At 46.3% G+C, this 71,469-nt stretch overlaps 2 protein-coding genes across 5 annotated transcripts; one reads left to right on the top strand and one right to left on the bottom strand.

Moving 5' to 3' along the window:
• Window positions 1-11,450: 11,450 nt before the first annotated feature.
• XNDC1N (XRCC1 N-terminal domain containing 1, N-terminal like) lies at window positions 11,451-29,586 on the bottom strand. 4 transcript variants are annotated; one of them, XM_075198373.1, is made up of 10 exons: window positions 28,951-29,586; window positions 25,439-25,521; window positions 23,845-23,983; window positions 16,328-16,483; window positions 15,547-15,719; window positions 15,375-15,445; window positions 14,151-14,347; window positions 13,373-13,475; window positions 13,044-13,168; window positions 11,451-12,694 (listed from the first exon to the last, which is right to left on the bottom strand). In XM_075198373.1, the coding sequence occupies exons 2-10, from the start codon at window positions 25,481-25,483 to the stop codon at window positions 12,477-12,479; spliced, it is 1,227 nt and encodes a 408-aa protein (XP_075054474.1). In that variant the 5' UTR covers window positions 25,484-25,521; window positions 28,951-29,586; the 3' UTR covers window positions 11,451-12,476. The 4 variants fall into 4 exon arrangements, with proteins under 4 accessions (XP_075054474.1, XP_075054473.1, XP_075054476.1 ...); XM_075198372.1 differs by lacking the exon at window positions 28,951-29,586 and adding an exon at window positions 28,886-28,913 and having other exon boundaries at window positions 25,439-25,507; XM_075198375.1 differs by having other exon boundaries at window positions 11,452-12,694; window positions 15,556-15,719; window positions 25,439-25,507.
• A 17-nt stretch (window positions 29,587-29,603) lies between these two features.
• On the top strand, window positions 29,604-43,176 carry RNF121 (ring finger protein 121). The gene is made up of 9 exons (XM_075198376.1): window positions 29,604-29,712; window positions 33,761-33,801; window positions 33,897-34,038; window positions 34,728-34,882; window positions 36,611-36,718; window positions 38,497-38,617; window positions 39,691-39,824; window positions 40,566-40,667; window positions 41,522-43,176. The coding sequence occupies exons 1-9, from the start codon at window positions 29,650-29,652 to the stop codon at window positions 41,640-41,642; spliced, it is 987 nt and encodes a 328-aa protein (XP_075054477.1). The 5' UTR covers window positions 29,604-29,649; the 3' UTR covers window positions 41,643-43,176.
• Window positions 43,177-71,469: the final 28,293 nt, after the last annotated feature.

Genomic DNA, 71,469 nt, shown 5'->3' with positions numbered 1-71,469 from the left:
AGGAGTAGAAGTGGTCTGGAAAACACAGGGGTAGAAGTGGTCTGGAAACCACAGGAGTAGAAGTGGTTTGGAAACCACAGGAATCAGCAGCGCTGAATACACGAGGAAACACCTTCAGAGGCTCATGGAATGAGACTCCAAGATCAGGCCCCGTGGTATTGACCACAGGTGCTTAATATAGGGAGTGTTGCCTGATCTGCCAATTAAGATAAAGGAACAGGTACTGAAGGGTTTGAAAGGGCTGCGCATGCGCAGACCCTCAGGATGGAGGACGGCCACGGTTCCTAAATATACGGGAAGAAGCACTCACAGTCCGGTGAGTGACAGTACCCCCCCTTTTAAAGGTGGGCACAGAACGCCTGGAACCGGGCTTGTCCGGATTTTTGGAATAAAACTTCTTAAGAAGAGCTGGGGCGTTGAGATCTTCAGCTTTGATCCATGAACGCTCCTCAGGACCAAAGCCCTTCCAATGAACGAGGAAACGGAGAACCCCTCGCGAAATTTTTGCGTCCAATACCTGAGTAATCTCGAAATCTTCCTCCTGATGAACTTGAACTGGCTGAGGTGCTGAAGGAGGAGTCGAGAAACGGTTGATGATGAGAGGTTTGAGCAAGGACACATGGAAGGCATTGGAAATACGAAGATTCTTAGGAAGTAGAAGTTTGACACAAACTGGATTTATTACTTGAATGATCCTATATGGACCAATAAAACGAGGAGCGAATTTCATAGATGGGACCTTCAAACGAATATTTTTGGTAGATAACCAGACACGATCTCCAATTTTTAGTGGTGGAATAGCCCGCCTCTTCTTATCTGCGAAAGACTTATATTTGTCAGATGTCTTCTTTAAACAGGTTTTGACCTGAGACCAGATGTTTTTGAAGGTCTGACAAACAGTCTCTACAGCAGGAACTTGGGTGGGAGGGAGGGCAGGAAATTCCGGAAAAGACGGATGGTGACCGTAAACCACAAAGAATGGAGTTTTGGACGATGACTCATGGTACATGTTGTTATGGGCGAATTCAGCCCAAGGAAGCAATTCTACCCAGTTGTCTTGATTGGCTGATGAGAACATCCTTATAAAGGTCTCGAGATCTTGATTGACCCGTTCAGTTTGTCCGTTTGATTGCGGATGGTAAGAAGATGAGAGTGCTAATCGTATGCCCAAGGTTTTACAAAGGGCCTGCCAGAATCTGGAAACGAACTGTACTCCTCTATCTGACACAATCTCAGACGGACATCCATGGATACGAAAGATTTCTTTAACGAAATGTTCAGCCAGAGTAGACGAGGAAGGCAAACCAGACAAAGGGACAAAATGAGCCATCTTCGAAAATCTGTCTACCACTACCCAAATAGTATTACAATTTTTACTAGATGGCAGATCAGTAACAAAGTCTATACTAATATGGGTCCAGGGCTTGGCCGGAATGGGTAGTGGTTGCAGCAACCCCGCTGGAGTTCTGCGGGAGGATTTGAACTGAGAACACAATTCACAGGAAGCAATAAACTCTTTGACGTCTCTCCTCATCGAGGGCCACCAGTAACTTCGAGAGAGAATCTCAAAGGTCTTGCGTTCACCAGCATGTCCAGAAAAACGAGAAGAATGGAACCACGAAAGGATTTTCCTCCTCAGAGTAGGAGGCACAAAGGTCTTCCCAAATGGTAGCACTTTGGTGGACGAAGCAGCCAGCGAGATACATTTGGGGTCTAATATAGAATGGTTGGAAACCTCTTCAACGTCAGAGGACGTCACAAAAGCTCGAGATAGAGCGTCAGCTTTCTTGTTCTTAGCAGCTGGTTTGAAGGTTATGATTAATTCGAAACGAGAAAAGAAAAGAGACCATCTTGCTTGACGAGGATTCAAGCATTGGGCAGACTGTAGATATGACAGATTCTTATGATCTGTGAAAATCGTCACCGGGTGACGAGCTCCTTCCAATAAGTATCTCCACTCCTCTAATGCAACTTTGATAGCCAGCAACTCCTTGTCCCCGATCGTGTAATTTTTCTCTGCAGGCAGGAGACCCCGAGAGTAAAAGGCACAAGGATGGAATTTTTGTTGCTCCGAGCGTTGGGAGAGAATGGCTCCTAAGCCCACATTAGAGGCATCTACTTCTAGGAAGAAGGGAAGTGTCACATCAGGCTGTCGAAGAATGGGAGCAGAGGAGAAGGACTCTTTAAGAATTTGAAAGGCTTGGAGGGCCTCGGATGACCATTGCTTAGTATTGGCCCCTTTACGAGTCAGGGCCACAATAGGAGATGCAATGGACGAGAAGTCTTGAATGAAGCGTCTATAGTAATTGGCGAAACCTAAAAAACGCTGAATAGCACGAAGAGTAGTTGGCTGGGGCCAATGTAATACAGCATTCACCTTGTCTGGATCCATCTTCAGGCCAACTCCGGAAACAATATACCCCAAAAATGGAATCTGGGGCAACTCGAATGAACATTTTTCTAGTTTACAGAATAATGAATTTTCCCGGAGTCTGGAAAGGACCTCTGCCACATGTTGGTGATGAGAAGGCAGGTCCTGTGAGAAGATCAATATGTCGTCCAGGTAGACAACGACACATACATTTAATAAGTCCCGAAAGATCTCATTAACGAAGCCTTGGAAAACAGCGGGGGCATTGCACAACCCGAAAGGCATTACTAGATATTCATAATGCCCATCTCTGGTGTTGAACGCTGTCTTCCATTCGTCACCGGGACGGATTCTAATTAAATTATAGGCACCACGAAGATCCAACTTGGTAAAGATCCGAGCTCCCTTGATGCGATCAAATAACTCAGTGATCAACGGAATGGGATACCGATTCTTAATAGTAATGGCATTGAGTCCACGAAAATCTATGCAGGGGCGTAGTGATCCATCCTTCTTTTTTACGAAGAAGAATCCGGCTCCAGCGGGAGAGGTGGAAGGTCGAATAAACCCTCGCTGGAGATTCTCCTGGATGTACTCAGATGTGGCTTGAGTTTCAGGTAACGAAAGTGGATAGACCCGACCCCTAGGAGGAGTCTTGCCAGGTAGAAGATCGATCGGACAATCCCAAGAACGATGAGGAGGAAGACGTTCAGACTGAGCTTTATCAAAAACATCGGCAAAAGAAGCATACTGAGGAGGGAGTCCCGGTGAGGAAGATGAGATGGAAGATTGCTGTACTTTAAGAGGACTGACTTGAGAAAGACAACGATGATGACATTCAGCTCCCCAAGACGTAACTTGAGGAGTGCGCCAGTCAATCTGGGGAGAATGACATTGAAGCCATGGAAGGCCTAAGTCAATCGGACTTGTCGTAACTGGAAGAATTAAAAACGAGATCTCTTCATGGTGTAGTACACCAATCTGAAGTGTTACTGGAGACGTACTCTGAGTGATGAGACCATTGATGAGACGTGATCCATCTATAGCAGTCACAGTAATCGGTGTTTTCAAAGTAATCACTGGTAGGGACCATTGATTCACTAGGGATTTAGAAATGAAATTTCCTGCTGCTCCAGAATCAATCAGTGCCTGAGACTCAAAGGATTTGGTAGCAAAGGAAATCGTAACATCAAAAGCGCAGACTTTTAATTTCATAGAAGATGGAGAGGACTCCAGGGACCCTAACTTCACCTCTCCAGAACTAGTTAGGGCCTGGCATTTCCCGATTTCTTAGGGCAAGAACTGAGCATATGTGTGGAATCAGCACAATAGATACAAAGTCTATTCTTTACTCTTCGTTTCCTCTCTTCTAAAGATAATTTGGAACGTCCTATCTCCATGGGAATCACGGAAGGTGAAGCTGGACGAAACTGAGGGGTTGAGCGAAGAGGTGCTTTAACTGAAGTTGTTTTCTCAGATTCTCTTTCACGAAACCTCATGTCTACACGATGGCAAAGAGAGATCAAATTTTCTAGTGACGAAGGAAGCTCTTGGGTAGTCAGTGCATCTTTAATTTTATCGGAGAGCCCCTGCCAGAAGGCGGCAATTAATGCTTCAGTGTTCCACTGAAGTTCAGAGGCTAATATCCTAAATTGAATGACGTACTGGCCTACTGTATGAGAACCCTGACGTAAACGAAGAATGCTGGAAGCAGCGGAGGTCACACGACCTGGTTCATCGAACACACTTCGGAACATAGAAATGAATTTGGCACTATCTTGTAATACAGGATCGTTTCTCTCCCACAGAGGGGAGGCCCAAGCCAGAGCTTGTCCAGAAAACAATGAGATAAGATAGGCCACTCTGGAACGGTGGGTAGAAAAATTTTGAGGTTGGAGCTCAAAATGAACTGAACATTGGTTAAGGAAACCCCTACAAGTTTTGGGGTCTCCATCATACTTTGACGGAGTAGGCAGGTGAAGCGTGGGAGCTGTAGACACCTGGGATGGCACTGGGGAAACGGAGGAAAGCACAGGAGCTTCAACATTAGCTGTAACAGGCTGTCCAGATGGTCCTTGGGAGGCTAACGACTGGTAGCATTGAAGTAACAGCTGTTGGCGAGCATCCTGTTGCTCCACACGGGTGACCAGATGCTGCAGCATCTCTTTGGCTGTAGGTTCCGTATCTGGGTCTGTCATGGCCTGATCTTACTGTCACGGGCACTAGGAGTCTTTACCCAGGGATCACCAGGTGATAGGCTTACCAGAGCAGTATAGATGGTAATATGGTACTCTGGTAGCAGGGTGATCACGGAACAGGAAATAGCAGATGATGGAGATGCTCAGGAAAGTCTATGACTAGCAGCACTGGTAATATGGATGTAGAAATACACGAGGAACTGTATGGACAAAGGACACGTGAAGGTAGTCAGTGGTCTGCGGTAGCAAGTTGTACCACTGCTATAGTGAGAAGGAATGTGCAACAGAAACGAGGAGGTGATGAGAGTCAGCGGTCTGCGGATAGCAAGTTGTACCGCTGTCTGAGTGAAGGAATGGAATCCACGTGGAGGTATCCGGGGAGTCAGTGGTCTGCGTTAGCAAGTTGTACCACTGCTAATTGAGAGGATACTGGAACAGGTGACACAGGAAACAGGGATCAGTGGTCTGCCTCTAGCAAGTTGTACCACTGAATATATATGTGAGGAGGAGCACGGGGAGAGACTGCAATACAGGAGATACACGGGCACCTTAAACTTGATCCACAATAACATGCACAATATATTAATGACTGAACAGCACTGCAATAATAGAAAGTCACTTGAGGTAATCCGGCACAAGATAACACAGTCAATGATGGCAATAGTCTCAGCGGATAGTAAACTCCAGAGGAGAACAAACTCAGTCTAGCAAGATATGCAATACACCAGCACAGTCAATGAGAAGTATGCATACCGTGGTTCAGAAGCAGGCTGTCAGACAGGAGTGCAGAGATACCTGAACGGCTGGAGGCCGGCAGGATGCGAAGTCCCTGGAGGGGTGAAGCGGTAATCAAGTAGGTGCAGCGCACAGGTAGGTAGACCAGCAGGGGAACAAATACTCAGGAAGCAGTAGTATGTAGGACTGAACTCCTGGAGGACCCTGAAGAGTAGCGATGATCTAGATGAGATGAAAACAGTGAGGCGCAGATCCGATGCAGACTGGCGAGTAGAGACCAGCGGGAACACGGAGAAGCACGGAGAGCGGGTCAGCTGTTGTAGGACGAGTAGAACTGAGAAGTAGCAGCAGCAGGACTCTGCAGATACACGGAGGTAGCGGATGGCAACCAGCAGGTGCAGCAACGATGAAACACGGGAAAGCAGAGCTGAGCTGGAACTGTTGAGCACGGAGAGTAGCGGATAGGAATCAGTTGTAGCAGTCTCGAGGAAACACGGGAGAGATGAGATGAGCTGAAGACTGAAGCGCACGGAGGCAGCGGATAGGAATCAGCCAAACAGTCACGATGAAACACAGGTGAGTTGAAGTAGATTGAAGACTGTAGTGCACGGAGGCAGCGGATAGGAATCAGCTAACAGTCATGAGGGCACACAGGTGAGTTGAAGTAGATTGAAGACTGTAGTGCACGGAGGCAGCGGATAGGAATCAGCTAACAGTCACGATGATACATAGCAGAGTTGAAGTGGCTTGAAGACTGTAGTGCACGGAGGCAGCGGATAGGAATCAGCTAACAGTCACGATGATACACAGGAGGGTTGAAGTGGTTAGGAAACCACAGGAGTAGAAGTGGTCTGGAAACCACAGGGGTAGAAGTGGTCTGGAAACCACAGGAGTAGAAGTGGTTTGGAAACCACAGGAATCAGCAGCGCTGAATACACGAGGAAACACCTTCAGAGGCTCATGGAATGAGACTCCAAGATCAGGCCCCGTGGTATTGACCACAGGTGCTTAATATAGGGAGTGTTGCCTGATCTGCCAATTAAGATAAAGGAACAGGTACTGAAGGGTTTAAAAGGGCTGCGCATGCGCAGACCCTCAGGATGGAGGACGGCCACGGTTCCTAAATATACGGGAAGAAGCACTCACAGTCCGGTGAGTGACACTGCGTAACGCTGGGTCATTCCATTCGCTGTCAGTCGACCAACGACGGAATTTAGCCCAGTACTCCTCTGCAGAGCGCTGGGCTTGTTTCAAAGCCCGCAGATGAGCCTCAGCGGAGGCCACTCAATCTGGGTTGTCGTAGAGCAGACCCAATGCATTAAAGAAGGCTTCCACAGACTGCATGGTAGGGCTTGTGTCAGGCTCCGTCTCCGCACTGACGCTTGGTGCAGGAGATGGACGACTGCACCTTCTCAGCAACCACGTTCTGTTGCCTAGCAGCGGGACGCTATCTATGCTCACCTGTCTGCAGCCAGCATGTCTTACCGCCAAAATCTCCCGAACCCAATTAGGAGGCACCTTAGGGTATATAAAGCAACCTCTGACACAAGTCTAGTGCCAGAGTATTTGGTCTTCAGCCTTGCTCCAGCGTTTGTTCCTGTGTTGCTGTTATTTGGTTTCTGACCCCAGGCTTGTTTCCGACTTCTCCTTTGGTTCCTGATTCTGGCTTAGACTGATACTTGGGGGTAAATGTATGAAAGTCGTTTTTCTCAACTCGCCGGATGTCGGCGAGTTGACAGCTAAAATTTAAAGCGGCGCTGGCTTGTAAAGGCAAACTTTTAGCTGTCAACTCTCCGATTTCCGGCGAGTTGAAAAAAACGGACTTTCATACATTTACCCCTTGGTATTGACCCGGCTTCCTGACCATTCTCCTGCTTCTGATTTGGCTATATCCGTCCCTCTGGTTTTGACCCGGCTTGCTGACTACTCTTCCATCCTGCATCCTGGTGGGCTGTCACCGCTGCCTCAATTGTTATCTCGCCAGCTGACTGATACTGAGGGCCGCGACCTGCGCGTTCCTTGCAGCAAAGTCCATACCTCCTTGCGGGGGTTCCTAGTGAAAACCAGGGGCGTGCTAGACTCCGTGCCTCAGTACTCAGTAGCGCCAACTGCTGGCAGGTACCATCTATTCCACCTAGTGATTCTGACAGCTTGTTTGCGACAGACTGAAGGCCCAAGACTGGGGGTCACCCTGAAGGAGGGAGATGACAATCCCGACCCTCTGTTGTTCTGAACCAGAAGACCGAGGTCTCAGCCGAAAGTTTACAGCTCTCCTTGAAATTCCGGAACAAGGCTCTGTTTCCAGAAAACCGGTCTGGCAAATTTAACTTGAGTTCAGCTGCAGGAGACGATGTAGCCTATGAGGTCCTAGAGGTTTCCTCTTGAGTGAACAAACACTGGGATAATCCTTGGACCATTTGTCACAGGGTCTGAATTTGACCAGCCAGAACTTGAGCTGAGGACAAGTTGGTTCCGCCTTCATCCATTCCAAGGTTTCCCCTGCTGGAATACTTTAAAGGCCGGTTATAATGTTAGGCTGATGGCCTGATCACTAACTCACAGAACAAGATGGCGGAGATCTTCACCTTTTCCTTAGAGCTTCATATGCTCACCGGTACTCAGATGCCCCCAGGACTTAACTCCAGGCATAGTGTGGGTTGGTAATGCAGGCCCGTAGCGGCAGACCAGGAGGCTGAATAGAAGGCAGCGGATAGTTAGACAGTAGCTGAGGTCAAGGGTCACAGGCAAGCAGAGTAGTCAGTAAACAAGCAAAGGGTCAAGGTCACAGGCAAAGTAGCAGAGTCCAAGGTACAGGCCAAAGGGTCAGGTTCATGGGCAAACAGTCCAGGCCAGGGTCATACACAGAAAATCCGATAGGCAGAGTATCCACGGGACAGAATCCAACAACACAAAGCAGGTCAGCAAACTGGGTCAGAAGCACTATAACCAGCAGAGAGGCTAAGCCCTCCCTGCCTTAAATACACAGACCAACCAATCAAGGATCAGCTCTGTAATTATACACATGCCAAAAATAATACCACTAATAGCCCTATTAATCAGCCCACAGGCTGGGAAGAAATCAGAGCATGCGCCCGGCTGTACTATCTGCCAGGGTGCGCTGTTAAATATATACGGCGTTCGGCCGTTGCCTTGGCAACAAACTGAGAGCCACGATTGGAAACAATATCAACAGGAAGTCCATGGAGACGAAATACATGTTGAATGAACAAGATAGCCAAATCTCGGGCACTAGGAAGCCTGGCTAACGGTATGAAATGTGACATTTTGCTAAACCGGTCTAAAGCCACCCATATGGTGTTATGTCCTGCAGAGGGTGGGAGATCGACAATAAAGTCCATTGACAAATGTGTCCAGGGTTTTGAAGGGATGGATAATGGAACCAACTGGCATGAAGGAGAGTTCCTAAGGACTTTATTCCTAGCACAGTCTTCACTGCCTTAAATAAACAGACCAACCAATCAGGGCTCAGCCCTGTAATTATACACATGCCAAGAATAATACCACTAATAGCCCTATTAATCAGTCTACATGCTGGGAAGAAATCGGCGCATGCGCCCGGCTGTACTATCTGCCAGGGCGCGCTGTTAAACATATACGGTGTCCGGCCGTTGCCTTGGCAACGACCGGACCATCTGCAGGAAGTGACGTCCCGGTCGCTAAGGAGACGGCCGGGACGCCAGTCGTGGGCCAGAGCCAATCGCGACGGTGCCCATGGCCGCCGCGGCTCCTAACACTAAGATTTTTGTTTAAAAAGAACACCCAGGGGTATATTCAACTAGGTCCAGCGATCACGATTACATGCGTGTAACAATACGGTATCGCAAGATCGCGGATTTCCCTTCGTAAATATAAATCAGTGATGTTGGGGTAACGTGTTGTCAGTTGGAGTGCACAACTGCGATCTTTAGACTTAACTGAATATGTCCCCCAGTGTTTCAAAATACCACTTTATGATAAAGCCGTACATATCTATAAGAGTAAATGTTTGTGTCCCTGCTTTTTAGTGTACATCTTGTTACTGATACATTATACTGTATTGGAACCCTTCATGACACACCGCTATTTCATGGTCCCCTACTTTGGCAATCCCCCGGTGGGCCCTTCATGACTCAGTTCAACACTGGGCTGAAACAGTTTAGCATAAAACAGGCAAATATTCTGTTTGGAAAGACTTACACAGAGCTCTAAGGTGCAGCTGGGAGGGGCTCACTCAAAGAGCGCGCGGGACGCTGCAGTAGTTAACGGAATGAACATGACATACTGCTGTGCCGCTGGCCCTACTGACGACGTGTCCATATCTGCAACGCAATCTCCATTTTACTCCTGCAGCACCATATCTTGGGTGATTCAGCACTGCGCCTGCCCACAGACGTTACGCCAATGAGGGCAATTCATGTCTGCACACGTGACACTTATGACTCGTTACGACCCGAGAGGCTGAATGGGGGAGGGAACAGGCGGACTGAAGTTGCCCATGTGCAGTAGGGGTGTTCCAATGCAGTTCTTATGTTTATCATAAGTGACCGTCTGCGAGATGAGGGTCTAGGTGGAAAAGGCGCAGAGTAAAAACGTCACTTCAAATTCCTGTCTACTATGACTTTAGGACCACTGCCTTCCGGATTTACATTACTTCCCTATAATGCTCTTTCCACCCTCGGTTATGTCCTACATAAGTCATGAGAGTAAGAGGGCATTGGGATGGTCTTTATTTCATGGGTCACATTTGTGTACTTGAAAGTTTTTATTCATTGATATTTGTGGTTTCTCATATGGAAGAGTCTAGAATGACAACAGACAAAGCTCTGCAACCAAAACAAACCCAGGAACACCAATCTGCGTGTGCACTCTCCCCTGATTTAAAGGTTTTGTCCTACAACAAAATGTCCACTTTTTGCATGAGTCTACTCAGCCCTTGTTTATTATTATTATTATTATTAATTCTTATTTATAGGGCGCCACAAAGTATCCGTAGCGCCGTACAGGGACAAACAATGGCCCAGTACAAGGTGAAACAGCACAGTACAAGTAACAGTAAGCACTATAACTCTGGGGGCTCAGGCACAGCATGAAAGAGAGGGAGGGAGGGGAAAAGTGAGTATAGGCAGGTAACTATGGCCCAAGAGGGTGGGCACGGATGACAGGTTGAGAGTCACTGAGGGGAGTGGAGAAGCGAGAGGAGACAGAGGGCAGAGGGACAGAGAGGAGGAGAGCTGAGTAGCTGGAGAGCGTGGTTAGGTGTGATGGAAACAGGAGGTAGGAGAGCCCTGCTCAAAGGAGCGAACAATCTAAAGGGAGGGGAAGACAGACAGACACATGGATGAGACGGAGAGACGGGAGAAACGGAGGAGTCGAGGAAGGGGGAGAAGGGAAGAAGGGATGAGATAGAGAGGTAGCCGACCCGTGGGAGTTTAGGCATGAGACTGGAAGGCTTTAAGGAAAAGGTGCGTTTTTAATGTTCGCTTGAAAGAGGACAGATTAGGGGAAGTTCTGATGGAGCGGGAGAGCTTGTTCCAATGGTGGGGAGCGGCGCGGGAGAAGTCTTGGATACGTGCGTGAGAGGAGGTAATCAGAGGGGAAGAGAGGCGACGATCATTGGACGATCGGAGTGGGCGGGAGGGAGTGTGAATAGAGATAAGGTTAGAGATGTAGGGAGCAGTGGAGTTGGCGAGGGCCTTGTAAGTCAGAGTGAGGAGCTTGAAAAGGATTCTGTAGGGGAAGGGGAGCCAGTGAAGGGCTTGGTAGAGTGGGGAGACAGAGGTGGAACGGCGAGAGAGGAAAATAAGCCTAGCAGCGGTGTTAAGTACAGATCTAAGGGGAGCGAGATTAAAGAGGGGGAGGCTGAGAAGGAGAAGGTTGCAGTAGTCCAAGTGGGAGATGATCAGAGAGTGGACGAGAGATTTGGTGACATCCTGGGAGAGGAAGGGCTGAATGCGGGCAATGTTGCGAAGCTGGAAACGGCAGGATTTGGCGAGAGAGTGAATGTGAGGGGCAAAGAAGCCCCCACGATCCGCTAACATGAACATCCAGCAGTCTATATCATCCACTCACTACCTTTATAGATGGGTGTATACACATAAAACTGAGCACAGGACATCACAGAGTGGTATTTTTAATCTGGGGGGGGGGGCTGCATTTGTGTAGAGCGGTTAAAGACCCCTCCCACCATTTACAAGTGCATATTATATAGCCAGACAGGCATTAAGGATACTGCATAATACATTTATTATTGGAGAGAATCCTGGAAGAGGAGTTAACAGGAAAGATGGTCAGAGAGCAACCAGTCTGTACGATATTCTACCACAATTCACAGCAGTTGTCTTCTCATCATTGTCTTGTCACAACCAAATATCTGAATAAACACTTCTTTACATACAGTAACATTTCCTTTCTGTGGTCACCATTTGGTTAATTAAGATGGGGCAGAACAAGCACTTGGGCCTTATGGAATTTTAATACCACAAAAGTCTGTTTGATTTATCACAACTGTAAGTGCATATACTGTACTTTATGACTGTACTGAGCCAACTTCTCCTGGTCTTCCTTTGATGAGTAATATGGATCCCTGAGAGGATGAAAGCTGTAGATCGCCAGTATTTGTTTATTATCCCCACCTAATAATAACTGATGTTACAACACTGTGCTGTAGTTTTATTAGACAGTAAGCGTAAAAATGTTTATTTATATATGGTCTATTCATATGAATCTGTTGGACCCGTCGCTCACATGGTACTTCAACGGCTGGAGTGTTTGTGGCACAAATATGAACCTTCGCTTCAGTGGTGTACTGAAGGCCAAGGGGCACCAACACAAACCGTGCCCCCAACACTGTAATATACGGAAGGGGAGCAGAATGTATTGTGTTATGCAGAGCTCTACCAGCCCGCTGATAGAAGTCCTAGTGCCCACCAGTAGTCACTGTGGCTGCGTCTCCATTTATGTTCCACTGAATAATAAAAGCTCCACATACACCCTGGAACTAGCGATTGATCAATTGAACGTCTAAGTGACATCTGAGGTATGACTCTCAGTGAGGTGAGGGTAGTCCCAGAGTTAGTCCTGGATTTTGTAGGCCAGGGTTCCTAATGATCAACGTCGTTAATCGAATCATTTCATTATCCACAGAAAGGATCTAAGTCAGGAGTGACGCAGCTTTATTCCCTACATGTGCTGGCGTGCTGCTCGATTTCACTGCTGCAGAACGGGAACTGGCACAGGGGGCATGGAACCCAGAACACGGGCACATCAGGAAGAGCTGGGCTGAGGTGGAAATCATCAGAGTCGTCATCTGAAGACAGAGAGATGATGTGAGAAGCAGGTTCCACGCCACACGTGGAGGCGTGGGTAGGGAGGAAGTCTGCAGGGAAGTACCCTGGGAAGAAGGAGGAATATGGATTATGTACAAATAACAGTAATGTACATTTACTCATTTAAAACTATAAATATATATTTAATGACATCAAATCTATGAGGCAGATTTCTTTAATTACAGCAACTTGAATTCTTAGTTTTGGGAATGTTCAATAAGTCAAGGAAGACCCAGAAATGAACTCTCTCTTTGTCCATCACATCCTAAAGAAATGTAGCAGATGATTACAGCTTAGATGACAGCGTTATATTATGCTGTGATACAAAGTAGCAGATCAGTACAGCATTATATTATGCTGTGATACAATGTAGCAGATACAGTTCCTCCACCACTTGTTGAGACATGCCCTCACCTGCACAGATTGGACAGCTGCTACAGTTTCTCCCAGTCCCTGGAGACCGCTGTGCTTTGCAGGGACTGTCACGCTCTCCTCTCTGTGTCAGATGTCTCTCCGGATTACGAGTCTGTGCTCTGCCTCTAACAATAGGCACAAAACACATGAAATGTGGTTATACTCATACTGTGACACAAGTACCGACATAACTAGTCTTCAATGTGCTGACATTGACCCCGTAAACCAATATATCAGATTTACAGTTATGTTTCTCCCTGTAATCATCTTGCAGGACACATATATTACTGCAATAATCCACAGATTGATCGGTTCCCTCACCAGCCTACCTTCCACGGGCCACCACCATTTGTAGCCTGCGTCTTCCACTAGATGTCACTGGTTCTTTCTGTATTGGGCTGTGCCGTGTAAAAGAGGTCTCAGGACAGGAACCTGTAATATACAGCCAGAAGTTGGAGGTTGTACAACGGTAAATGCTAATTAGCGTTACAACCGAGCTTTTGCGCTTTCTGATCCGAACGCAGTTTTGGGAAAATGTATAATGATCTAGTCACAGTATCCGGCTGGCCTTTGTCGTGTTTACAAGAGCTGCGAGGACCGGAGAAAGGGCGAATGTGGAGGCGTTACTTGCGCAGCCTGGTATTACAATGTGCAAATAGTGTGGATTTTAACGCAGTCTTGAAGGTGGACGTACAATATAAATCAAAACCACAGTCCCTTATTTATCAGGAAAATGTAATTTAATAAGGAAGCTGTGATCCGATTTAATTTCTTGTTTCTCGCTATATCCGATGCAGCTCACAAGGCGCAATTAGAACACAAAAGTGTCTGAGATGATGAACAATTTCATATCACATAGGAACCTAAGAATGGCCCCAAGGGTGGTTCAGAGAATCATCCTTGTGGTGAGCTGGGCCCTGTAATCTGGGTCTCTCTACTTATCCAGTTGGCCATTGTGTGCAGCAATGTCACTTACTAAACGGTCTTTCATACATGAAGCATCCAAATCTGAACCTCAATTAGTGATTTTATAAATGAGCGAACCGTGGCCGTTTCCCAGCCTGTGAGGAAATCCCCACGGTGCATGTTACACATGCCGCTACTCACCGGAGGACACCGGGCTCACACTCTCTCCAGACCGTAGGGGGATGGGCGGGCTTAGCGGTGCTGTGGTGGGATGGCTGCGTTTCCGTGACTTAGCTGCAGACAGGACCATGCGAGCTGTGCGGCTCATGCTGCCAGGCTTGGCAGATGGGGTCACCGAATGCTGCAGCCTCTCCTTTAACTTCTCTTCCATCTGACTCCTACAGAAATACAGGAGGGTAAGAACTGGGGAGAGACATACTCCCCCCCACAGCTGTGTAACGGGTTCATTGCTCCCTCTTTATAATTTACCCTCACTGACAGCCAGGTGTATTTAGGGACAATGTATTAAACGTCACCCATCCTACCTGTGTTCTAAGCACCTGACTGAAGTGACTCTCTGTCTGTGGAGTTATAGGGGACATACATATAGTATAATAATATAGCCAGACATTCTATGCCAACGCAGCACACCTGTCACCTACACACACTGGGGCAATATATACCTCGGCGACTAAGAACGTCTATATAAAAAGACAGTATTACCCGCAGAGAGGAGTTTATATCTTCTCACACAGTAACAGGACAATGTGTATCTTTATGTAAGTCCACTACCACCTAATCCATGAGAAACAGAAATGTAATTGTATCTGTAAATGTCACGTACACAGTGCTACAAATACATTCTATGTTCATTTCCCCACAGTCACATATCAGTGAGAGCTGCCACACTGATCACTCAGCAGAAATAAATAACATAACAATATGAATGAACCAGTGGGCAAACCACCGAATATATCAGCAAAGTCCTTGTGTGACTATAAACTAATTGCCCTGAATCAGGTCTAGACAAACTCTCCAGTGTCAGGAGTCTGGGCCCGAGGGTAGGAGCCAGCAATTTTATACTGGACAATTTGTGACGAGTTCCACACTGTGATAACTGTGATAACATATGCACCTAATATCAATTCCAATTAATTGAGGCTGAAAGAGAAGAAAAGCAATCTAAATAAAATACAATAAACCTAGACAAATATAGGCTTTACTTGTATAATATACTACAGCAGCTATAACAAATTAAAATATACACATCTTTCATAATGGAATCCATTTAAATCCCAGCTGAAAACCTCCAGCTTAGACATTACTTTATTTCCAGTAGTCCTGATCTGAAGAACATATCCTGAAATAATCATATAACAGATACGCCATTTCTATATGTGACACTTAGAATAAAAGTACAAATACCAGGCCTCAGCCTCTCCCTCTCTTGTAGACCTCTCTCTGGATTTAAGGTTCACTTGTGATGTGATGTTCCCCTGTGGAAAGGAAAGATGTGACTCTAAGTAACCAAATAATGTTGGTCTAAGTATTGATGTCAGGCTAATAGTTAGAGATAAGAGATGAGGAAGAGAATTACCGGCGATACCTGGTGGAACCCGGCTGTTGGAGTCCTGACCACATTCTCTTCTTCCAGAGGAGATCGGATGCGTATGAAGGACAGGCCAAACTGCTCCTGTTTGTTGAAGGGCTGACTGCAGGTAACACGGAGCCGATCCCACTTCTCACTGGCTGTTTCTTCTAAGAAATCACCTATGGTAAATAATACCAGTAAATCCATAGTAGATCTATCCGAAAACTCAGAGAACAAGACCAGTAATCAGCATGACCATATCCCGCCACCGGGCAGCGGCACGACCATATCCCGCCACCGGGCAGCGGCACGACCATATCCCGCCATCGGGCAGGGATATGGTCCCTGCAACGTCATGACCATTTCCCGCCACTGGCAATGTCATGTGACCATATCCCGCCACCGGCAATGTCATGACCATATCCCGCCACCGGGCAATGTCATGACTATATCCCACCGACTGAAAAGAAGAGGATCAGTGAATTACATAAATAACATAAGTATAAAAGGATAACTATATACTGTAGGCATATTGATTCCAGCTATTAATATTTGCAGGAAGATCAGAAAGAAACTGTTGCATTATCTGATCTGTTCTCTCACCGGTTCCAATACTGACAGATTAATGAAGGTCCAGGAAATATCATCACTGGGAGTTGAATCTGTAGTGTACCAAACAGTGATTTTACTTATGAAGGACTACCCAGGGAATGAGCAGATAAATTATTCAAGTGGATTAATATAAAGTCACAATGAATTTTGGCTTATTATAAAAGTCTTGTTTTACCTTCTTTGAACATCCTCACTCCCCTGAAGTTCTTCCCTAGTTTGGAGTCTTCCGGGGACATTAGGGTGGTTGTGGGGAGCAGCGTTTCAAAGGGATTATTCAGAGGCCAGCTGGACCGTCCAACGTCGATCTGCAGGAAGGCAGAGCCACTGTTCCCTGCGAGAGAGGAATCATTATACCCTGAGAATGTACAATATATACCATCTAGTCCTCTCACTTCTGTACAACGCCCAATATCCTACATACCACCCTTTGCACAGTTTTGCCAGGTATAATAGAATATAGATGCTCCTCGATAATCGCACAATGCCTTCAAAAAGAGCCAGTAGGCCATGCACAAAGTGTACATGGGGCCTCAGATATAAAATCAGACCCAGTTAAGGGTGGGAAAATTTTCCCTTGGACAATCCATATTGGGTACAAGGGGTACATACATGCAGATAAATACTGCTGCTTCTGCATTTAGTACACAAATACTGGGCAGTTTTATGTTTATCCAGCGATTTAGTGTTGGAGCTGTGATACATAGAGAGAAGTAACTCTAAATCTGTCTGCACACTTCACATTTGCTGGGACGCAAGAGAGGCTGCTGAAAATTTCAGAGCATTTAGGCCACTGCTAGACGTTCCCACTCTGACCACTCCCGACTTTCATTTATAAGGATCTTGGATTATTTACATTAGATCCCATTTCTCAGCAGCCAATAGTAATCACCCCAGCAAAGATCCTTTCCACCAAGTGGTAGATTGGAACGGGGGCGGTGGCTCATTTTCCAGGAACAGAGCGGCATCGTCCTGGGCACTGCCCTCCTCACTCAGCGGTCGTAGAACAAGGGCATAAAATCCTTTTCTTTTTTCAGATACAGCAGGGACATCCCGGGGGTGGGACGCTGGCAGAGTAAGACCAGGAAGAACACAGTTCTGCTGAGGTCTTATAATATAATGGTCTGTAAGGTGAGGACCTGTGGATCATTGTAGCAGAGGAGGTCACTATTTGTTTTCTCTTCTATTCACAAGGGAATGTTCCACCAAGAGGAAGACCCACTGAGTTTGTAATAAGAAAGCTTATAAATGTGAGTCCATTCACTGTTTTTAGATTTGTTTTAGTTTTATCTACATTCTGCACTATGGTAAATATTTCTTCTTACACACAAAGTAACACTGCTGTTTCAGAACACCAATGTCACCAACAAATTAGATGGGCATTTAATTTATTCTATGTTACTTTATTAAAAAAAATAAAAAAAAAAAATACAACCACAATATACTGTTCCCTGTTCTTTTATGGTCCAGACTTCTGTGGGATTATGTTTTATTGGATAATTTCGTAAATTCTGGGATGTTCCATTTCCATCTTGGCTGCAAAACAGGAACTGTGGAAAGATGTTATTCTGTGTGATGGCTCCAGTGTAATATTCTACATGCTGACTTTCACTCTACGTATGCAGCAGCTCCTGCAGTTCTCTCCTCTCAGCCTCCTCTCTCTACGTATGCAGCAGCTCCTGCAGTTCTCTGTCCTCTCTCAGCCTCCGCTCTCTACGTATGCAGCAGCTCCTGCAGTTCTGTCCTCTCAGCCTCCTCTCTCTACGTATGCAGCAGCTCCTGCAGTTCTGTCCTCTCTCAGCCTCCTCTCTCTACGTATGCAGCAGCTCCTGCAGTTCTCTCCTCTCAGCCTCCTCTCTCTACGTATGCAGCAGCTCCTGCAGTTCTCTGTCCTCTCTCAGCCTCCGCTCTCTACGTATGCAGCAGCTCCTGCAGTTCTCTCCTCTCAGCCTCCTCTCTCTACGTATGCAGCAGCTCCTGCAGTTCTTTCTCCTCTCTCAGCCTCCGCTCTCTACGTATGCAGCAGCTCCTGCAGTTCTCTCCTCTCAGCCTCCTCTCTCTACGTATGCAGCAGCTCCTGCAGTTCTCTGTCCTCTCAGCCTCCTCTCTCTACGTATGCAGCAGCTCCTGCAGTTCTCTCCTCCCAGCCTCCTCTCTCTACGTATGCAGCAGCTCCTGCAGTTCTCTGTCCTCTCAGCCTCCTCTCTCTACGTATGCAGCAGCTCTCTGTCCTCTCAGCCTCCTCTCTCTCTACGTATGCAGCAGCTCTCTGTCCTCTCAGCCTCCTCTCTCTCTACGTATGCAGCAGCTCTCTGTCCTCTCAGCCTCCTCTCTCTCTACGTATGCAGCAGCTCCTGCAGTTCTGTCTTCTCAGCCTCCTCTCTCTACGTATGCAGCAGCTCCTGCAGTTCTGTCTTCTCAGCCTCCTCTCTCTACGTATGCAGCAGCTCCTGCAGTTCTCTCCTCTCAGCCTCCTCTCTCTACGTATGCAGCAGCTCCTGCAGCTCTCTCCTCTCAGCCTCCTCTCTCTACGTATGCAGCAGCTCCTGCAGTTCTCTCCTCTCAGCCTCCTCTCTCTACATATACAGCAGCTCCTGCAGTTCTCTCCTCTCTCAGCCTCCATTCTCTACGTATGCAGCAGCTCCTGCAGTTCTCTGTCCTCTCTCAGCCTCCTCTCTCTCTACGTATACAGCAGCTCCTGCAGTTCTCTGTCCTCTCAGCCTCCTCTCTCTACGTATGCAGCAGCTCCTGCAGTTCTCTCCTCCCAGCCTCCTCTTTGCGTATGCAGCAGCTCCTGCAGTTCTCTCCTCCCAGCCTCCTCTCTCTACGTATGCAGCAGCTCCTGCAGTTCTCTCTCCTCTCTCAGCCTCCGTTCTCTACGTATGCAGCAGCTCCTGCAGTTCTCTCCTCTCAGCCTCCTCTCTCTACGTATGCAGCAGCTCCTGCAGTTCTCTCCTCTCAGCCTCCTCTCTCTACGTATGCAGCAGCTCCTGCAGTTCTCTCCTCCCAGCCTCCTCTCTCTACGTATGTAGCAGCTCCTGCAGTTCTCTGTCCTCTCAGCCTCCTCTCTCTCTACGTATGCAGCAGCTCCTGCAGTTCTGTCCTCTCAGCCTCCTCTCTCTACGTATGCAGCAGCTCCTGCAGTTCTCTGTCCTCTCAGCCTCCTCTCTCTCTACGTATGCAGCAGCTCCTGCAGTTCTGTCTTCTCAGCCTCCTCTCTCTACGTATGCAGCAGCTCCTGCAGTTCTCTGTCCTCTCTCAGCCTCCTCTCTACATATGCAGCAGCTCCTGCAGTTCTCTGTCCTCTCTCAGCATCCTCTCTCTATACGTATGCAGCAGCTCCTGCAGCTCTCTGTCCTCTCTCAGCCTCCTCTCTCTCTACGTATGCAGCAGCTCCTGCAGTTCTCTCTCCTCTCTCTCTACATATGCAGCAGCTCCTGCAGTTCTGTCTTCTCAGCCTCCTCTCTCTCTCTACGTATGCAGCAACTCCTACAGTTCTCTGTCCTCCCAGCCTCCTCTCTCTACGTATGCAGCAGCTCCTGCAGTTCTCTGTCCTCTCAGCCTCCTCTCTCTACGTATGCAGCAGCTCCTGCAGTTCTGTCTTCTCAGCCTCCTCTCTCTACGTATGCAGCAGCTCCTGCAGTTCTGTCTTCTCAGCCTCCTCTCTCTACGTATGCAGCAGCTCCTGCAGTTCTCTCCTCTCAGCCTCCTCTCTCTCTACGTATGCAGCAGCTCCTGCAGTTCTGTCCTCTCTCAGCCTCCTCTCTCTACGTATGCAGCAGCTCCTGCAGTTCTGTCTTCTCAGCCTCCTCTCTCTCTACGTATGCAGCAGCTCCTGCAGTTCTCTCCTCCCAGCCTCCTCTCTCTCTACCTATACAGCAGCTCCTGCAGTTCTGTCCTCCCAGCCTCCTCTCTCTACATATACAGCAGCTCCTGCAGTTCTGTCCTCTCAGCCTCCTCTCTCTACGTATGCAGCAGCTCCTGCAGCTCTCTCCTCTCAGCCTCCTCTCTCTACGTATGCAGCAGCTCCTGCAGTTCTCTCCTCTCAGCCTCCTCTCTCTACGTATGCAGCAGCTCCTGCAGTTCTCTCCTCTCAGCCTCCTCTCTCTACATATACAGCAGCTCCTGCAGTTCTCTCCTCTCTCAGCCTCCTCTCTCTCTACGTATACAGCAGCTCCTGCAGTTCTCTGTCCTCTCAGCCTCCTCTCTCTACGTATGCAGCAGCTCCTGCAGTTCTCTCCTCCCAGCCTCCTCTTTGCGTATGCAGCAGCTCCTGCAGTTCTCTCTCCTCCTTCAGCCTCCGCTCTCTACGTATGCAGCAGCTCCTGCAGTTCTCTCCTCTCAGCCTCCTCTCTATACGTATGCAGCAGCTCCTGCAGTTCTCTCTCCTCTCTCAGCCTCCGTTCTCTACGTATGCAGCAGCTCCTGCAGTTCTCTCCTCTCAGCCTCCTCTCTCTACGTATGCAGCAGCTCCTGCAGTTCTCTCCTCTCAGCCTCCTCTCTCTACGTATGCAGCAGCTCCTGCAGTTCTCTCCTCTCAGCCTCCTCTCTCTCTACGTATGCAGCAGCTCCTGCAGTTCTGTCCTCTCAGCCTCCTCTCTCTACGTATGCAGCAGCTCCTGCAGTTCTCTGTCCTCTCAGCCTCCTCTCTCTCTACGTATGCAGCAGCTCCTGCAGTTCTGTCTTCTCAGCCTCCTCTCTCTACGTATGCAGCAGCTCCTGCAGTTCTCTGTCCTCTCTCAGCCTCCTCTCTACATATGCAGCAGCTCCTGCAGTTCTCTGTCCTCTCTCAGCATCCTCTCTCTATACGTATGCAGCAGCTCCTGCAGCTCTCTGTCCTCTCTCAGCCTCCTCTCTCTCTACGTATGCAGCAGCTCCTGCAGTTCTGTCCTCTCAGCCTCCTCTCTCTACGTATGCAGCAGCTCCTGCAGTTCTCTGTCCTCTCAGCCTCCTCTCTCTACGTATGCAGCAGCTCCTGCAGTTCTGTCCTCTCAGCCTCCTCTCTCTCTACATATACAACAGCTCCTGCAGCTCTCTCCTCCCAGCCTCCTCTCTCTACGTATGCAGCAGCTCCTGCAGTTCTGTCCTCTCTCAGCCTCCTCTCTCTACGTATGCAGCAGCTCCTGCAGCTCTCTCCTCTCAGCCTCCTCTCTCTACGTATGCAGCAGCTCCTGCAGCTCTCTCCTCTCAGCCTCCTCTCTCTCTACGTATGCAGCAGCTCCTGCAGCTCTCTCCTCTCAGCCTCCTCTCTCTGCGTATGCAGCAGCTCCTGCAGCTCTCTCCTCTCAGCCTCCTCTCTCTACGTATGTAGCAGCTCCTGCAGTTCTCTGTCCTCTCAGCCTCCTCTCTCTACGTATGCAGCAGCTCCTGCAGTTCTGTCCTCTCAGCCTCCTCTCTCTCTACATATACAACAGCTCCTGCAGCTCTCTCCTCCCAGCCTCCTCTCTCTACGTATGCAGCAGCTCCTGCAGTTCTGTCCTCTCTCAGCCTCCTCTCTCTACGTATGCAGCAGCTCCTGCAGCTCTCTCCTCTCAGCCTCCTCTCTCTACGTATGCAGCAGCTCCTGCAGCTCTCTCCTCTCAGCCTCCTCTCTCTCTACGTATGCAGCAGCTCCTGCAGCTCTCTCCTCTCAGCCTCCTCTCTCTACGTATGCAGCAGCTCCTGCAGTTCTCTCCTCCCAGCCTCCTCTCTCTACGTATGTAGCAGCTCCTGCAGTTCTCTGTCCTCTCAGCCTCCTCTCTCTCTACGTATGCAGCAGCTCCTGCAGTTCTGTCCTCTCAGCCTCCTCTCTCTACGTATGCAGCAGCTCCTGCAGTTCTCTGTCCTCTCAGCCTCCTCTCTCTCTACGTATGCAGCAGCTCCTGCAGTTCTGTCTTCTCAGCCTCCTCTCTCTACGTATGCAGCAGCTCCTGCAGTTCTCTGTCCTCTCTCAGCCTCCTCTCTACATGTGCAGCAGCTCCTGCAGTTCTCTGTCCTCTCTCAGCCTCCTCTCTCTCTACGTATGCAGCAGCTCCTGCAGTTCTCTCTCCTCTCTCTCTACGTATGCAGCAGCTCCTGCAGTTCTGTCTTCTCAGCCTCCTCTCTCTCTCTACGTATGCAGCAACTCCTGCAGTTCTCTGTCCTCCCAGCCTCCTCTCTCTACGTATGCAGCAGCTCCTGCAGTTCTCTGTCCTCTCAGCCTCCTCTCTCTACGTATGCAGCAGCTCCTGCAGTTCTCTGTCCTCTCTCAGCCTCCTCTCACTCTACGTATGCAGCAGCTCCTGCAGTTCTGTCCTCTCAGCCTCCTCTCTCTACGTATGCAGCAGCTCCTGCAGTTCTCTGTCCTCTCAGCCTCCTCTCTCTACGTATGCAGCAGCTCCTGCAGTTCTGTCCTCTCAGCCTCCTCTCTCTCTCTACATATACAACAGCTCCTGCAGCTCTCTCCTCCCAGCCTCCTCTCTCTACGTATGCAGCAGCTCCTGCAGCTCTCTCCTCTCAGCCTCCTCTCTCTACGTATGCAGCAGCTCCTGCAGTTCTCTCCTCCCAGCCTCCTCTCTCTACGTATGTAGCAGCTCCTGCAGTTCTCTGTCCTCTCAGCCTCCTCTCTCTCTACGTATGCAGCAGCTCCTGCAGTTCTGTCCTCTCAGCCTCCTCTCTCTACGTATGCAGCAGCTCCTGCAGTTCTCTGTCCTCTCAGCCTCCTCTCTCTCTACGTATGCAGCAGCTCCTGCAGTTCTGTCTTCTCAGCCTCCTCTCTCTACGTATGCAGCAGCTCCTGCAGTTCTCTGTCCTCTCTCAGCCTCCTCTCTACATGTGCAGCAGCTCCTGCAGTTCTCTGTCCTCTCTCAGCCTCCTCTCTCTCTACGTATGCAGCAGCTCCTGCAGTTCTCTCTCCTCTCTCTCTACGTATGCAGCAGCTCCTGCAGTTCTGTCTTCTCAGCCTCCTCTCTCTCTCTACGTATGCAGCAACTCCTGCAGTTCTCTGTCCTCCCAGCCTCCTCTCTCTACGTATGCAGCAGCTCCTGCAGTTCTCTGTCCTCTCAGCCTCCTCTCTCTACGTATGCAGCAGCTCCTGCAGTTCTCTGTCCTCTCTCAGCCTCCTCTCACTCTACGTATGCAGCAGCTCCTGCAGTTCTGTCCTCTCAGCCTCCTCTCTCTACGTATGCAGCAGCTCCTGCAGTTATCTGTCCTCTCAGCCTCCTCTCTCTACGTATGCAGCAGCTCCTGCAGTTCTGTCCTCTCAGCCTCCTCTCTCTCTCTACATATACAACAGCTCCTGCAGCTCTCTCCTCCCAGCCTCCTCTCTCTACGTATGCAGCAGCTCCTGCAGCTCTCTCCTCTCAGCCTCCTCTCTCTCGTACACAGGGGCTCCACTTCACTAGCACATCTCATACTGCAGGGTGCCTCAACTTACCACTTCCCAGCTACCTAGTGGTTCTCCCACACACTTACTACCACCCTGAACACAAACCTCCCATCTGTCCTTGTGTCTATTTAATGCAGCAGCTGAGGAAGCGATAGCAGAGGCAGTAAGATAAGATACTTTAGGCAGTGAAGGGGCCGCACTGCATGACACAAACCTCCTTCTCGGCAACCAGGGAAATCTCGAGAGATCCACAGACCGTGTTTCCATTTCCCATGGACCGGGTTCTGAACTTCCTTTACAAAATATTCAAACACACAGCAAGGACATAATATTTGCTCAAAATAAATTACCTATATCTATGTAACCAATGTGACAGGCCCGTTCTAACTGCAGTTCGACCTTGAGTTGCCGGCTGCGGTCCCGAGGGCAGCTGAGCCACGGCTGTATGGAGTCCTCACTCACTAGATTGTCCACTGGGTGCTTTGGATCCTAAAACAGACAGGTCAGCTGGGTCAGCCGAGCAGGAGGACACCGCATGTAATAGAAACCTATTACAAAGCTCAATGTAACTGAACAAAGTCTAATGCTGGTTGGAGCCTCCATTCATGTGTTTGACAGGAGGGGCTGGGGGCTTGGTCTCAGAAGTAAAGTGCTAAACCAGGATCACACCCACAAACTGTAGTCTCCACATCCTGAAGCTCACTTAAATATGGCGTTCCCCAACATGAAATCTCATGCATCTGTGCACAATACAGGACACAATCCTAAACCTAGCCAACGTTTAGCAAGGGAGACATGATCCTTGATTCCAATGTACTGTGAACGTTAGAGTAATACATCATTTGTAAAAGACAAACAGTAAATACAAGTAAAAAAATAAATGTAGACTGAGCGCTCTCACTTGATATTTTATGATGCTCCTCGGATAGAAGCATCATATATATTTTACCATATCCAATTCCAGGTTTTAATTCTGTTTTTATCTTGATTGTACTTTATGTTTCTAATATTTTAATTTTATTTCATTTCTATTTTTATTTCTCCTGGCACGCAGTTCCTATTTGTATTAGATTCTGCTTCCTCTATAAACCAATTTTAAGAAAGATTTTATTGTCCATCCAATAGGAATGAGACACGCTAGTTATAGCCTCTCTGACATCTCACTATTAGCCCTGAGAAAGTCTGACACGGAAGAGACACGTAGGAGGAATGGACCTAGGATGGCCCCCATTACCCTGCTGTCCAGCTCACTTCCACGCTCCACACACGGCTTCAGTGCCGACAAGCGAAGGGAGTATGGAGTATTTTTTTTCTTTTTATATCTTTGACATACATTACATCACATTCTATTTTTAAGATTATTTCTCCACATTGCGCCCTTTTTTCTATTTTACAAGGAAATAAATGCCTTAATCTACAATCTGCTCTTTGCCCCACTGTAAGTATAAGACCCACTGAAATGTTTTTACTATCACAGCTCAAAGGTGCAAATCTGAACTAAAACTATTGCAACCAATCAGCAATTAGCTTGTATCTGCATAATGCAAGTTACAAACGGAAAGCAAACACCTCATTAGTTGATTTAGTTGTAGGAGGCAGGGGGACCGTTACCAGTTTAAGCATTATTATCCTTTATTTATAAAGCGCTGATATACTACGCTTTACATTATGGTTTTCATAGCACAAATTGTATGCAATGCATTATACAGAAGGTAAAGATGGCCCTGCTTACAATCTAAGAGCTGTGGGGAACACTATATACATAAAGTAGAGGAGTAATTTTATTTGAAGCAGTTATGTTATAATAAGCCAAGTGCAAAGTATCAATGACATACAGTCCCCATCTATATACTGCCAGCTTCAATGGTGGCGTTGAAAGGAGACGCGGTATAAGTAGAACTGCTCTATATTATCATATCATCAGGTTTCAGACTGTCCAGCTACCTGCGAGGTGAAGGATACAATGTGTTGTATTTTGATAGGAGCCATTGATGAGGATATAGTATCAGGAATCTGCAATGAAGAAACTAAAGTAAAAAATTTCTGTAGCTAATGAGCTCATAAACGATGCACAAACATTTCATTTTTAAACAGTACAAATAGAAACTGGTATTGTTTCAACTGAAAACGTAAAAATAAAACAAACAGCTTTCAAAGAGCATATAGAACCTCAATGTACGCAAATAATACAGTGCTCAGAACTAGACCAAGGTCCCTCAGACATTCTAAAATGACACCTCATCTACCAATTAGCAATGAAAGATGTTATAGCATTATCTAATGGGATTCACACCATCTAAGACTTATATGTAATGATTGAGACTGTCCTCCAACAGCCGGATTCACACTGAGACTCAAGTCTAATATGTGAAACTGTCCTACGCAAGCGGGATTCACATCTTATAGAGCTCATATTCAATGTGTGAGACGGTTTTCCTTCTGGAGGATACAAATCATGTAAAACTCATGAACAGAAAGAGACAATATTTTCCCATCAGTGGGACCAACATAATTTAAGATTTATATGTGAAGGGTGATACTGTCTTCTGGTACCGAGAATTACACTTCTAAGACGCATATCAAATAGTTGAGACAGTTCTTTGTGAGAACAACACCTTATGAAACGAGTATCCAGTGGGCAAGACACTCTTTGATCAGTGGGATTCTTATTTTGGGAAACTTGTACCTAATGGGTGAGACGGTCATTTATCAGGAGACAAGCAAACATTCTAGGGGTAAGGTGATGGAATTTGGCAGGTAACATAGCATCAAACCTAACAAGTCACCATATAATTACCGCAAAAAGTACACAACTCATATCACCTTCCTGTGCCTCTACCACACACTCAGCTTATGCCCCCATCAAACCACTGCAAGCCTGTGCCTCATCAAACCATTTACCAGCCTGTCCCCGAATTAGATGTACCTGCCAGTGGCCATTTAATCAAAGGCCTCCCCCTCCAGTGCATCTCTGAGATGATTGGATCAGGTTTCATCACCCAGGCACAGCATTGTAACACTGCACTCATAATGCAACCACAGCAGCTATAGTGATACTCTGCACAGCTGTAACAGCAGGAAACACGCACTAATAGTCCCCAGCACAGGAGAGCATATGGGGAAGGACAGAATACAGAAGGAGATCATGCTTCATTTTTATCCTCTATGTGAAACGCATACCATCTGAGGCTAACATTCAATGGGCGAGACTGCCCCTCATCCATAAAACTCACATTCTGAGGATCATATGTAAAACTACCATAAAACTTTTTGGGAGAGAACACACCAATTTCTACTGGGAGGTGCATATACTTTTGGGCCAAAATTGGAGGCATGGTCCTCGATGAGCGCATGTTGAGACGGATTGAGATGGCCCTCGAGGAGCGCAGGTTGGGGCAGGCTGAGGTGGCCCTCGCCAAGTACAGGCTCAGCAGATTGAGGCGGTCCTCTCAAAGTACAGGATGGGGGCGGCTTCAGGCGGTCCTCGCCGAGAACAGGATGGGGGCGGCTTCAGGCGGTCCTCGCCGAGTACAGGATGGAGGCGGCTTCAGGCGGTCCTCGCCGAGAACAGGATGGGGGCGGCTTCAGGCGGTCCTCGCCGAGTACAGGATGGAGGCGGCTTCAGGCGGTCCTCGCCGAGAACAGGATGGGGACGGCTTCAGGCGGTCCTCGCCGAGAACAGGATGGGGGCGGCTTCAGGCGGTCCTCGCCGAGAACAGGATGGGGGCGGCTTCAGGCGGTCCTCGCCGAGAACAGGATGGCGGCGGCTTCAGGCGGTCCTCGCCGAGTACAGGATGGGGGCGGCTTCAGGCGGTCCTCGCCGAGTACGGGATGGGGGCGGCTTCAGGCGGTCCTCGCCGAGAACAGGATGGGGACGGCTTCAGGCGGTCCTCGTCGAGAACAGGATGGGGGCGGCGTCAGGCGGTCCTCGCCGAGTACAGGATGGAGGCGGCTTCAGGCGGTCCTCGCCGAGTACAGGATGGCGGCGGCTTCAGGCGGTCCTCGCCGAGAACAGGATGGCGGCGACTTCAGGCGGTCCTCGCCGAGTACAGGATGGGGGCGGCTTCAGGCGGTCCTCGCCGAGTACGGGATGGCGGCGGCTTCAGGCGGTCCTCGCCGAGAACAGGATGGCGGCGGCTTCAGGCGGTCCTCGCCGAGTACAGGATGGGGGCGGCTTCAGGCGGTCCTCGCCGAGTACAGGATGGGGGCGGCTTCAGGCGGTCCTCGCCGAGTACAGGAAGGGGGCGGCTTCAGGCGGTCCTCGCCGAGAACAGGATGGGGGCGGCTTCAGGCGGTCCTCGCCGAGAACAGGATGGGGGCGACGTCAGGCGGTCCTCGCCGAGAACAGGATGGGGGCGGCTTCAGGCGGTCCTCGCCGAGTACACGATGGGGGCGGCTGCAGGCGGTCCTCGCCGAGTACACGATGGGGGCGGCTGCAGGCGGTCCTCGACAAGAACAGGATGGGGGCAGCTGCAGGCGAACCACGCCGAGAACAGGATGGGGGCGACGTCAGGCGGTCCTCGCCGAGAACAGGATGGGGGCGGCTTCAGGCGGTCCTCGCCGAGTACACGATGGGGGCGGCTGCAGGCGGTCCTCGCCGAGTACACGATGGGGGCGGCTGCAGGCGGTCCTCGACAAGAACAGGGTGGGGGCAGCTGCAGGCGAACCACGCCGAGAACAGGATGGGGGCCGCTCCAGGTGGTCCTCGCCGAGTACTCGATGGGGGCGGCTTCAGGTGGTCAGTGCTGATTAAAGGATAGGTGCATGAATGCTACTTCTTAAGTATCCACAGACAAAAACAAGATTCTGTTTTGTGGGAGGTGATTACGTCAGACTGAAGGTGCGGAGGAGGATTTAGGGGAATGATCCATTTTTAGCAGGAAGCCGCCAGTATATTTCAGAGGGAGTAAAATCCAGGCTTCAGCCTATACTTTCAATAGGACTTTATATGAGAGATCGCATGTATAGACACATTTCATTCAATGTAACAGAAACATTCAGCTACACAAAACACAATAAAGATGTCCCCAACTTGTCTTATTTAGAACATAAATGAGCCTAAACAGAGCAGTATTAAGGGGGAAAACAGAAAGGTTCACATTTATATAAGGGATGATCCTAGAGTGGAGGAAGCGGGAAATTTAAGTAAAGTTTTTGCTCTCTCCCCCTGGGCAACTCCACAATCTAGGATGAAGGTTACTGATGGCGCTCTCCTTATCATGTACAAGGGGCATATAGCCCAATATCCCACCTGTAGAACTGGGGCAGAGGCGTGGCCACCTAGCAGTGGGGGTGTGGCCTCTTCCAGGTGGGAGGTGCCTAATCTATGAAGGGGCGTGCCCAACAACTCTTACCCGCGAGACAACCACCCCAGAGTCCCCATCACATTACTAGGTCAGGGTACAGTTGTCTGATATGGGAAGTTGCAAATGTATGAAGTAACACACGCTACATACATGTCACATGATCCTCAGCATGACCTCCGCTGGGTGTCTGAGGTGATTCCTCTCAGGAGCTCAGTGTGACCATGAAACGTGTGTGGGGTGACGTCATCCAGTCACATGGCCGCTGGGGTCCTCCTCTCTCGCTGTCTGAGGTTCCCGCGCTTCCCTACGGACACGCCCCCTGGCGTCACAGACATTTCCAACACTCTTATGTGAGAGAGACCGAACTACACATGAGCGCCTGTCTCCACACCCAGAGCCATTTTCTCTGAGACAATCACGGTAGTGTGAATGAGGCTTTGGTCTTCGAAAAGATGTCCGTGCATATAAATGTCTGTGGAGGAGTGCAGACAAATATTTATAATAGCAGCCTAATAAAGTAAGGACATTTCTGTAATGCTATCGGCACCCTGGGGTATAGTAGGTGTAGTCAGCGGAATATATGATGTAGTAATGTACACTAATGTTACATTTCCATTTGTTCTCAGGCTGATGAAGCTGTGAGTCAGAGAAGGCACCAATCCAACCAGGGTGTACAAACATGGCCGCTGCTTGACTTCACCGGCGTCTTACGTCATCATTGTCCTAAGTCACCTGTACTGGAACTGCGTCAGGTGATTAGCGCCGCGCTCTTTGATTGGCGAAACCCGGCAGCCGGAAGACGAGCTGTGATTGGTTCTTCTCTCCCGGAACTCGCAGTCGTGGCGAAAGATGGCTGCGGCTGTGCTGGAGGTAGAAGTCGGGGGAGCCGGGGTGAGGGAGGCGGTGGAGGAGGTAAGATGTCACCGGAAGGATGGAGGAGATAATAATGATAGATCTGAGGCTGGTTATACATCACAGGGGCCCTGACAGTGCTGGCCCTTCCCCCCATTCCAGGAGCACTGTCAATGCTGGCCCCTCCCCCCATCCCAGGGCCACTGACAGTGCTGACCCCTCCCCCCATCCCAGGGCCACTGACAGTGCTGGCCCCTCCCCCCATCCCAGGACCACTGACAGTGCTGGCCCCTCCCCCCATCCCAGGGCCACTGACAGTGCTGGCCCCTCCCCCCATCCCAGGGCCACTGACAGTGCTGACCCCTCCCCCCCCCCCTCATCCCAGGGGCACTGACAGTGCTGACCCCTCCCCCCATTCCAGGAGCACTGTCAATGCTGGCCCCTCCCCCAATCCCAGGGACCCTGACAGTTCTGTCACATTCACTGGCCCTTTCCTTAATTTGGTGACTTCTACTTCTCCCAGCCCAATTACACTAACATGGCAATATCCCCCTATTGCATCCCAGATATTCTAACACTCCTATGCCAGGGACAATTACAGGACAGGGTTCTTCTTTCACGTACCTGGAAAAAGTCACACTGATGGGACCACTTTTTTCCCATATTCCCACCCCATAGATGGCCTGGCCAAGCTGTGGCTCGCCCGATGGTGTTAAACTACAAGCCCCAGCATGCTTTTCCAGATCAGTGTTCTCCCCAGCATCTATTTCCTGCGTGCCCCACCTGGCTCTTGGAGCCCAACAGAGTCATATTATAATAGAATGAACCTATGTATCTCCTATTAGAACAGGCATTATGTGAGCACAAAAGCCAGAAGTGTGTGTTACACCGCTGTCCACCAGTCTGACCAGTCCTGGCAGGTGTGGGCAATAACCTCCAACATTTATAAATATTAATACAAAGTATTACATTGCCCCCCACCTGGCTGCTTCTTAATGCCAGCTGGCTGGCAAAATTTTCTGGGGAGAACATTGCAGCTGATAGATAATAGCTGACCAGGTAAGCTGGGACTTGTAGTTTCCCAGCATCTGGAATGCCACAGGTTGGCCAGGGCCTAGAGCTCTGCACTGGTTAAGCTTGCATTCCTGCAGTGGAGGCAGCTGTATGAAAACGCAGTGACATTCCTGTTATACAGATGTGCCCTTTGCTTCACAGCAAGTTACAAAAAGCATGTTGGCATTACAGAGCTGGCATATATGAACAGTCACAGTGACCGTAAGGATCACTGGTGTACTTTGTGGCATATATGAGCAGACATGTGACCGTAGGAATCACTGATGTACATTATGTAACACAGTCATGCATCATGCATATACTTTGAAAGAAATGTTGTGTCTGCAAATGTTTTGCTTCTCGTGCTATAGGAAGTCTTTTATACATTACTTTATTATCAGCCTTCTGACAGTTACCACACAGGATTCACCAGACTGGCAGATTATTTTCTGGATCACTCTCAGGCCTGGTCTGATAACCTTGGGGAGCATATTTGACTGGTTCTGTGTTAAATGTGTGTAGACTGTACTGTTCTTGGCCTGTTTTGCAACCTGGCACCTGGAATTTATTGTTCTCTATTATACGGGCATTTAGGGCAAAATGAAGATATTCATAGGGTAGGCTAAGGCTGCCAGATTTCCTGGGTGCATTGGTGGAGGGATTCGCAGTAGGAGTGGGGGGGGGGGGAGTCCTGGTTCTCCTATATAGGGTCTTAGTTAGACCTCACTTAGACCATTGTGTTCTGTTTGCTGATCTGACTTAAAGAAAGTTATGAATAAAATACTGAAGATCCAATGACGGGCTACACAAATTGTGCAGGGTTAGAATCTCATCATGAAAGGCTCAAGGCGCTTAATATTTACATATATACATGTATCATAAATGTTGGAGGAAAGATGGGAAATGAGGACATGATTGAGCGTTTCAAGTCTGTAAAGGGTTTCTATCCGGTACAAGAGAGAATACTTTTCCAGAATTAGTTGAGCTGTTGTAAGAAAACATTTCTTACAACAGAGTAGCAGATGCTGGAAGCCAACTCCCAGCAGATAAAGTAAACAGATATAACCAGAGTGGTCCTCAGATTAATCTATTAATAAGTACATAGACCATTCTCTGTCTACCAGCCCTATTCTAAGCTTTGATTAGACGGTTGGAGAGATCACAGAGTTTACTGTGGATGGTTTCCAGTGGACGTACCTCTTACTGGGCTCCTGGCTGCATCTGATTGGCCTCTAAGTTGTGTATCTTTCTTCTAACTGGTGTAATGAACGGTGTTACCTGTGGGAGCAGGAAGAAGCGTCTTGTGCTTAATCCCATATTCCCCCAGGCGGATCCGTACAAGGGACTGTTATGTTCTGAGCTGGTTCCTCAGGTTATACACAGTATATAACTTTCTCCTTCTGCTCTACATGAAGTGTGACTAGTGAGTCATCTGTCCCTGACTACCTCCCTTGTTCTCTATGTCACCAGTATGAACCTGACTGCCAATATATATAGACAATACCATATGAATGAGCCCTAACTGCACTCATTGTTTTTTTATTATTTTTGGAGCAAACCACATTGTCACTAAGAGGGTATATTTACTAAACTGTGGGTTTGAAAAAGTGGAGATGTTGCCTATAGCAACCAATCAGATTCTAGCTGTCATTTTGTAGAGTGCAGTAAATAAATGACAGCTAGAATCTGATTGGTTGCTATAGGCAACATCTCCACTTTTTCAAACCCGCAGTTTAGTAAATCTAGTCCTAAGTCTGCAGTGCATTATATCCACTTTCTCCGTCACTAGATCAGAGAGGAGATCTATGTTTCTTTCTTATTATCTCCCTGAGGTGTTTATATCACTAATATCTCAGTATATGTTATAATTACATGATTCAGAACCTGGTGGCATTGAAAAAAAATCCACATATTACAATCTAAAGAGGTTCCTCTCCAGCTCTCTCAGTAAACGCAGAATGAAATGTTCGGGGGATTATAGTGTACTCTGCAGAAGACCAGCATGACGCTCCGGAGGCACAATGCTCTCAGCTTATCTGATCACTGGTCTGAATTCTCATGAATGTTAGCCCAGCCCACAAAATGGCTGCCTCCACTGGATGCAGGCGAGAGGGGCATTCACTTTGCTAAATTCTAGTTGGTTTGGTAACAGGACATAGTAGCAGACGGACTGGCAGCCATAGTTTTAATTCTTTATTTGCTTTTCTAGGTGGAGATGTTTTTGGCAATACATTCCACATTATTGTGATACAGGAGAGTATGAATAGTTGTGTACATTTCTCTATACAGCAGCTGTGTAATGATCCTGGGCTGACTGCTATATCTACTGTGCTGTGTGGTCAGCAGCGTGTGTCTTTAAACTTATTACGTAGTTAGAGAGTTGGTATAATTGGTGTTCCGGGGTATATGGGGTGTGGTGGTTACTCCCCAGCAATGAGAATAGTCTAGCTCTCTGGTTGGCCGCAGTGTGCCTCAGAGGGGTGATTGGGACGTATGCGCACATTGTGATATTTAAACAAAGGAATTTTGTGTAGATGTAACACTGGTCACCTGACTTGTTGCACACTGAACGTCGGATGTCGCGTGTTCCTCATTATACCTGGCATGAAATATTAGGAACGATTAGTTTTTGTGTTTGGCACAGTGGGAGCTGTATTAGGAGGAAATTAAACTTCATTTTCTACTAAGCACTTAGTAACAAAACACATTACCTTTGTCCGTGATTTTTGTACAATGTCATAGATCTGCTGTGAGTGTTTCAGTACTGGGGTCTGTCCAGTTCCTAATGTCTGAGTGCTCTGACAGCCACGGTGTATTCGTGTAGTCTCAGAATACCAGGAGACCGACATAGTTTTACTTACAGCAGCTCTGACCTTGGTGCTCAGTAACTTGGCCGCTGTTCCTCTTAATCCGCTGCACAATCACAAAGTATTAATGTACACAAGGATTAGAGAGGATTGACGGCTCCTTATCTGTTTGCTTTGATCATTGGAGCTGGAATGTAACATTAATTCTCCTCTATAGAGAGGTCATTGGTGTCCTCTCTTGTATCCAGCAGGTGTATCTGTCTGACCTGGCCCCTGAAGAACGATGGCGGTGAGTACTCTACCGGGAATAAGATATATCTTTGTTCGTAGAACCATAGTTTTACTGCTCTCAGATTTGTGTCTCATTGGTGTTGTCTGTTTCAGGGTGGAACATGCCCAGATGCACGCCAAGCACAAGGGCCACGAGGCCATGCATGCGGAAATGGTGCTGATCCTGATCGCCACCCTGGTGGTCGCTCAGCTGCTCCTGGTGCAGTGGAAGCAGAGACATCCGCGCTCCTACAACGTAAGCGCTCACCGCTGGCTTTTATAGAGTCTCCTGGTGCTCGTTGTCCTCTGTCCGGGAATCATCTTCATACTCCTGTTGCCCCAGTTGGCTTTGTACTGATACATAAATATGTTTACCCACTGATTAGACACCTAAACGTTGGTCCATCTAGACCTTCATTACATCCAACAGCTGGATGTTCTGTGTATCTAGCACTGTACCGGGCTGCCACCTGCTAAACTGAGGCTGATGTCTCAGAAGTCCTAGTTCAGGCCCCTGGTCTCTATCTTACTATCCTAAAAGGGGAAAGCTCCAGGCCAGATCATTACAATGTCCGATGACAAGTGCCACAGTAACTCTGCGTTCCTGATATAGAGCTCCTTGCAAAATCTCCAGGGCTGGTGATAAACTCTCACTTCATAGATCAGTAACTATCTCATATGTTTATCGCTGGGAACCCAACTATATGAGGGTGGAGAGTGCTAATTAGTGTGAGGGGTTTACTGAGGGTGGAGAAGAACAGAGGGTGGGTTAGATGAATGCTGAGAGGTGTATAGAGGGGCTGTAATATCCGTGAAACGGCCGTAACCTCACAAACAATAAAACCAGTTCAGGTCTCGGAGAGGAGGAGGGTGCAGCGTGTAAAGAAGAGGTTAGAGTACTGCAAGTAAACAAAATATCCGTAAAGATATTTTCTGTTCCTACAGATGGTGACTCTGTTCCAGATGTGGATCGTTCCTGTCTACTTCACGGTCAAGCTGCACTGGTGGCGGTTCCTGGGAATCTGGGTCCTCTTCTCTATTGTCACTGCGTTTATTACCTATAGGGCGACCCGGAAGCCGCTGGAACAGACCACCCCCAGGTGAGAGCAAGTAGTGGACACCCTGGTGTTTCATATTCCCATTGTCCCATAGATTGTAAGCTTGTGAGCAGGGTTCTCTTACCTCTCTGTCTGTATGTATTACCCAGTATTGTCTTATCAATGTTTGTTCCCAATTGTAACGCTCTACAGAATCTGCTGGTGCTATATATATATATAAATGTTGATGATGATGATGAAATAATGGATTGACCGATATATAAAGTTATTTAATAGGCGTTGTGACCCTCTGTGGGGCCTATATGTGCTGTGAGTCTACTAATGTCTGGGACTGTGCCGGAGGAATTCCCTCTACTGACTCCTCATTGATGGTGGATATCAGTGTCTCGGGCATCGTCCTACAATATTCCATAAGTGCTTGATTGGGTTCAGATCTGGTGAATGAAAAGCCGTGACCCATGGATAACATCCGTGTCATGCTCATCAATCCATTCAGCGACCATGCGTGGTCTGTGGATATTACTCTGGACGACACCCCTCCATCAGGAAAAAAAATACTGCAACATCGGGTGACCATGATCACTCAGTGTAATTAAGAAATGATTAACACGGACCAGGCTTCTGAGGGAATGACTGCACCAAAGCCCTGCCAGGGAAATACGCCCACAACACTACGGAACCATCAGACGTCCAGGTTAGAGGGCTATAGGGACCTTTAGGTTGGTGCCACTCGTTCATTGATCAGGACCGTGGTGTCATCATAGAGTCTTATGCGACTGCTCGGCCATCCATTGTCTGTGCTCTATGCTCTCTTTAATGTATTGCCCAGTGTGATGTGGTTTATGATCTGCCACCCGTCTGATTTCTACTCTGCAGTTATCATTGGACCATTTTTGGCTGCTTGCTCCATAGATTGGAATTTACAGACCATTTGTCTGCAGTTGTCACCTGTTTTGTTTTGCTTTTGGAATTAATGACCGGATCTGACACCGCAATCTGTGCTTCTGACCTCTGTTCCCCTGTGTATCCCACCTGTTGGTCCTCTGTCTTTAGTGCTGCGGAATGATGATTTATATATAAATGATGATGATTTCTCTGTAGGGTACAAGCTGCCCTCATCTTAGTCACCTGAGACATCAGTAAGTTCAGTCACTGACACTCCTGTCATTCAGTCCTGCTCTGGCAGCCATGCTAGCCACAATTATAGCCAGGGTAGTCCAGCGTTTCTATCCATGACCTCGACCCTCCTGGGATGATCTGCTTCCTTACTGCACGAGTCACACCCGTGTGGCTGATCTTGCTTCCAATATGCTTGGTGTCCCTCCTTTACCCAGGTATTTCCATTGTTTTTCTTGGAGAAAAGCTCTGAGTCCTTGAACTGCTTTGATGATTATTTTCTGTGGTTTATGTAGCTATAGTTGTGTGTTTTATACTGTCCCCGTATCCAGAATATAGAGGGATCCAGAGCGACTGTTCCCTATTTTCAGGTCAGTGACAGTGATGCTGATGTCACGGGTTCGACAGTCGAGTCCAGGTCTGGCCAACCGGTGGCTCTCCAGGTGTTGTGAAACTACGATCCCCAGCATGCTTTGTCAGTAGATAGCCAGGTAACAGGTGGCAAGACATGCTGGGACTTGTAGTTTCATAACCCCAGAGAGCCAGAGCTTGGCCAGGCCTGGTCTAATCGTTATTTCTTTGTAACTGATAAACGCTGACATGAATGTGGTCCTTTATATACAATAATAAAGTAACGTACGTGTCTCCCCGCAGGCTGGTCTATAAATGGTTCCTCTTGCTGTACAAAATGAGCTACGCCACTGGCATCGTGGGATACATAGCGGTCATGTTCACGCTCTTTGGTCTCAATTTATTGTTCCGGTGAGTGTGCATCCAATGAATTAGTTAAGTTGTGTGCAGTAACTTCCTGTATTTATATTCTGATGTCCCACACGTAATAAGATCTCGCGCCCAAAGCTATTAATTTGGTTTACTATCTTCAGATAACTTGTATTTGTTGGCTTTCACCTACTTTGTAACCTTGGCTTTCCCTGCGCTTTTCATCAGTGCCTTTATATCAGGCATGGTTTATATGGTGTAAAACTGCTCGCTGGATAAATGAGCACAATTTTCCTGATATAAATACACAGCTGAGAAGCACAGATTGGAACTATAATGAATAATAGCAGCGTATTTAGTAAAAGCAGCACAAAGACATATATAGGCGATAAACGAGTTGCCTGAAGGTGGGAAGATCCTCTGCAGCTGCCATAGACACAACAATGTGTAAAACAACCAGATTAAGAACAATTCCACAAGGGTTTATTTATGTTTCTTTACATAGTAATTTAAGTGCCTTTTTAAGCATGTATCTGACATTTTTGTTAGCTGTCCTACTACAAATCAGAGAGTGCAAGGTATGGCTGCCAGAAATGGAAGCTCTCGGCATATCATATGCTGTGCAGATAGAGCTGAAAGGGGTGTTCCATAGCCACTCTGCTCACTACATCATGTGACTGTGGTTGCCCTGGAAGTTCAGAATCATAATTTATTAATACATGTCTGAAACAAAAAAGGGAAAGTGGTAATTACAAACCTTGGGCCTGATTTCATTAAGGAGCTTAAATTAAGACGTTTCTTATTTAAGTCTACTGGACAAAACCATGTTACAATGCAAGGGGTGAAAATTAGTTTTCTGTTTTGCACATAAGTTAAATACTGACTGTTTTCTCATGTAACACACAGATACTTGATAGCTTATTTGTACACTGAAATTTAAAGTTGATATTTGTGTGTTACATGAAACAACAGTCAATATTTAACTTATGTGCAAAACAGAATACTAGTTTGCACCCCTTGCATTGTAACATGGTTTTGTCCAGGAGACTTAAATAAGAAACGTCTTAATTAATCAGGCCCCGTGTGTTTTATGCTAAAAAAAAACAAAAAACAACAATTTGTTCACGGGATTGCTGCCTTAAGGGGCATATTCAATTGTTTGAATATCCCGCTGCGTTAAAACTATTACCGGTATTACAGTAATAGCTGGATTTCAGCACGCGGCTCAGGGAGCTGCGAGCTGAAATTCAGCGAGAAAACTACCGTAATAACGTTTTTTACGCGCACTATTACCGGCGTTTCCAACGACAATTGAATATGCCCCTAAGAATGTAATGTGTACAGCCAACTGATGTAGGATGGACTTACTCTAGTTCTCCAGCAGAGGTCGCTCTATAGCTCCACTTACTGGTTGAAAGTTATCATTTCTACACACAAAGCATTTTATATCGGTTGTGTGTTATATATATATATATATATATATATATATATATATATATATATATATATATATATATATATGTTAACCCGTGCATGATACTCATGCATTCTAGTCAAATCAAGCTTCTTAAGGTGTTAAAAAGGTTCTTGTCATGCATTTGGTCCTAGCCCAGGCCTCCTCAGGGGAAGAGCGTTTCTTCCCGACGCAAGCGCCCTTTTTTATATATATATAATATATATACATACATATACAGAGAGAGAGATATTCCAGGCTACAATCTGTAGACCAGTGAAGTTCTTGTGTATCTGTAGGATCCCGCTTGTGCTCCATGCTATATCATGTGACTACAGCATCGCCCCTCCCCCCTTTTGTTTCCTAGGATAAAGCCAGAGGACGCGATGGACTTTGGCATCTCCCTTCTCTTCTACGGACTGTATTATGGGGTGCTCGGCCGGGACTTTGCAGAGATGTGCGCTGATTACATGGCGTCCACGATAGGTGTAAGTACACGGGTGACATGTTATTCACAGACATGTTCTCCTCTCCCAGATATCACAGCGTGTAACAAGTGTGACCCAGCGTGCTGCAACTGGCATGATCTACTCTTACTGCCCGGGCTGGGGTCATGTCTGTTGTAGCCCCATCACCTGTTACATGAGAACACCTCTCTATTCTGTTCTGTACTACGGGGCAGCTGCCATTGTGTTCTAGTGCAGGTCTGTCCGTCACAGTGGTGATCTGTCAGAGAGCAGACGCCCATGTAATGATCCACCTGAAATACCAGTTACCGTTTGTTCACGGCTCGTTCATGTGCTGTCATGTTACTGTCTTGTAATGTTTGGAGGAGTTTGTCCAGCTCTGTGGTTGTAGTGATATTAACAGCGATTACCTAGTCTGCAATATGAGAACAGTAATCATTTGAGTGAAAGTCCGAGGTCTCTGCCACATATAAATGTTACTGTCCTCTTCTCACTGTTCACCCACCTGCATAGAGAGCAGGTTACCTGTAAGACAATTCCCTTAACAATCGTGTGTCTGTACAGAGAGGGTTATAGTCCGGTCTCTTCTGTCTCCCATGCTGCCTCCCTCATTTACAGATTGGGAGGGGGTGGGGGGGTTCCCCCTCCGGTTACCTGAAGCTGTGAGACGTCCGTCCATCCTATCAGTGCAGCAGCTTATTAGACCAGACAGAATGAGTCCTCCCGGTAATAGCTGGTCCTAGGCATAGGGGGCATGTGGGAGAGGGGGCTGTATGAGCCATCATCTGTGTATGTACAGACCAGGTCTCTACAGGCTACAATAACACTGCCTGAATACCACAGTAGCGACTTCATCATTCTCGGCACCTGCAGATTACTTTTACTTCCCCTTTCCAGGCTTGTACGTGTCTGTGTACGTGTACGTGTACGTGTCTGTGTCTGTGTACAGAGCGTGCTCTCTCTCATGCAGGGACTTGTACATCTGCTGGAGAGATTCCAGTTGTTTACAGCATTCTAATAATTACTGTTATATGATTAAACTCCGGGTTATTCTGAGCCATTGCAGCAGAAGATGAATTGTAACCTCTGCTCAGTTTTACAGTGCGTCCGGCATGCCCACCAAACATCTGTCGGACAGCGTGTGCGCCGTATGCGGACAGCCCATCTTTGTGGATGTCAACGAGGAGGGAATCATTGAAAACACCTACAGGCTTTCCTGCAACCATGTGTATCCTTCTTGTGAATCACGTGGAGAACATACAAACTCTGCACAGATGTGGTCAGAATTGGGGATGTTCAATTAAGTAGAACTATAAATATGAATTTAAACAATTTATTACACACAGAAAATATTTATAGTGAACAAATCAGAAGTGTTAAAGGTATAAGTCTGTGATTATTGTCTAAATGAAATATTTTCCTCAGTCCTGGAGAGTGGAAATAAAGGTTACGGAGAGGACCAGTCCTAGAAAGCATAACATACATTGATAAATATAGCAACACAAAAGCATTACAAAGTGTGCAGCAATAAGCCCAATATGGAGTCTACGTCCACAGTAGATAGTTGGTGAACTACTGGTCTCAGCAGTCCATAAGGATTAGAATTAATTATACCTAAGGGCTAATTGCCCCCACTCCAGGGGGGTATCTCGCCATACAGCCTTAAGCTGTGTCAGACCCTGTGTCTGGTTGCACATCTTGCCGGGGCAATTAATAGATTACATCCTCATTGTGAAACTCTTTATGTGTTTTTCCACAGCTACTTTTAAATTCAGATTCTTATTAATTTTATTCTGGTCAAAAAAGGATCAAAAAAAGAAATAAAATACAGTTGAACTCCCATCACATTGTTAATGATTCAGGGATTGATGTCAGCCTTTACTTCCCACGTATAAACCTTTGTTGTTCTAGGTGTTAGTACATCGGCTCCTGGCTCTCTAGATGTTTGCCTTAACTTTCTGCTCTCCAGTTTCCATGAGTTCTGTATCCGTGGCTGGTGCATTGTGGGGAAGAAGCAGACGTGTCCATACTGCAAGGAGAAGGTGGATCTGAAGAGGATGTTCAGTAACCCGTATCCTATTGACTTTATGGCTATAGATCTAATGAAGTCATTTCCCACTATTCTCTTCTTGGTGAGACACCTAGAACAGCTGTCCCTTATGTGTCACTGGGGTGAGAGAAATGGAGCAATCACAGGACTAGACCGACCTGTAGCCAATCGGAGCATTAGAAAGTGTACAGGACTAGACCGACCTGTAGCCAATCAGAGCATTAGAAAGTGTACAGGACTAGACTGACCTGTAGCCAATCGGAGCATTAGAAAGTGTACAGGACTAGACTGACCTGTAGCTAATCGGAGCATTTGAAAGTGTACAGGACTAGACCAACCTGTAGCCAATTGGAGCATTAGAAAGTGTACAGGACTAGACTGACCTGCAGCTAATCGGAGCATTAGAAAGTGTACAGGACTAGACCGACCTGTAGCCAATCAGAGCATGTACTGGAGGTTTTTGCACAGAGAGGAACAGTTGAAAAGAGGGTGATGAGATAGCTGCCCTGTTAATGTTAAAGGAAGGTGGCGTAGGTGCAGAAATAGTTGCAGTTGGTAACTTAGTCTTAATATACCGGCATGATCAACAATGGGTAATATCAGGGATTTGCTGTGGCACGAGTGACCATTCTAGATACCTGGGGCACAGACAGAGTGAAACGGAGGCATACGTTTGTATCCAGTTACTTATGTGGGAAGCTCATGGATAATTGGTTGTATGGCTATTTGCAGATGTTGTATTTCTACCCTTCTCTACACACACAGTTTTGGATTTCAGGGAAACATCTGCATCCCTTCTATTGCTGAAATATATAAATATATCTACTTTAACTTCCGAGTGTTTCTTCTCGGGATCCTTAACTCGCCACGTCCAGCTGGGAGAGACCGCACGTCATGTATGGGCAGCTTCTGGACTGGCTACGGTACCTTGTTGCATGGCAGCCCGTCATCATTGGACTGGTACAAGGCATCAACTACTGTCTAGGGCTGGAATGAGACTTCTCCCCTTCCCAATCCTGAGAAGGTCCGGGCTCCTGTACCATCAGTGTCCAGCGGAAGAGACAGATATGTCAGCGGAAGCCTTTTCTGCATCTTCACAATTGGAATCTGGAGCTGCTTGGACTCTACCATGCAGTGTTAGCAACAGCCCTCACTGGAGAATCTCTTGTTGTACTATTTATTTATTACAACATTTTGTCTATAATAATTTTTTGTTTTTGGTTTTTTTGGCACTACATTAATTTGTGTATTTAGTTTTTATTTCAAGTGATGAAACGCGTTGGTCTTCCACCACCAAAGTTTTGTTACTCGGTTCCTTCATTCGTAAAGGCCTAAGAAGAGAGCTCACATCGATTGTGTCACTCGTTGGCCAAGTTAAATCTCTTTCCTCCACAGAATAATGGGACACAGCTACAGAAAAGGCTTCTGCTTGTCTCGCTGCCTCACGCCAGAGTTGGATTTATGCTGTTTGTCGCACATGGAGTTATAATTTGTCGTTATTACCGGTGCGAACATATAGGACACTGTTGTGGTGCCATGGATGGCCGTACTTGCCTCTCCAGGAATCCGCTGCCTACTCTTTGAGGAATTGATTATAAAGTTTGCCAAGGACTGGCAGCATTTTGTCATCCTAGAAGTGGTCACTGTCAGGTGTTGCCTTCTTATGACGTCCTGATACGATTTAACTTTTATGTTGTTGTTTTTTTTTAATAGTCTAGAGACTGCGGAGGGTCTGACTCTTCTCTATCGATTTCACTGTGTATACAGCTAATGTTTGCACATCTCGATCCCCTTTGTAGTTATGAACTCTGTGGTACAGATACAGTAAAGAAACCACTTAATAACCACTCCGTTTTCCTGGCCCTATGATAAAGGTGTTTGAAGAAGAGGGGGGGAAGAAGTTCAGAATGAAATTATCCTTTTGAGTTGCTTCATTTATTACTATAAAATGTATGGACTGGTCTGCGGTTCAGAACCTTAGCTTCGGCCCAATGTCTCGCTAATTGCTGTGGATGATGCATTTACCGCTCTCTAAGTGAGGGAGCGGGATCCAGATGTCACAATGGATACAGATGCCCCTTCTCCTGACCACGTAACGAATTTATAGATTTATTTTTATTATTTACATCCCTGTTTGCACCTTATTAATTTATTCCTACCTGTGTGTACCTGACAACTCCCTACCCGATTCTGATTAAGCCATCTACAGTTCCAGTTATCGTCATCCTCTCCCGCAGACCACAAGATGACCGGTCACATAGACAGTGTTATGATCTGGAGGGTTATACAGTGTGTCACTACCTGGACTTAACAGAGAACAAAAGCAACATCAATTATTTATATTTCGTTTCCCTATTTGAGGGTTCGGTTATTTTAGTGTGTTTATGTCACCAGAAAAGATGTCCTCTCCAGCCATCCAGTGGGGAAGGGGCTTGGAAATAATACCCCACCCATGTGAGGTTGTCTGTACACCACGCAGAACGCCTGAGACAGATAAAACCAGTAATTAAACAAGTGTAGCGATGGTTTCCAGCTCTGTGTGTCTTGTGTTGTTTCTTTCTGCTCCGCCAGATATATTTTCCCATAACTCTGTGCGCTCTCCTACAGCCTGGGAATAATACAGCTAGAACTATGGTGTGGTTTCATGTTCTCGAGTACAGCAGAAAAAATTGTGTAATGTCCATATGAGCTGCCCTAATTCAGGAGAATTCCGGGTGATGCAATTTACATTCTGCAAGTCATTGCTTTACCAGTGCTGGGACTGAATCCTGCTAACAGAGAGTGTCTTCCGTATTGGGGCTCATCAGTGCAAAAGATAATCTCACTGAAACAATAAAAATATATTGTAGAGTTTTAAGCTACTTCCTTGGGAGAATATAATCCAAACATACATTATTATTATTAATTTTTATTTATAGGGCGTCACAAGGTGTCCGTAGCGCTGTACAGGGACAAACAATATCACAGTACAAGGTGAGACAGCACGGTACAATTAACAAAAAGCACAGTAAGTCCGGAAGCTCAAAGCACAGCGAGAGAGAGGGGCGGAGGGAGAGGGAAGATTCACATACGCCTGAGCTCAAGAAGGGAGAGAGTGGATGACAGGGAGAGCCCCAGAGGAGTGAAGAGATAAGCGAGAGGGGTTGGAGGGCAGAAGGTCCTCGAGGAGGAGGGCTAAGTAGCTGGAGCGCAGAGTTAGAAGTGGAAATAGGAGGAGAGATGAGCCTGCTCAAAGGAGCGTACAATCTAAGGGGAGGGGTAGACCGATAAAGAGACACAAGGGAGAGAAGGGGGGAACGGAGGCTGAATCAGGGAAGGGGGAGAGGTAGAAGATAAGGTAGGTAGTTAAGTGGGAGACTGGAAGGCAAGCGGAGACCCTATAGCGGAGGGAGAGAGATTAGGAGAGGAGAGGTAGAGTTGAGTGTCGTCAGCATAAAGGTGGTACTTGAGGCCGTATTAGCTGATGAGTTCACCCAGGGAAGAGGTGTATAGTGAGAAGAGTAAGGGTCCAAGAACAGAGCCCTGAGGGACCCCAACTGAAAGGGAGGAGGGGGGGGAGAGACCCAGAGGTGGTGACAGAGAAAGATCGGTCGGCAAGGTAAGAGGTGAACCAGGACAGTACGGGGCCAGAGAGGCCAGTGGACTGGAGGGTGTGGAGCAGGAGGGGATGGTCGAAGGTGTCAAAGGCTGCTGAGAGATCAAGAAGGATGAGAAGGGAGAATGCCAGGGTTGGGGTTTGGAGAGGTGAGGGTGGGCGGGGGGTGACCGCATCAAGAGCGGAGGTGAGGGTGTGGTTGTAGAGGGAGACGGCCAGGTTGGAGCAGGCCTGGAATGAAAGGAGAGAAGAGGACAGAGTAGCCGGATCAAGAGTGTCAAGGTTGCATATGGACAGGGGGAGGGGAGCAGGAGAAGAGAGTGAGAAAGAGGAGATGGTGGTCGGATAGAGGAAAGGAAGAAATGGCGAAGTCAGAGAGACCACATAGGTAGGAGAAGACAAGGTCAAGGGAGTGACTAAGGCAGTGGGTAGAGGAAGAGGTCCATTGAGTAAGACCAAGGTAGGAAGAAAGGGTAAGCAGTTTACTGGAAGCAGGGTCAGTGGGGTTGTCGATAGGGAAGTTGAAGTCACCGAGGATGATGGGGGGGTCAGGCAGCAAAGTTGTCAAGGAAAAGGGAGGTGGGACCAGGGGGGCGGTAGATGACAGTGACGCGGAGATGGGGGTAAAAGAGGCGGATAGAGTGGGCTTCAATAGAGGAGAAGGAGAGGGGGGATGACTCGAAAAGTACAGGTGGAGGATCGGAGGAAGCCCACTTTACCGATTGGGCGGGCACCTGGTCTGGCGCAGTGAGTGAAGGAGAGGTCACCATAAAAGAGGGCAGCAGGGGAGGCAGTGTCAGAATCGGAGAGCCAGGTTTCAGTAATGGCAAGAAGGTTGAGAGAGTTGGATAAAAAGAGGTCATGGATAGCTGTCAGTTTGTTCCAGAAAGCACAGGAGGAAAGAGGGGAGATGGGAATAAGGTCGTCAAGATGAGCAGTGCGCGTGGGAATGCGGGGTGGAGAGGGTGAGGTGGGGCAGGGGGGGGGGAGAAGGGAGGGCAGAATAGAGGGTGGTGGCAGGAGGTAGGGTGACAGAGTGAGGGGGTGAAGGGAGAGGTGGGAGGATACAAGGAGGACGGGAAGTGAGAAGCGTCAGTTGACAGATGCGGATGCAGAGAATGGGGGAGACAAAGAATAAGACACGTGGAATGTGAGTAAGAGTGAGATGTAGTCAGTTAAAGAGGCCTAGTATGAAAGTGAGAGGATGTGGCGTAAAAGCATGGTAGGTCGTGTAATATGAGATAAAGTGGAATGACTAATGTAGCCTGACATATAATGCGAAGTGGTAGAGAGAGCAGAGGAGCGCAAAAGATGGAATGAAATGTGGATAAAGTAGATGCAAATGCAACTAGATACAGATTAAAAAAATAGAAAATTGAGTGATAGAAAGGGGAGAGAGATAAGAAATAAAATTAAGGCATGGAAGACAACAACAGAAACAGTGAAATAATAAAGACAATAAATAACAGGTACCAATCGTGGCTAAGGTGCAGGCAAAAGTGTTGTGACAATGGATGTGATGAAGAGCAGAGTCTCGGGGAAAACGTCTCCCCTTCTCCACCTCCTTAGGCCTCACCTAGTGGACCTCTTCCACCGTCTTGGCCACTCCCTTGACCTTGTCTTCTCTCATCACTGTGATCTCCGATTTCTTCATGGCCCCCTTCCCACTCTCTGACCACCATCTCCTCTCCTTTGTCCTCCCCTGCTCCCCCCCCTGCCGAAATCTACCCTCACCAGACGCAACCTTGAAGCGATCGACCCTACCTCTTTCTCTGCCTCTCTTTATTCTCTCCTTTCCCCCCTTCCCTCCCTGGCATGCCCTGAGCGGCCTCTCTCTATAACCATTCCCTCACTACTGCCTTGGATGCTGTCGCCCCTGCCTTTCCTATCCGCCGACGCCGCCTCATCCCCCAACCTTGGCACTCCAAACTTAGCCACTTCCTCCAAAGGTGCTCTCGCACGGCGGAACACCTCTGGAGGAAATCTCGCTCCCTGGCTGACTTCCTTCACTTTAAATTTATCCTCTCCTCATTCTGCTCTGCCCTCTCCCTTGCTAAACAAACCTTCTTTAAGTCCCTAATTTCTTCTCAGTCTTCTAATCCTCGCCGCCTTTTTGCCACCTTCAACTCCCTCCTATCTCCCCCTCCCCTCCTGTCCCAGTTCCCCTCTCCGCTGCGGACTTCGCCACTTTTTTCTGTTCCAAAATTGGGGCCATCAGACTCAACATCTCCTCCAACCCCTCTCCCACTGCCCCCTCCAATAAACAACTCTGGTGCTCCTTCTGTCCTACATCTGGCGAAGAAGTTCGCTCCCTCATTCTTTCCTCTCCACCCTCTGTCCTCTCGATCCCATCCCCTCTAACCTCCTTCGCTCTCTCTCCCACTGCCTGCTCCTACCTTGCTTACCTTTTCAACCTATCACTCTCCTCTGGTGTAGTACCCTCTTTTAAACACGCTCTTATCTCTCCTATCCTCAAAAAACCCAATCTTGACCCCACCTCCCTTGCCAATTATCGCCCCATCTCACTTCTCCCCTACGCCTCCAAATTACTTGAACGGATAGTCTGCTGTCGCCTCACCAGATACCTCTCAGGCTATTCCCTCCTCGACCCTCTCCAATCTGGTTACCGCCCCCTCCACTCCACTGAAAGTGCCCTGGCCAAAGTTACCAATGACCTCCTATCAGCCAAATCCAAGGGTCACTTCTCCATACTCATTCTCCTTGACCTCTTCGCGGCTTTTGACACCGTGGATCACCCCCTCCTTCTGCAAACTCTTCTCTCTCTTGGCCTCTCTGGCTCAGTCCATGCCTGGTTCTGCTCTTACCTCGTTAACTGCACCTTCTCTGTCTCCATGTCTGGCTCCGCTTCCACCCTCTCCCGGTTGGCGTCCCCCAGGGCTCTGTTCTGGACCCCTTCTCTTTTCACTCTACACTTCCTCCCTCGGTGCTCTTATTACCTCCTTTGGTCTTCAGTATCACTTTTATGCAGACGACATCCAACTCTACATCTCTTCTCCTGATCTCTCTTCCACCCTCCTCTCTCGTGTATCTGACTGCCTCTCTGCCATCTCCTCCTGGATGTCCTCGCACTTTCTCAAAATCAATATCTCTAAAACTGAACTTATTGTCTTCCCTCCCCCCAGACTCCCCTCCCACCAAAACCTCTCTATCGTTGTCAATAACACTACCATCTCCTCTGTCACCCAACTCCGATGCCTCGGTGTCACCCTTGACTCCTCTATCCCCTTTGCCCCCCACGTCCAATCCCTTGCCCAAGCCTGTCACTTCCAACTGCGCAACATCGGCCGCATCCGGCCCTTCCTCTCTCAAGATGCTACCAAAACAATCATCCACTCATCATCTCCCGCCTCAACTACTGCAACCTTCTCCTCACTAGCCTCCCCCTCTACCATCTCGCCCCTCTCCGCTTCGTTTTCAATGCGGCTGCTTGACTCATGTTTCTCACGCTGCTCCTCCTCAACCTCCCCTCTCTACCACGCCCTACACTGACTACCCTTCCCCTACAGGATCCTTTTAAAACTCCTCACCACCACTTACAAAGCTCTCTCCCAATCTACTGCCCCCTATACCTCTAACCTCCTCACCATTCACACTCCGCCCAGCTCCCTGTGCTCGGCCAATGACCGTCGCCTCTCCTCCACTCTGATCACCTCTTCCCACTCTAGAATCCAGGACCTCTACCAAGCTGCCCCCCTGCACTGGAACAACCTCCCTCGCTCCATCCGTCTCTCTCCCAACTTGTGCTCCTTCAAACGGGCACTTAAACCCCACCTCTTCCACCTTATCCCTCATCCACTCTTCTCGTTCTCCCTCTCTCCCCTGGCCCCTCTCTCCTCTCCCCCTGCTTCACTGGCTCCCTTTTGTGCCTGTTTTTGTTTCACCCTCCCTTAGGATGTAAGCTCTTAAGAGCAGGGCCCCCCCCCCTCCCCTCCTGTCTCCATACCGGTTCCTCTGCTCTGTCTTTACTCCAGGGGGTAAATGTATGAATCTCCGGATTCTTCATCTCCGGCGTGTTCAGCCTCTTCAACGCTTAAATTTAAAGCGCCGCTGCATTGTAAAGGGAAACTTCCCTTTACAATGCAGCGCCACTTTAAATTTAAGCGCTGAAGAGGCTGAACACGCCGGAGATGAAGAATCCAGAGATTCATACATTTACTCCCATATGTCTTCCCGCAGTTCCTGAAGCATTGGTACTTTGTGTTTATTGTTCTGTACTTTGTCACCCTGTTTTGTACTACTGTTTGTACTGTGTACGGTGCTGCGGAAACCTTGTGACGCCCAGCAAATAAATGATAATAATAATAAGTGGAGCAGTGAGGCAATAGAAGCAAAAAGCTACCTAAAGTTACTGGGGTACAGATCGAAGTATTGTGCCAACCCGATAGGATGATGCAGAGTCTCAGTCCCAGGGAGAAAGGCTGTGGAGCGCTAGGAGGCTTATAAGGAGGAGCGGGACATCAGATGAGGGAGGGCACCAGCGTGGAGGAGGCATGGGGGACAGGAGAGGAGCATCGGTGGAAGATCAGTGGGCATCAGGAGAGGAGAACAATCAGGATCATCTGTGGGCCTCAGGAGCAACACTGGAAACATCCGTGGGCAATGCGTTGAGGGGGTGAAGTCATAGGGGTAGATGGTGGCAGCGGCAGCCCGAGGCCAGGGTTAGAGACCAGAAGTGGCTCTCAACGTGGATATCTATTGTCTCTGGTTTATAAAAACTGGTGTCCACTACTTACTAATCCCTCTGTATCACACCAAGCTTACTTAGATCACAAAACCAATCTCCAAATACACCTACACCACTGAGATCCACCAAGGACCTACTGCTGCCATCATCACTAACGCATGCAATAGTTTCCATATCCAAATTAAAAAATAAAGTCCCTGAATCCCCCTCCATCACTTACCCCCAGTAGTCCATGTCATGTCTGGCCTGTGGACCCCCATTTATCACTGGATAAATAAGACTGGTATGTCTCCAATGTATTGCAGATAGAATTGTTCTGTTATTCCACGTTCTGACACTTTTCTGTCTCTATTGTTTTGTTTTTTTTACTAGCTCCATAGTTTACTGGCTACTTACATCATATGTAAACAAAGTATATTGATATAATCTCAGTAACAAAGCACAATGTTCTCTGATAACATAAAGTGTTCTTCATCTGTCCAGTTATCATCCTCACCAGTGCCGCAGCTTACAGGCTAATGATGGTATATACCGTTGTGGCCAAAAATATCGTCCCGCTTGGATTTTTTTCCAAACAACTCGCAATTTTCTCTAAACATAAGGTAATGTGTAACCACAGGATTTGGTCTCAACAATTCTTTCTCTTAATATTACAGAATCTTTGCAAGGTAGAAAAAAATGAAGACATGACATTGACAAAACGACTGACACCCTATACTTAATATTTGGTAGCACAGCCTTTAGTCCGCTTCCTGTAGCCATGGATGAGCTTCAGGCACCTCTCTACCGGCTGTCTGGTCCAGACAGCTCCAGTTCTCCCAGACATGAAGGTGACGTCTCCCAACTGCTGTTCTCTCCCCAGATCTGGGAGTATATTTACTAAACTGCGGGTTTGAAAAAGTGGAGATGTTGACTATAGCAACCAATCAGATTCTAGCTGTCATTTTGTAGAATGTACTAAATAAAGGACAGCTAGAATCTGATTGGTTTGCTATAGGCAACATCTCCACTTTTTCAAACCCGCAGTTTGGTAAATCTAGCCCCTGGACTCATTGCTGCCACTTCAGAACAGACCAGCGTCTTGTCTTGAACCATTCCTGAAGGCCTTTTTGAAATGTGTTCATGGTCATTGTCCGGCTGAAAGGCCCATGACCTTTCCACATCGATCCAGCTCTATGACACTCGGTTCAACATTCATACTATCCAAAATGGCCTTGCAGTCTCCTGACTTATTGATGGAAGGCACCCAGGCATAGATGAACCTCAAAACATCACTGCACCTCCTCCATGTTTGAGTGTAGGGAAGGTGTTCTTTTCTCCAATAGCTTCATTTTGCTTTCTGTAAACAAATATGTGCTTTTCCTAAAAGCTCTAATATAGTCTAATTTTCCACAGGGCATTCTCAGAAGGAATTTAGGTTGTTCAGTCGTGTTTTGACAAACTCAAGTTGAGCTTTCATATGTTTCAGCCGTCGGCTCTCCTGGGCCTCCTACCATATAACCCCTTTTCTTTGAGCTTGTGATGGGTGATGCAAGTTGAAAGTCAGCTTCAATCTGTTTGGCAATTGATTAAGGAGCTTTATCCACCATTTGAATAATCCAGTGCTGCTATTCTCAATCACGTTTTCTCTTGCACCCACGTCCAGGGAGGTTGTCCACAGTGCCACGGGCCTTAAACTTTCTAATAACACTATGTACGATGGAAACAGGAACATCAAGATCGCTGGAGATTGATTTGTAGCCTTGAGATTGTCCATGTTTGTCTGCAATCTTCTGTCTGACCTCCTCCGACATTTCTCTGATTTTACTTCTTTTCTCCATAGCAGTGCACACAGCGACACAAAATGGGAAAAAGAATCCTTTTTGTACTGTATATTCAAGTTTGTCTAATAAATGTTTTTATATTGCAGACACCTGCTACTCACCACAGGTGAGTTCAGTTCCAAAGTGGCAAATAATCACCTGTTTGACATCTAATTATTTTTAACTACTTCTAAATGATGCCAATAATTTTCTCCGGTCCATAAATCTACATTTTTCTGCTTTTGTATTTTATACCACTTTAAACCAAATAAATCCATATGTGGCTATCAAAATAATTTTTTAATTTCAACTATTTTCTGGAGGAAGTGATGCATCATTAGAGATAATGGCAAGGATGCCAATATTTCTGGCCACGATGGTATATAACCCAGCCCACCCAGTGTAACCCACACAGACTCGCCCACAGCACCAGTTGCCAAATCACCCGTTCCCCTAAACTCGGCATCTGCACAGATATTTCTCAGCATTACTAGATACGCTTGGCATGTGATAAATTATATTAATGAACATTTATATTATCAATATACATTTATAATGTTTTTTCTTCTTATATGGAGGGGACCTTTCATCGTTCCTGTAAATCTGATGTGAGTAACAAAACAATATCAATCACAGCCCACATAGCTGCCGGCTTCCACTGCCCACCAGAATAAATAAATATCCAGCTTTGGGTTTTGATTGTGTCATTGAATTTATTTAGCTACATACTATCAGCCGGTGCATCATTATAAGATCAACATTTCACTCATCTCTTTCCTTAACTTCCTTTCTGAAATATTTGTCTTATTACACTTCAGTTGTTTTAATGATGTAAACACAGAAATATTTCCCAAATGTGGTTGACTAATGGATTTACATAAACTTTGCGAGGAAACCTGTGACTGGATCACTTATAAATAAATAATGGTATAAATCTACTTAAAGGAAATAGCGCACATTGCAAATGTATTTATTTTTTATATTGTGTGTATTTTGGTAAAGGAAATATCTTTATTTCTGAGACCAGGGGAAGAAATTCGGTTTTGTTTTAACTTTGCTAGAGGAAATGCATTATTTCTGAGGTATTCGTTGAGGAAGTCTTTTGTGTATTTTGGTAGCGAAATGACTTGTTTGGGGTTTTGCAACTTTTCTTTTGGAATGTGTATTCTGCAACTGTCTGAAGAAAGGACCCATGTTAATCTCATGTTAATTAGACCTTTTGATGTGTGAGGGTCCAGCACCCGAAGGCACAGGAAGGTTTAATTAGACTTGCCGTTAGATTCCCTGTGTCTAAAACAAGATGCAGGAAATCACAGCAAGTTTTAGGATATCACAGGTAAGTGTAAATATTGTTATCTTTACATTGCATGTAAATCCATGTTTGGGTAAACAAATTGCATCCTGATTCTAAAAATAGCTCAGACCTCAGGGGCTGGCCTATCCTGTGAGGCTGTGTCCTAAGCTGTATAAAAAGCACTGTTTTGTATTGAAAATTGTTCTTCTTGTTTCATCCGACTTGCTCCCTGGTACCTTCAACCAGGGTGTGCAAATAAACATCATTTGCTTCAAAGACCTTCTTGGAAACTTCTCTATCCCTGTTACCTACAAATTAGACCCAACTCTAATCCGTTCCCGGCTGTTTCTGAGGTTTGGACCCAGCAACCAGTACCACCGCTCTGCTCGCTACCCTCAGCTCTGGCCAGTGTGATAGGCCAGGGGGGATCCATCCACAGCACCCCTGATCCATAGGAAAAGGTCAGAAGTACCAGCCCAGGTACACCAGTAACGGGGTACACTAGCAACGTCAATTATCCAGAAGAAACCCGTTTTGCAAGGACTAGTTTTTGTATTTCAGCAATGACAATTAGCAATGGAGCTCTTGTCTTTGGGTGTATATAACACTGTACACTTTTTGGTGCAAATTCGGAAGAAAAGCCTGTAAGAACTACTATTTCTATTTCAGCAATGACAATTAGCAACGCAGCTCTCCTTTATGTGTTACCTACATAACACTGTAGAATTTTACTGCAGAATTACACCAACCCTGACAGCACTAGTTTTTATTTTTATGCAATCAGAATTACCAACGCAGCTCTCCTTTTTGTGTGTTACCTATATAACACAGTATAATTGGACTGCAGAATTACATCAACCCTGTAAGCACTATTATTTGTATTTTTCTGCAATAGATTTAACACTGGAGCTCTCCTGGATGTCACTGATTACTTTGTTTAACACTGCTACCACCCTCCTCTTTCAATTCTATAACTTTGCCTGCCCAACTGCTCTACACTCTATGCTACCCCTTCTGTGTCCCTCTCTCAAATGGCGCTATATCGCCATGGAGAGCGGTATTTATAGATTCCAAAACTCGCGAGATCCAATAATGTCACAATGACGTTTTGCCTCGTTTTCGAATATGAAAAAGCGCAAAAGTACCGAGCCGGCTCAGCTCGGTACTCGGATCCCCTGAGTTCGCGTGTGTTCGGTTTCTGAGGAACCGAGCCTGAGTAACTCTACTTTTAATATGTCCAAACCACTTGTTTGTAGATATTTTGACAACAGTGAAGTCAATTCAAACATACGAAGAAATATTTGAGCTGTGAGAATGGTTTCGTATTTAAGAAAAGATTCTACATATGATTTTGCTTTTAGGCGCACTTCAGGTTTAGATCTTGGATTCTCTTCAATCTTTGCCAATGTGACAACAAGGTCAATGTACAAAGCAGAATCAGGTTGTGAAAACCATCCAAATACTAAGTGCTGCATCTTTAGACCACCAGCGAGTTTCACCAATCACAGAGAGTCTTCGATGGTGGGGATCCTGAATGACATTTAGCCATGTATTCATGTGTTGATAAGCATCCCGAATAAATACTGCAACATCTTTCATTGAAGTAAATAACGATGCATTTGCAATAACTACCTTTGTGGTATCTGCCAGTACTAAATTCAGTACATGCACATAACACCAGACATGAATTTGGTCTGGAGATTTGGTTGACAACCATGTAGAGAAGCCTCTATATTGTCCTTGCATGTTTGCTGCGCCATTGTCACGAGCCGCGGCGGTACTCACAGCCGCCGCGGCTCGCTTCCTGCCTGCCCCAGCGTCCCGTCTGTCACCATGACGACCGGGACGTCACTTCCTCCTAACTCCCGACCGTTGCTGAGGCAACGGCCGGACGCCCAGCACTGTAGCGCCGCGTCCCTGCAACAGGGGACAGCTGGGCGCGTGCGCAGGAAGATCTAATAGCCTGCTGGCTATTAGACTGTGATTTATTCATTAATCAGCTCCTGAAAGTATTTTCAGAGCTAGACTCTGATTGGCTCATCTTTACATTTGAGGCAGTGAGGTCTGCAGCCTCACTGCCGGTTATAGCGTTCTGTCCTCAGTCCTGCTGCCTGCTTGTACTATCCGTTTAGGTTCCTGCTACCTTAGATTTGACTACCCGTGTTTGACCCCTGCTTGTTATTGGACCTGTGACCCTTCTCTTCTGACCTTGACCTTTTGCCTGGAATTCGGATTTTGCTTCTCTGCCTGTGAGTTTGACCCTTCGCTTGCCCTTGGATATTGCATCTGTGCCTGTGACCTTTTGACCTTGGAATTCTCTTATACTACAGTCCACCAATCACTCCACTTCTGGGAAACTCCTTTAAGTCAGTATACGCTACTCGACCCTCGGTCGGCCCGCAGCCCAGTCTGTCCCCACCACTAGGGGCTCCAGCGAACACCTGGCCTTCTGAGTAGTTCCCGAGTTTCACTGTACTGACTTGGGAGTTCCTAACATTATAACCGGCCAGGAAGATTGGTATCATATGGCCATGGACGGAGAGGAGTCGAATCTGTCCCCAGCCCAGATTCTGGCCAACCAGATACAGGCGGTTTCCCAAGTGGTGCAGACTTTATCCCAGCGCCTGGCAGTCCAAGAAGGGGCTTCCAGAGACCGGCAGCTCCAGCAAGTTCCCGCTGGTGACACACCGGAGCCTAAGATGAATTTGCCTGACCGATTCTCTGGAAGCAGGCCAGCCTTCCGTAATTTCAAAGAGAGCTGCAAGTTGTACTTTCGTCTGAAACCACGTTCCTCTGGTTCCGAACAACAGAGGGTAGGGATCATCATCTCATTACTCCAGGGCGACCCTCAGTATTGGGCCTTCTCCTTGCCTTCCACAAGTCCAGCCTTACAGTCTGTGGATGCCTTTTTTCAAGCTCTAGGGTTATTGTACGATGACCCGGACAGGGTAGCCTCAGCTGAGGCTCATCTCCGTACGCTAAGGCAAGGACGTCGCTCAGCGGAAGAGTATTGTGCGGAATTTCGGCGATGGTCCACTGACAGCGCCTGGAACGACCCAGCATTGCGAAGTCAATTTCGCTTAGGACTTACCGAGCAGATTAAGGATTCCTTAGTCCAGTATCCGATATCCGACACGCTGGAGAACTTGATGCAACTTGTCATAATAATTGATCGTCGGATCAGAGAGAGGAAGGCTGAACGGGAGTCCTCTGTTCCGATGGACGTTTTCACTAGCTTCGATAACACTTTGCCTGATTCCTCTGAACCCATGCAATTGGGCGCTTACCGCTTGCCTCCAGAGGAGCACTCCAGAAGACGCTCACTAGGCCTATGTATGTATTGTGGTCAACCACGCCACTTAGTTCGCTCATGTCCCAATAAGCCGGGAAACTCCAAAGCCTAAGTGCAGGTGAAGAGGTGCGCTTGGGCCTTCAGATTACCTCTTCAGAAAACTCTTTATTAGTCCCTGGACGTCTAACTTTCCGTGGGAGATCCATGGACCTGAAAGCTTTTCTTGACAGTGGTGCGGCTGGTAATTTCCTGGATATACATTTGGCTCAGAAGCTTGATATTCCGCATATCAAGTTAGGATCAAGCATCACCACATGTGGTTTGGATGGTAACCCCTTGCCTGGGGGAAGGATGCTCGCTAGGACTCCAATGGTTCGGTTGTCTGTAGGAGTTCTCCATACAGAGGAGCTCTCCTTCTATCTTATTAGTTGTCCCTCTGCTCCTTTGATATTGGGGTATCCCTGGCTTCGCAGTCATAATCCCCTTATCAACTGGAAAAGTGGAGAGATTACTCGGAGTCCCGAGTGTTCCACGTCTTGCTTGACCCTGCCGCTTAGAATCTTACAGCCTAGTCCAGACTTGTTGCCGGTACCCTACCAGGACTTCTCTGATGTGTTCTGCAAAAGAAAAGCTGATTCCATTCCACCACATCGAGAGTATGACTGCGCCATTGATTTAGTCCCGGGTTCCAAGTTGCCCAAAGGGCGGTTATACTCCTTGTCCATTCCAGAGACTCAGGCCATGGAGTTATATGTGGAGGAAAACCTGAAAAAAGGATTCATACGTCCTTCTAAATCTCCCGTAGGCGCAGGTTGTTTTTTCGTGTCAAAAAAAGATGGCAATCTTAGACCATGCATCGATTTCCGTGGACTGAATAACATCACTATTAAGAATATGTACCCGTTACCGTTGATTTCGGTGTTGTTTGATCAATTAAAATCTGCCACTATATTTTCGAAGATTGACCTCAGAGGGGCTTACAATCTTATTCGAATCAGGAAAGGAGATGAATGGAAGACTGTCTTCAATACCCAGTCAGGACATTATGAATATCTCGTGATGCCATTCGGGTTATGCAACGCTCCGTCGGTTTTCCAGGACCTGATCAACGACGTTTTACGAGAGTTCCTGGGTAAAACAGTAGTTGTGTATCTGGATGATATTTTAATCTACTCTGAGTCTTTACTTCAGCACTGTCAGCATGTTCGCCAAGTTCTGCTGAAATTACGGGAACATCACCTGTATGCAAAAAGGGAGAAATGTGAATTTGAGGTGGCCACCGTGTCATTCCTGGGATATATCATCTCCTCATCAGGATTCGCAATGGACCCTGCCAAAGTTCGAGCAATCCAGGATTGGGTCCTCCCTACTAATCTGAAGGCGATCCAGAGGTTCCTCGGATTCGCAAATTATTACCGTAGGTTTATTGATTCTTTTTCCTCATTAGTGGCTCCTATCACTGCTCTCACTCGAAAGGGAGCTAACCCAGCGAAGTGGCCTTCGGAGGCATTGGCGAGTTTCTCGGCACTCAAAGCTGCTTTCATTTCTGCTCCAGTGCTGAGACATCCTGACCCAGAACTTCCGTTCATTGTAGAGGTGGACGCTTCTGATATCGGTGCTGGCGCTATCCTTTCTCAAAAAGACCCAAGGAGCAAAAAATTACATCCTTGTGCATTCTACTTAAAAAAAAATTATCCGCCGAATGTAATTATGATGTCGGCAATCGTGAATTGTTGGCCATTAAGTTGGCACTGGAGGAATGGCGACATTGTTTAGAGGGAGCTACCCATACCATCACCATCTTCACGGACCATAAAAACCTCCAATACATTCAGACCGCTAAAACTCTGAATCCTAGGCAGGCTCGCTGGGCCTTATTTTATACCAGATTTAACTTCATTATTACATTCCGTCCAGGTTCTAAAAATACTAAGGCCGATTCCTTGTCCCGAAGTTTTTTGGCCCATTATCCTCAGTCTCCGGACCCGTTGTCTATTGTTCCTACAACTGCTGTTCATCTTGGACTCACCCAGGATCTAGGAGCAACTATCCGGCGCTTCCAGAGAATCGCTCCAGTTCAGACACCGGTCGGTCAACAAATTATTTGTCCCCTTCCATTTAAGGAAATCTGTTCTCATTGAAGGCCACAACAACTGCTCTGCTGGCCATCCGGGAATCCGTAGGACTATTGAGGTTCTTTCTCGTTGGTTGTGGTGGCCCACTTTGTCAGACGATGTGGAGAATTATGTTCGGGCTTGTCCTGAGTGTGCTAAAAACAAGACCGATAGGAACCGTCCTTCTGGGCTATTGTTACCCTTGCCGGCGCCGAGCAGGCCTTGGACCCATCTGTCGATGGATTTCATTGTTGGCCCCGATACATCGGACCGTTTCCAATTGAGAGGAAAATTAATCCAGTGGCATTTAGATTGAAACTACCCACTTCCTTAAAAATACCTGCGACCTTTCATTGTTCACTTCTGAAGAAAGTCGCTGCTCCCAGCAAGTTTAATCGGTCTCTCTCTAACAGGCCCAGGCCTCTGATGGTGAACGGAGACCACGAATATGCTATTGAAAAAATCCTTGATTCTAGGAGGGTTCAAGGTCAAGTTCAATTCCTCGTTCATTGGAAGGGTTATGGCCCTGAGGAGCGCTCTTGGATACCACAGAGACGTCTACACGCTGGAAGACTCATTAAAGAATTTTTTAGGAAGTTTCCCACTAAGCCTGGATGTCGGGGTTCCTTAACCCCTCCTCAAGGGGGGTACTGTCACGAGCCGCGGCGGTACTCACAGCCGCCGCGGCTCGCTTCCTGCCTGCCCCAGCATCCTGGCCGTCACCATGACGACCGGGACGTCACTTCCTCCTAACTCCCGACTGTTGCTGAGGCAACGGCCGGACGCCCAGCACTGTAGCGCCGCGTCCCGGCAACAGGGGACAGCTGGGCGCGTGCGCAGGAAGATCTAATAGCCTGCTGGCTATTAGACTGTGATTTATTCATTAATCAGCTCCTGAAAGTATTTTCAGAGCTAGACTTTGATTGGCTCATCTGTACATTTAAGGCAGTGAGGTCTGCAGCCTCACTGCCGGTTATAGCGTTCTGTCCTCAGTCCTGCTGCCTGCTTGTACTATCCGTTTAGGTTTCTGCTACCTTAGATTTGACTACCCGTGTTTGACCCCTGCTTGTTATTGGACCTGTGACCCTTCTCTTCTGACCTTGACCTTTTGCCTGGAATTCGGATTTTGCTTCTCTGCCTGTGAGTTTGACCCTTCGCTTGCCCTTGGATATTGCATCTGTGCCTGTGACCTTTTGACCTTGGATTCCTCTTATACTACAGTCCACCAATCACTCCACTTCTGGGAAACTCCTTTAAGTCAGTATACGCTACTCGACCCTCGGTCGGCCCGCAGCCCAGTCTGTCCCCACCACTAGGGGCTCCAGCGAACACCTGGCCTTCTGAGTAGTTCCCGAGTTTCACTGTACTGACTTGGGAGTTCCTAACAGCCATCAGTAGAACTTCTAGTGCAGTTTTTTATGTTTATTTTGCATTTCTGTAGAACTTGCTTTACCAAGTTAAGAATGTATTCTCCAGATGAAGATTCACAATCTACCACTGCAAGGAGCTTCTCATGAATTTGATCTGTTACATAACGAACAATTACAGAACACTGATCTTTTGATGTGATATCCTGAGTGGTGTCAATTTGTACTGAGAACATCCCAGCTTCTCTAACATCACTTGCCAGGGTCTCCTGAATAAACTGTCGTATTGTTTCTATAACTTTGTTAAGAGTTGTTTTGGAGAGAAAAGTTATAAACGACCCTCTGCCCTTTCCTCTTGAATGCAACTTCTTGCTTTTTGTTATGCAATCGCTGACGTCTTCTCGAAGACAAGCATCGTACTTGCTGAGCAGTAAAAGAAAAACTCTAAAAAATTCTGCTGACTGGTGCTTGGGGAACCTGGAATACATAACTGGGTTTCACTTTCTTGATCAATTTGCATTTCTAAAACATTTTCTTCAGCGGATGTTTTCCCAGAAATATTGTGACCTGGTTGATGACGACTGAACATATCAGTTATTTTAACACATTTTTCGGCATCAGCTTCAATATTCTTCTTTTTTTTTCTCCCTGATTTTTTCAGTTCCACCTTTTAGTTTTTGTTTGGAGTCCATACTTTCTTCCAACAGGGTACAAAAACCTTTCAATGTAGACATTTAGAGGTTTATTATTATCATTGATAAATTAACCAATGAACTGAGTAAATTGTGACATCTCAGTATACATATATATCTCACCTGAAAATGGTGCAAAAGTCACTAATTCTGTTAGATGCTCTTGTATTTTCGCTCCACTTTCAGTCCAATGCCTCCCCTCAGAATTTACAACCATATACAGGGGGCAACTATCTTATGATGTGTACCAGCCTGACCAGCAACATATGCATCTGGTTTATGCCATGCACAAGACACAGACCTTAACATCCCACTTGCACCCATATTTTAATCCACTTATTTTATATGCAGCGCATTATATTCATTAATATGTATTAAATCATTGTTATAATTTTTTTAAAATTAAAAGCCCTCACAATCTATTGTCCAAAAAAATAGAAAAATAAATGTTTAAACACACACACATACACACACACACACACACACACATACACACACACACACACACACACACACACACATACATACACACACACACACACCAAATCATTCTATTTGGTTAAACAATAAATAAATCACAATTCACAGTCAGCAGTGTATTTGCAAACAGCCAATCACATAGTTGTGGGGACAATAATCATCAGATATTTACACCGGCCCCTGTCCACCTGCAAATAATACAGACTTCCATCTTTTCATGCCGGTTCAACTTATTTTTTGGCTGTATCTTATTGATGTCTCTGGTCCTTACGGAATTGATTGGTTGTCTGCTCATGAGAATTCTTCCGCTTCTTAACCTTTTTCGGTCAAGACACCAAAAATTTTTGGAAATCATTATTTTCTACACATTAAGGGGTAGATTCAATGAGCCGCGTTGCTCTAAAAAACTAGTTGAATCTGCCCCATTAATATTATTGTTCATAAATATAAAGTACAGGAAACTGGAGATTTGTGCAAACATATTACAGTATGATTAGGGATTAGAGTATTATTTTGAAAGAAAGAATTATGGGATCCAAATTAATGGTGACCACGTTTGGCCTGATCCGGTCACTTGGCCAAGGTGCTACCTACATAGGTCATATACGGAGCCGGAATAAGGGGGGCATGGGGGTACGTGCCCTGGGCCCCCCTCTTTAATGGGGCTCAGACCAGGAGTTTACCATGCTGCAGTCCCTTCTGGGGCCCTGACCTTTACTGTGAGTAGATGGGAGAAAATTTTATAATATAATATAATATGCTTTCCATGCAACACTGATTACTTAAACTTATCCAAAGATACATGAAAGAAAAAAAATCCCAATAAAGCTTAAAAAATCTCAACATAGAAGAGAATACACCACCAAAGCATGTCCTGACCAATAAGCCTAAAATGTAACAAACATTATATAAATCAACTACAACTAAAAGATTAATTTAACATTTTAGGAACTTATATGAACTAATGTTTTAGGATATATTTTAACACTGTAATTATTATTATTATTATTATCCTTTATTTGTTAGGTGCCACAAGGTTTCCGCAGCGCCGTACACAGTACAAACAGTAGACTAAACAGAGTAAAACAGTACAAACCAATAAACAAAAATACCAGTGCTTCAGAAACTCCAGGCTGGTCGATGTAGTACACAAGGAGCAGAAGAACGGTAAGGAGACGAAGAGGGCCCTGCTCATGTGAGCTTACATCCTAAGGGAGGGAAAACAGACTGGCACAGGGGGAGCCAGATAAGGCACAGGGGAGCCAGATAAGGCAAGGGGAGAGCGAGTGGAGTATAGAGAAAGGGGTTATGTGGATAATTGGTAGGCTTTGAGGAAGAGGTGGGTTTTCAGCGCATGTTTGAAGGAGCACAGAGTAGGAGAGAGGCGGATGGAACGAGGGAGGTCATTCCAGTGAATGGGGGCAGCACGGGAAAAGTCTTGGATTCTGGAGTGGGAAGAGGTGATAAGAGTGGAGGAGAGGCATCGGTCATTGGCTGAGCGCAGGGAGAGGGCGGGAGTGTGAATGGAAAGAAGGTTAGAGATTTAGGGGGCAGTAGAGTTGGAGAGAGCCTTGTAAGTGATGGTGAGGAGTTTGAAAAGGATTCTGTAGGGGAAGGGAAGCCAGTGTAAGGCGAGGCAGAGAGGGGAGGCAGAGGAGGAGCGGCGTGAGAGGAAGATGAGTCTTGCGGCCGCATTGAGTACAAAACGGAGGGGGGAGAGATGGGAGTGGGGGAGGCCGGTGAGGAGGAGGTTGCAGTAGTCCAGGCGGGAGATAATGAGTGCATGGATGATAGTCTTGGTAGCATCCTGAGAGAGAAAGGGACGGATGCGGGCGATGTTGCGTAGTTGGAAGCGACAGGCTTGGGCAAGGGAGTGAATATGGGGGGCAAAAGAGAGAGAGGAGTCAAGGGTGACACCCAGGCAGCGTAGTTGGGTAACAGAGGAGATGGTGGTGTTGTTGACAACAATAGAGAGGTCATGGTGAGATGGGAGTCTGGACGGAGGAAAGACAATGAGTTCCGTCTTAGAGATATTGATTTTGAGAAAGCGCACAGACATCCAGGAGGAGATGGCGGAGAGGCAGTCAGATATACGAGAGAGGAGGGTGGAAGAAAGATCAGGGGAGGAGATGTAGAGTTGAATGTCGTCAGCATAAAGGTGATACTGAAGACCGAAGGAGGAGATGAGAGTACCAAGGGAGGTATAGAGCGAAAAGAGAGGGTCGAGGATAGAGCCCTGTGGGACTCCTACAGGGAGAGGGTAGGGGGAGGAGGAGGAGCCGGACATGGATACAGAGAAGGAGCGGTTAGCGAGGTATGAGGTGAACCAGGCGTGGACAGATCCGGAGAGGCCGAAAGAGAGAAGAGTTTGCAGCAGGAGGGGGTGGTCCGCAGTGTCAAAGGCTGCAGAGAGGTCAAGGAGGATAAGTGTGGAGAAGTGACCCTTGGATTTGGCCGATAGGAGGTCAATAGTAACCTTGGCCACGGCAGTTTTGGTGGAGTGAGGAGGTCGGTAGCCGGATTGGAGGGGGTCAAGGGGGGAAAATTCTGCGAGGTGTCTGGCGAGGCGGCAGCAGACAATCCGCTCAAGTAATTTGGAGGCATAGGGGAACAGTGAGATGGGGCGATAATTAGCAAGAGAAGTGGGGTCAAGATTGGGTTTTTTAAGGATGGGAGAGATAAGAGCGTGTTTGAAAGAGGAGGGGACTACACCAGAGGAGAGTGATAAGTTGAAGAGGTGTGCAAGGTAAGAGCAGACAGTGGGAGAAAGAGAGCAGAGGAGGTGGGAGGGGATGGGATCGAGAGGACAGGTGGAGGGAGGAGATGAAAGGATAAGGGAGCAAACTTCGTCCCCTGTTGTGGGGCAGAAGGAGCCCCAGAGTTGGTTGCTGGAGGGAGGCGAGGTGATGAGGGTGGCAGGAGAAGGGGAGGAGGAGGTGTTCAGTCTGATGGCCTCAATTTAGGACGAGAAAAAGGTTGCAAAGTCCGTAGCGGAGAGGGAGGGCGGTAGGGGAGGGGGATAGAGGAGGGAGTTGAAGGTGACAAAGAGGCGTCGGGGGTTGGAGGACTGAGAAGAAATGAGGGACTTAAAGAAGGATTGTTTAGCGAGGGAGAGGGCGGAGTAGAAAGAGGAGAGAATGAATTTAAAGTGAAGGAAGTCAGCCAGGGAATGAGATTTCCTCCAGAGGCGTTTAGCAGTGCGAGAGCACCTTTGGAGGAAGCTGGTGAGTTTGGAGTGCCAGGGTTGGGGAATAAGGCGGCGGATGGCGGAGGCCGGGGCAACAGCATCAAGGGCAGTAGTGAGGGAGAGGTTGTAGAGAGAGGCCGTCTGGTCAGGACAGGCCAGGGATGGAAGAGGTGATAGGAGAGTTTCAAGAGAGGATGAGAAAGAGGAAGGGTCAATAATCCATTAGGTCGGCCCGTCCATCAAAGAATTGCATCTGTTCAACTTAGCTAATCACCGGAGAAACCAGATTTGAAACAGATCCAACCAAAAAAATTGACACAAAATATTTTGAAATCAACTTTACCAAATAAAATTGGCTGATAAATGAAGACAATAACTAAAATATACATCCAAATAATCCCTAGCAGCTGAATTTTCAACACATAGAACAAAAAAGCTGAAGCAAACAGATGATTAATAAAAAACATATAACATATTATTATAAAAAAATATATATACATACAGATGGCCGATTAGACACTCAGGGATACGTACAAAACATTAAATTAATTTAATATTATAAATGTCCGGCCCACATATTGAAGATCACAGGGACATGTTATGAGATATATGACTCCCATAGAGTCACATATAAGATGGTCCTTTATCAGATATGAATTAGATGTCGTTTTAGATTCAAATTGAATTATTGGTTTTGTGCTCGTATTTTTTGTGGTCTTACCAGCTTTACACTTTGTGCAGTGGAAAAAACCCTTTGTCTGATGTTTCTCAGTAAGTCAATTCCCTGTAGTTTTGTTCCCTACTGGTAAATGGCTGTTCACCATTTTCTGTTTTAAGTTTGGGGCTTTCCTAAAGATAACTGTGGGGTTTTTCTAAAGGAATTGAGAGAGAACTTCATCTTTTTGAAGGAGATGCCAGTGATTTCCTTTTTATCTCCCTTGCTGATACAGAATATTGTGTTATAAAGGGAATAGACATTTTTTGTCCATCTTTGTTCTTTTCTTTGTATTCTAATATTTCTCCCTTATAATTTCACTTACTTCCTCCAAAGCTTTATCCACTTTGGCTTTTTCATAACCTTTTTTTTTCGTAAAAATGGGACTTCAGGATTTTTTCCTGTTTTCTTTAGTCACATATATCTGTACAGTTTCTTCTTATGCGGGTGAATTGTCCCCGAGGGATATTGTCTAACCAATTTGGATAATGACGGCTGGTAATAGATATAAAACTATCGCAATCAACTGGCTTGAAATGCGTCTTTGTCTCTATTTTACCATTCCGGATGTATATTTCCAAATCCAAAAAGGTGACCCTCTCTTTATTTGTGTTGGTAACAAACCCTAGATTTATACTTGGGGTATTCATATTATGAATAAATTCGGACAGGGATTCCTGACCACCCCTTCAAATGAAGATAACATCATCGATAAAGCGCTTCCAAATGGTCTCCTCTTCCCAACTGCTCATGAAAAGGTTGGCATAGCTTGGTGCAAACTTGGTCCTCATTGATGTACCTCTTGTTTGTGGATAATGGACAGTCTCAAACCAGAAATTATTGTGCGTAAGAATGAATTGAATACCTTTAGTGATGAACTCTACCTGCTCTAATGGAAAGGTTGGATCTTGTTCCAGGAAAGTTCTTACACTGTCCACACCCTGGATATGATCGATACATGCATACAATGTCCAGACTTCGGTAGTGACTAATATGTAGTGATCCTCCCAAATTACCTGGTCCAACAAATTAAGTATTAAGTATATCTAACCCTAAGATGGTTATGCGAAATCACTGGCATCTCCTTTAAAAAGATGAAGTTCTCTCTCAATTCCTTCCGAAAAACCCCACAGTTATCTTTAGGAAAGTCCCAAACTTAAAAAAAAATGGTGAATAGCAATTTACCAGTAGGGAACAAAATTACAGGGAATGTAATTGGCTTACTGAGAAATGACAAACAAAGGGTTTTTCCACTGCACAAAATGTAAAGCTTGTAAGACCACAAAAAATATGAGCACAAAACCAATAATTCAATTTGAATCTAAAACGACATCCCATTCATATCTGATAAAGGACCATCTTACATGTAACTCTTATAATATATCTCATAACAATTCCTGTGGTCTTCAATATGTGGGCTGGACATTTAGAAAGTTAAAAGCATGGATTAATGAACATATCAGGAATATTAAAATTGGCTTAGAGACTCACAATTTGTCAAACCACTTTGAATCGCATCATAAGAAGGATCCAGCGGAATTGAAAATTACAGCTATAAAAGCAGTTAATAAGCACTGGAGGGGAGGGGACTATAATATAGTTTAAAATCAAGAGGAATCTAAATGGATATACACTTTGGGCACTTTAACATCTTTAGAGCTTAATATAGATTTTGAACTAAAAGCCTTTTTATAGTTATTTATTAATCTTAAAGTGGATGTTACTATTTCTTTGAATTTTAAAATCAAATAATCTTTAATATAAAAAAAATAAAAAAAATGATATTGCGCAAGGTTACTAAGATTTCTATTTTAATCCCACATTGTTATAAATTAAATTAAACTAGCCCTTAAGAACGATCCATATACCTGTATTTTCCCCCCAAAACTTTTTTTTCCACTCTATTATTTTACTGCTAAGTGACAAACTAGCCCTTAAGAGTTAATCATACATCTGCACCTTGAAAGTTTGATATTGCAATAAAATCTGCATATTATATGGCATTGAAAAAGTTTGAACTTCTCTTAGATGAGGCTTTTATGTATGAGCAATATTGTTTTAATAATTTAATTAGCGTGGCTTTAGGAGACATTTTACTTTCTGTATCGGAAGGTTTATTACTAGATGTTACGCTGATTGCCCATTGAACAGTAGCCGTGTGTTTTAGGTTTTATACACTATTTAAGAGGCATAAGATAGCTCATTGGTTATCCCCTGACGACGTCACATGACAAAACGCGTAGGGCCCAATGAGAGCGAAGGACTCTTTGTGCTCCTTGATGAATCAGGCACAGTGTATGCCCGTGTAGATTTCCTATAAATTTTTGTCCACTAACTAATGTTCTCTCTAATCTGACTGATCTAGAAATTAAAGTGTTAAAAGCTTAATCTAATAAAAACTCCATCTCAAAAGTCTGCATTCAGGTACGATGTAGTAAAAAAAATAATCCTTTTATACGTTTATTACCACCAAAAAAAGTTAAGTCTTTTAGTTAAATATTAATTAATCACTATAATTATTGTCATAGCTTTTATTTGCTTATTTTTTAACTGTAAGTAAATTCTGTAAACATTTCTCAGTTTTGATCATTAATCTAAGCCACGCCCACTTTACCTCATTAGCATATATCTGAACCACCCTCCTCCACAAAGACTTTTTGCTATTTACTAGCAGCCTAGCGCTGTTGGCGAATTGAGGAAGTGCTGTCTGCATGCACACAGGGCGAGGAAACCAGCAGGGGTGGAGAGGAGGCAGAGAGTTGGCGGAGATGAGGCAGAAATGAGGTGGAGATGAGGCGGAGAGGAGGTGGAGATGAGGTGGAGAGGAGGTGGAGATGAGGTGGAGAGGAGGTGGAGATGAGGCGGAGTGCAGGCGGAGAGGGGGTGGAGATGAGATGGAGATGACGCAGAGAGGAGGTGGAGATGAGGTGGAGAGGAGGTGGAGATGAGGTGGAGAGGAGGTGGAGATGAGGTGGAGAGCAGGCGGAGAGGGGGTGGAGATGAGATGGAGATGAGGCGGAGAGGAGGTGGAGAGCAGGCGGAGAGGGGGTGGAGAGACTTTAGCTGGATTCCATTGTAAAAGCCCAGTAATGTCATGCTGAGATGAACAACGCGTTTTGCAGCTGAATTAATTGAATAGTGCTGCTGTCCTCATGGACGTCTATGGAGACAGCAGTAAGCTCCGGTAATGGGGTTAAGGCCGGAGAAATATCTGATTTCTCCAGTGTTAACCCTTTCTTAAATAGCTAAAAAAGCAGTGAAAGATTTGGTGGATGATTACCTCAGCATTTTGGCTCTTCAATCTACACTTCCTCTTTCTCCATACGCCGGCCACTCAGTTACATAACTGTCAACTTTTATTACTATTATAATCTTTTATTTATAAGGCGTCACAAAGCATCCGCAGCGCCATACATGATATATACAGAGAGCAGTGATCCATAACACAACATGATACATGATACAGGTAACATGATAATGCAGATCAAGTTATTTGTGGGACAACTTTCCAGATACAGTGACAGGCTTTAATCATTGGTCCCTGGAATGTCCCCATTTTTCATTATGGTACCTAATGTCACCCAAGCCAGCTAAACAACTTGTGTTATCCTGCGTTCCTGATGCAATACTCAGTATCTGATCTTATGTTCTCGCCTTTATGTATTAAAGATTCATAATACAAACTGTGACATTATAATCTAGTGCCTGGGACGTGTCCTTATAAAATTTGTAGTGTGTCATATTCCGATTGGATTCTACAGAGTTGTACAGCAAAATGTTGGTAACTGTGCTCACACTCAGCAAAATTGCAGCCAGTATCGCAATTAGCCGGATATTGCAGCCTGTGTGGTCTAAAACCAACTCTGTCGCCTGATCATTACCTGATTGCAATTGATGGGATCGTTCTCAGGCTTGATGGTCAAAGTAATGTATGAAACACATACAAAATAATGAAAATAATGAAAATAGTATGTCCTCAGTACTTACATTGTAATGAAGGAATATCTGGATCAATATATATATATATATATATATATATATATATATATATATATATATATATATATATATCTTTATTAGAGCTCATCAGCGCTCACAGTATTATCATATTATCAGACTATAATACAATTATGAAAGAATGCTAGAACTACATATCTACCCATGGAGATCAGCATAGGAATCTTGGGCCTGATTCATTAAGGATCTTAAATGAAGAGGTATCTTATTTCAGTCTCCTGGACAAAACCATGTTACAATGCAAGGGGTGCAAATTAGTTTTCTGCTTTGCACATAAGTTAAATATTTAAAAAATTTATTTTTTAAATGTCAGTGTACAAATAAGCTATCAAGTATGTGTGTGCTACATGAAAAAACAGTCAGTATTTAACTTATGTGCAAAACAGAAAACTAATTTGCACCCCTTGCATTGTAACATGGTTTTCTCCAGGAGACTGAAATAAGATACCTCTTCATTTAAGATCCTTAATGAATCAGGCCCCTTATCCTTAAGGTATTATAATGGTGTGATGGAAAATTGACAATAATCTTATTTCCCCTATTAATAAAGCGAAGGGGACAAACAACATTAAAAGTTCTATTGTGAATACTGAAAAAGGAAAGCTCTGAACAGTAACGATAGACACTAACACCAATTACTGAGGACCCCTGTGGATGTTATACCAACCTTTTCATACACTTTCTCTAGTTCTAATTATCACTTCCTATCATGATATCCTATATTATGCAAAAAGCCATGGTTTGAATCATGTTAATGATTACAAGTACAGTTTGAGAGTTGCTAAGTACTAGTGTGACGTAAAGGATTGCCTCCACATCAGAACCTTATGTCTCTTCCTGTAAATACAGAAGATGGTAATCACAGAGCGAATCTACATCAGTCTTGATTTCAGTATTGCAATATAGGCAGACAGAGAACTTTTTAAAACGCGTCTTCCGAGAGAACAAAACAAAACATACAAGTCTATGGAGGATTGGTAAACAGTCCACCTTTAAACATAGTATGAAATAATTTAGGTAAGACTCAATATTAGTGGATGACGGAACTTGTTTTTTTATATACTCATAATTTTAAGATCGGTAGAACCATTAGGGTCCATCCAACAGTAAGATATATTCTTTCTTAGTTACTTTTCACATAAGGAGTGGATTGATATCTAACATACATTGATAAAATTGGATTGTGTGATAAAGATTTTTTTATGTATCGTGGCTGATAAATGAGAGACAGTTTTTGATTGGATGGATTAAGGATTCTTTTGATTGGATCATGTTCAAATAAATAGGAGTGTTACGATAAAAATGCCTTAGTCAGTATTTGCACAGGCTTACCTAGGGCGCGGAGTCTAACGGCATAGGGGAACAGTGAGATGGGGCGATAATTAGCGAGAGAAGTGGGGTCAAGATTGGGTTTTTTAAGGATGGGAGAGATAAGAGCGTGTTTGAAAGAGGAGGGGACTACACCAGAGGAGAGTGATAAGTTGAAGAGGTGTGCAAGGTAAGAGCAGACAGTGGGAGAAAGAGAGCGAAGGAGGTGGGAGGGGATGGAATCGAGAGGACAGGTGGAGGGAGGAGATGAAAGGATAAGGGAGCAAACTTCTTCCCCTGTTGTGGGGCAGAAGGAGCCCCAGAGTTGGTTGCTGGAGGGAGGCGAGGTGATGAGGGTGGCAGGAGAAGGGGAGGAGGAGGTGTTCAGTCTGATGGCCTCAATTTTGGACGAGAAAAAGGTTGCAAAGTCCGTAGCGGAGAGGGAGGGCGGTAGAGGAGGGGGATAGAGGAGGGAGTTGAAGGTGGCAAAGAGGCGTCGGGGGTTGGAGGACTGAGAAGAAATGAGGGACTTAAAGAAGGATTGTTTAGCGAGGGAGAGGGCGGAGTAGAAAGAGGAGAGAATGAATTTAAAGTGAAGGAAGTCAGCCAGGGAATTAAGGGGATTAAGGATTCTTTTGATTGGATCATGTTCAAATAAATAGGAGTGTTACGATTCAAATGCCTTAGTCAGTATTTGCACAGGCTTACCTAGGGCGCGGAGTCTAACGGCCTTCCGGTCTTCACCAAGAACCACCGCAAGGTAGTGTGGTCTTTGCTGCCGAAGAACCGCAGGTCGCGGCCCCCAGGTTAGCCTACTGACGTAAGGGAGAAGGTTCTAAGTGATGGATAGTCAGACAGGCAATATGACAAAGTGATGTAAGTACTGACACTAACCGTGAATTCCAGGGTTTGGAGGTCTGGAGCAGTAAGCGGTAGATGCACGGAGTTAATGAGTGCGTAGCAGGAGATGGGTCCAGGAACACAGCCGGGTCGGTACACAGGAGATATCAGGTATCTGGTGCCAGAGGGAAATCCAGAGAGTAGTTGATAACACAGCCGGGTCGGTACACAGGAGATATCAGGTATACGGTGCCAGAGGGAAATCCAGAGAGTAGTTGATAACACAGCCGGGTCGGTACACAGGGAAGACAGTCCAATACGTGGTGCCAGGAATAAGCCAAAGAATAGTCAGTTCACAGCCAGGTTGGTACACAGGAGTAGGAGGAATAAAGGAGTACACAGGGAGCAGGTTCACAGGAGTCAGGAACACAGGAACTGATAGCCAGGAACAGGAAACACATTGCTCTGACACAGGCAGCGTGTCAGAGCAGAGAAGATATAGTATTTGAATTCCCCGCCCAGGAGTCACATGACTAGCTGCAGGAAGAACCCGGAAGTGCGGGGACGCCATCAGGAGAAGCGCTGCACAGAGTGGATACAGCTGCTAGACCACGCTGACAGCGCAGCGGAACGGGGATCAGGTAAGTTCATAACAAGGAGGTTGTAGGATGGTACCCCCACCATTTTGAGAAAGGTTTTAGATAATAACCATTACTCTCTTCTAATTCTCTTAGATCTCTCTGCTGCATTTGACATTGTTGACCACTCTCTCCTCATACAAACGATACAATCCCCAGGTCTTGAAGGCACTGTCCTATCCTGGTTCTCATCCTACTTTTCTAATCGCTCTTTCAGTGTTAATTTCTCTGGATCCACCTCTGCTCCACTTCAGTCCTAGGTCCTCTGCTATTCTCTATCTACACCACTTCACTTGGAAAACTAATAAGCTCCTTTGGATTTCAGTATCATCTCTATGCGGATGATACACAAATTTATCTATCCTCTCCTGATCTTTCACCATCTGTGTTGTCTTACGTTACTGACTGTCTTTCTGCCATTTCATCTTGGATGTCTTCTCACCAACTCAAACTCAATCTTTCAAAAACTGAATTAATAATATTCCCACCCAAAAACAGAAGCTTCCTGCCTGACATTTATATTTCTGTTGATAACATGACCATAAATCCCACCCCGCAAGCTCGTTGCCTAGGTGTAATCCTTGACTCACAACTGTCGTTTATTCCCCACATCAACTCTATATCTAAATTATGTTACATACATCTAAAGAATATTTCCAGAATACGCACATATTTGACACAAGACACTGCAAAAACATTAATTCATGCACTAATCATCTCCCGCATTGACTATTGCAATTCCCTCCTTACTGGTCACTTACTAAGTCAGACTTAAAC

This window comes from Mixophyes fleayi, chromosome 2 (assembly GCF_038048845.1).
Source record: "Mixophyes fleayi isolate aMixFle1 chromosome 2, aMixFle1.hap1, whole genome shotgun sequence".
In the NCBI taxonomy this organism is placed as follows: Eukaryota; Metazoa; Chordata; class Amphibia; order Anura; family Limnodynastidae; genus Mixophyes; species Mixophyes fleayi.
The sequence above is the reverse complement of the archived record's forward strand: the minus strand, read 5'-3'. Positions and strand labels throughout refer to the sequence as shown.

What these genes read in the sequence shown, in the direction of transcription:
- RNF121 (XM_075198376.1), top strand. Translation starts at nt 29,650, where the DNA reads ATGGCTGCGGCTGTGCTGGAGGTAGAAGTCGGGGGAGCCGGGGTGAGG. An exon ending in ACATGGCGTCCACGATAGGT is followed by an intron (nt 38,618 to 39,690) that starts GTAAGTACACGG and finishes ACCTCTGCTCAG; the next exon opens with TTTTACAGTGCGTCCGGCAT. An exon ending in AGGCTTTCCTGCAACCATGT is followed by an intron (nt 39,825 to 40,565) that starts GTATCCTTCTTG and finishes TCTGCTCTCCAG; the next exon opens with TTTCCATGAGTTCTGTATCC.
- XNDC1N (XM_075198373.1), bottom strand. Translation starts at nt 25,483, where the DNA reads ATGGCTCCTATCAAAATACAACACATTGTATCCTTCACCTCGCAG. An exon ending in TTGTATCCTTCACCTCGCAG is followed by an intron (nt 23,984 to 25,438) that starts GTAGCTGGACAG and finishes TGTCTGTTTTAG; the next exon opens with GATCCAAAGCACCCAGTGGA. An exon ending in GAGGGAGAGGCTGAGGCCTG is followed by an intron (nt 14,348 to 15,374) that starts GTATTTGTACTT and finishes GTATTTCTGTAG; the next exon opens with GAGTCAGATGGAAGAGAAGT.